Source organism: Bos indicus, chromosome 11 (assembly GCF_029378745.1).
Source record: "Bos indicus isolate NIAB-ARS_2022 breed Sahiwal x Tharparkar chromosome 11, NIAB-ARS_B.indTharparkar_mat_pri_1.0, whole genome shotgun sequence".
NCBI lineage: Eukaryota > Metazoa > Chordata > Mammalia > Artiodactyla > Bovidae > Bos > Bos indicus.
Window position 1 is genome coordinate 87246340 of NC_091770.1, and position 60948 is coordinate 87307287.

General features: G+C 47.4%; 1 protein-coding gene across 3 annotated transcripts; it reads right to left on the minus strand.

The window, feature by feature from the left end:
- Nucleotides 1-8317: 8317 nt before the first annotated feature.
- On the minus strand, nt 8318-59520 carry GRHL1 (grainyhead like transcription factor 1). Of its 3 annotated transcripts, none has more exons than XM_019970717.2 (16): nt 59350-59520; nt 56046-56232; nt 53370-53440; nt 50290-50677; nt 49156-49232; nt 47583-47739; nt 46751-46862; nt 45690-45784; nt 27157-27315; nt 23221-23272; nt 21775-21914; nt 20672-20709; nt 17651-17742; nt 17229-17314; nt 12647-12711; nt 8318-9913 (listed from the first exon to the last, which is right to left on the minus strand). In XM_019970717.2, the coding sequence occupies exons 1-16, from the start codon at nt 59367-59369 to the stop codon at nt 9799-9801; spliced, it is 1854 nt and encodes a 617-aa protein (XP_019826276.2). In that variant the 5' UTR covers nt 59370-59520; the 3' UTR covers nt 8318-9798. The 3 variants fall into 3 exon arrangements, with proteins under 3 accessions (XP_019826276.2, XP_019826275.2, XP_070655248.1); XM_019970716.2 differs by having other exon boundaries at nt 23185-23272; nt 59350-59519; XM_070799147.1 differs by lacking the exon at nt 59350-59520 and adding an exon at nt 58891-59290 and having other exon boundaries at nt 23185-23272.
- Between the last annotated feature and the right edge of the window lie 1428 nt (nt 59521-60948).

The window sequence follows — 60948 nt, forward strand, 5'->3', positions numbered from 1 at the left end:
GAAGGAAGAAAATCCTCAAAAGAAATCAAGAGTAAAAAAAAAAAATTGTACTACTTTAGTTTTTATCTTCTATGCTTTTCCTGAAAAATAAGTGCAAGTGAAGCAAAAGTCACTCAGTCATGTCGGACTCTGCAACCCCATGGACTGTAGTCCATGGAGTTCTCCAGGCCAGAATACTGGAGTGGGTAGCCTTTCTCTTCTCCAGGGGATCTTCCCAACCCAGGGATAGAACCCACTGGGTCTCCCGCATTGCAGGCGGATTCTTTACCATCTGAGCCACCAGGGAACCTAAGTAAGTGTGTGTGGGTGTGTGTATGTGTGTTTTCAGTGGAGAGACGTGACCAGGAGTGTCTGTGTCACTTGCTATCTGGCCTCAGAGGCTCCTAATCGCAGGGGCTGCTGTGCCCGTGAGTGTGAGGCAGCTCCCCGAGGCCCTGGACTTAATTTTCCATAAAAAGCGACAGGAGAACCACGCACAGAAAGGAGTAGAGGCCAGAAGTAAAAATCCACTCAGACCCTTGAAATGATCTTCCTTCAAGTACATAATGAAACCTGAACACGGGCATGCTGGTTGGGAACATTTCTGGGAAAGATAGTCAAACTTTCTTTCCTAATCCCTGCAAGAATCACACCCCACCCCAGGCCCCAACCCCAGATGCATGACTCTCCAAAAAACCTGCCTAGCCTTCCTCAGCATTTCATCCTAGAGATCGCGAGGGAGCACCTCTTCAGTAGTATCACACAGGAGAACATGCAAAGGAGGAACAGTCGGAAGACTTCCCTGGCCGTCCAAGGTTAAGAATCTGCCTGTCAATGCAGGGGATACGCGTTCGATCTCTGGTTGAGGAACTAAGATTCCCACATGCCTTGGAGCAGTTAAGCCCGAGCGCCACAACTACTGCTGGAATCAAGATTGCTTGGAGAAATACCAATAGCCTCAGATATGCAGATGACACCACCCTTGTGGCAGAAAGTGAAGAAGAACTAAAAAGCCTCTTGATGAAAGAGGAGAGTGAAAAAGTTGGCTTATAGCTCAACATTCAGAAAACAAAGATCATGGCATCCAGTCCCATCACTTCATGGCAAATAGATGGAGAAACAGTGGAAACAGTGTCAGACTTTATTTTGGGGGGCTCCAAAATCACTACAGATGGTGACTGCAGCCATGAAATTAAAAGATGCTTACTCCTTGGAAGAAAAGTTATGACCAACCTAGATAGCATATTAAAAAGCAGAGACATTACTTTGCCAACAAAGGTCCATCTAGTCAAGGCTACGGTTTTTCCAGTGGTCATGTATGGATGTGAGAGTTGGACTATAAAGAAAGCTGAGCGTCAAAGAATTGATGCTTTTGAACTGTGGTGTTAGAAAAGACTCTTGAGAATCCCTTGGACTGCAAGGAGATCCAACCAGTCCATCCTAAAGGAAATCAGTTCTGAATATTCATTGGCAGGACTGATGCTGAAGCTGAAGCTCCAGTACTTTGGCCACCTGATGTGAAGAGCTGACTCATTGGAAAAGACCCTGATGCTCGGAAAGATTGAGGGCAGGAGGAGAAGGGGACAACAGAGGATGAGATGTTTGGATGGCATCACTGACTCAATGGACATGAGTTTGAGTAAATTCCGGGAGTTGGTGATGAATAGGGAGGCCTGGCCTGCTGCAGTCCATGGGGTCTCAAAGAGTCGACTGAGCAACTGAACTGAACTGAACTGCTACATCTACAGGAGCCTACATGATGTAAGTACGGCCTGTCACAGCCAAATAAATGAAATAAAAATTTTTTAAATGGAAAAAAGGAAAGAACAGTCAGGATCGCAAAGTCCCGTGGCCTGCGATCCAGTTATCTTACGGCAGTGGAGCCATTCAGTCATTCAGTGGAAGTGTATTGATCATTGTATCAGTCGGGGTCTCAAGAGGAATCAGGTGACACATTCAAAATAGTGCTATTCAAAGACAGACAGTGGCAGCCTGGAGGGGTGGGGAGTTTGGAGGAGAATGGATACATGTAGATGTATGACTGAGTCCCTGCACTAATCACCTGAAACTGTCACTACATTGTTAATTGGCTATACTTCAATGTAAAATAAAAAGTTAAAAAAAAAAAAGAAGGATTGTTTATCAAGATGGAATGTAAGGGGTCCTAGGGGAACAGTTTGTGACCCGCAATGAGTAGCAGCTCACCCCTGAAGGAACAAGGAAGCGATCCCATCCCTGAGGGAGACAGCATGTGGAGGAGACCACGTGCTTGGGGGTCAGCCTGCTTGAGGTGGCTGTGGGGAGTCAGAAATCGGTTCCCGACCCTGAGGTTCCTGCCTGAGGCTCTCCTCCCTGGCCATACAGGCTGCGTGGTCCCACAGGTGTGTCCCGGGGAGGAGAGCTGGGCGGGGGTGAAGGATGAATCTAGGGTGGCTGATACAAGACACCCACTCAAGGGTCCATAAGGCACCAGCATTCCTGGAGGCTCTTGGAACGCATTAGGGACCAAGTCAGAAAAAACCCTTGTTCTGATGGAGGGCATATCCTAGTGAAGGAGGTGAACGACAAACAATAAGCATAATAATCAAGTGAAATATATGGTAGGTTAGGTTACCTAACCTAACCATATGTTGGGCTTCCCCGGTGGCTCGGTGCTTAAGAATCTGCCTGCAGTGAAGAGGCACAGGCAACTCAGGTTCCATCCCTGGGTCAGGAAGATCCCTTCCTTGGAGGAGGGTGTGGTAACCCACTCCAGTATTCTGGAGAATTCCCATGGACAGAGGAGTCTCGTGGGCTATGATCCATGGGGCTGTGATCAATGAGGCTACAGCGGGGCACAGGCAACTCAGGCTGTGATCAATAAGGCTACAGGGTCGAACACTACTGAAGCAAATGAGCACAGCCCATGGTAGGTTAGAAAGCAACAAGTGCTAAAAAAAAACAGAGAAGGAGCCTGGGGGGCAGGGTCGGTGAGGGGCGGGGAGTATGAAAGGGGAGGACCTTCACCCTGGAGGGGTATCTTGACATGCCCGAGATCACTGGACCCCCAGGAATTTTAGAGACAGCCCGCGGAGTTCCTGTGGTTTTCTCCCCTTTGCACACAGGTACTCACCAGTTTACTGGAGAAGCTATTACCTGCCATTCCTATTTCATCAGTGGAATGGCAAGGTGACCGAGGTCCCCTCAAACTAGACCTGTCTGAGGGCTGGAGACTCAGGATACCCCTGAGCTCTGCAGCAAAGGTGTGACATTGGTCCTGGCAGCTGGAAGTAAAGCGCTTCTGATGGTCTTTTCTAACAGTTATGGAGAAAAAAGTATTTGCCGAGAAGGGTAAGCGTGACACTCAGCCTGCACTCATTTTATTAATGCCATGACATCCCATCGGGCTCATAAATGGGTCTTTCTTCCTGAGACTGAGATTGGTCAGGTATCTCGAGTGGAGATGGGCGGGATTTCAGCAGTGGAAAACTGGTGGTTTATTATCTGTGTGCTGCTGACATCATGTAACCTTGTGAGACATTGCTGAGTAGTATCTTTGGCAAGAGGGCCAGGATGGCTGAAGAGGAATGGGGGGCAGTGACAGGTGAGGTCAGAGGGTAAGGGCCATGGACCCCATCCACATTTAGGGACCTTGACTTTTCCTCTGAGTGAGACAGGGAGCCATTGTAGGGTTTTAAGCCAGAGAAGCTTAATCTAGATTCATATTTTAGAAGGCTCATTTCCTTCTAGATTGAAAATAAAATGAAGGTGGAAACAATGAGTCTAGTTGTGTTGTGCTGTGCTAAGTCGTTCAGTCGTGTCCGACTCTGTGACCCTATGGACTGTAGCCCACCAGGCTCCTCTGTCCATGGGATTCTCTGGGCAAGGATACTGGAGTGGGTTGCCATGCCCTCCTCCAGGGGTTTTCCTGAGCTAGGGATCGAACCTGCATCTCTTACATCTTCTCCATTGGCAGGCTGGTTCTTTACTACTAGCACCACCTGGGAAGCTCTGATGAGTCTAGTTGGGCTACTGCAAAGATACAGGTGAGAGCTGAGGTGGTGCGAGATGGCTGGATTCTGGATGTACTTTGAAGGATATAACAACAGGGTTTGGGGAAGAGACTGGATACAGGATGTGAAAGAAAGGGAAACTGATGATGACTTCAAGGTTTTTGTTCAGGGCAACTAAAAGCATGAATTAGCATCACTGTTTGCTAGTGAACTTCTTTATGCCAAGCACAGTGCTAGACTTCAGAGCGGGGTAAAAAAGCATGGTGTGTGCCCCTATCCTGCTCCCTGTCCCTTGCCCCCTGCCCTCCTGCACTCTGGAATAGGGCTAGAGAGGAGGACGGACAGATATCTCAACAGGTAACTACATAGGATGCTGGAGAGGCCAAAGGAGGGTGTCCATACTTCACCAGGGAAAGTGGAATGCCAAAGAAAGCTCTGAGTTGGTGACGGGTGAGCTGAGTCTCAGAGAATGGGTGAACATGCTCAGCCAAAGCAGAGAGGAGGTCTCCAGGAAACAGGACAGGTAAGGACTCATGTGCTTGGAGATATGCAGATAGCGTGGACTCACGAGCCAGTCTGGACAAGCCATCTGTGGTTTATCGTGACAACTCTGCACTGTGGAGAGAGCCTGTGGGTTGAAGAGTGGCTGAGGGGTGGGTGGGCTACATACAGGTGGGCAGGAAGCTATTTCAACAGTGGAGAAGTGGAAGAAGACAAGCCAGGCCCAAAGGTCTGGAGTGGACGCTGGGATGAGAGAGGTGGCAGAGTCAAAGGTGACCCTGGTTTCCAGCTTGGGTGCCACGCACAACAGGAACCATGACGAGGAGAGGAGCTCAGTTTGGGGTATGAGCCAGGCAGAGAATGTCCAATATGGTTTGGATTTGGAGCTAAAGGGACAGTTTGGATTGGAGAAAGAAATCTGGGAATAGTCTATGCTCAAGACATTAGAATCTGAGGTTGGAGAGATGAGAATAGCAGCACTTCCTGGGCAGGTGTAGGGTCAGAGAGGGTCAGCCAGACATAGGAGAATCAGAGGATGCTGCCTGGTAAGTGTGTCTTATTCTTTCTCTGACCCGTGTCCCCTCTCCAGTCTCCCCAAAGCCCTGATTTCAATTTTCCAAGCTGTGTGGTTGAGGGGAGGAGACTTTTTTGGGGGGATCTGATGACGGTTCACCAGTGGATGGGTAAACTGAGATATTCTGATCCAAATGAATTTCAGGACATTTGCTGGGAGTCCTATGCCTCTGGACTTGAACCAGGAGACACACGGATTTAGGAATTGTTGGCAGTCATCTCGAGACCACACAGGGAGAGTAAAACTTAGGATGGAGCCCCCAAAGGAGGAAAGAAATTAGGCTGCTGGTAACATCAAGGTCCAGGACCAACCTGGGCCACCTTCAGCTTCAGCGTTAGGAGAGCAACACATTTCCTTTATTGTTGAACCAGCTTGTCGTTTCTGATTTTGCAACCAAAACTTTCTAGCTGATATACCCATCACGAAAGCCAAAGAAATTGAGAAGGTTTTCTTTACGGTCAAATGTCCAAGAGAGAGAGAGAGAAGACGAGCCAGCTAGGTCATCCACGACCTTGGCTGGAGCGTTTGCAGTGGACACAGCACGTGAAAGTGGAGAGAACTAGAGGTCTGGAGGCGGACACACTGCTTCTTTCCCCAGCAGTGTGCTCTCCTGGGCCTCAGCTGTGAAATGGGGCTACACCCCACTCACTGGCCCCGGGAGGATTAAAAGAGACCACCCAGCATCTGGCAGAGCTCACTGCACGGTGTGGCAGGGACAGAAGTCAGGCTGCCCCGGGCTGAGAGTGTAAGAAATGAGGAAACGGGACAATAAACAGACTAGTCTTTCAAGGAGGTAAACAGAGAACAAACAGCCCCCAAGCAAGAAGTTACGCTCAACTGCCCTCCAACAGAAGCAAGAATCAAAGCACTGAGACGTCGAGAGACAGACTCACACTCAGTGGGCAGGAATGAAACTGGTTCTCTCTGGATAGCAGTTTCACAGTCTCTACATAAAGTTTACTGACCACTATCTCTGACTCGGTACTCCTCTGCTAAGAACTCACTGTGCAGTTCCACTTCACAGGTATGGAAGGACAGACCTGTCCACATTTTTTGCAGCAATGTTTGTAATAGCAAAATCTTGGTCTAAATGTCTACCAGTAGGTACTGATGTGTTGTTCAGTTACTCAGTCGTCTATGTGACCCCATGGACTGTAGCCCACTAGGCTCCTCTGTCCATGGGATTCTCCAGGCAAGAATACTGGAATCTCCTCTAGAGAATCTTCCCGACCCAGGGATCGAACCCGCATCTCCTGCACTGAAGGCAGATTCTTTACCATTTGAGCCACCAGGGAAGCCCTGGGTACTGATTAGACGGTGGTCATTTCTACAATGGAATACAATGCAGTCACTAAAAAGAACTCATGTCTAAAGAATAGTGATAAATGAAAACATCTGCAAAGAATAGTATGACCCTACCTGCAAGACAATATGCACAGTGCACCTGAGTTTGCCTGGAGGATTCTGGTGTGGCCTTGGAGAAACAGATGGCTGGTTCTCTCTGGGGCATCGGACTGGGTGTCAGAAAACTCACCTCTCAGAGAGACACTCTCGTGGAGCTCTCCTTGTTCCTTCTCATGGCATGTGATTTTTTTCTTGGCATGTGTTACATTTGTAAAATTTTCTAAAATTTGGCTAAAAGATTTGAAGGGGGATGATGGCTAAAGGAGTTCAGGATCGAGGGTGTGTGTATGAGACAGAAATGAGCGGAGCAGAGAAGGGACTGTGGCCTGTTGGTGCACACCTGCTGTGACGCCCTCGGGGCAGCCAAGGTGTGGGCTCAAGGCCTGACCACACCGCCCACCAGCCCGTGCTTGTACGCTGGTGGCAGTGTCTGCAGGTGAGACACAGATGTTGCTGACACCGGATGACAGTGATACGCCAGCTCCACAGGGTGGACAGAGGACACTGACCTTGAACGAGTGCACACCTGGTCGGCGGAAGCAGGCATGGTGACCCCGCCCTCTGCACCTGCGGGCTGCATGCACCCCCTGTGACTCTGCCCCCATGACATCCAGTTGGCTCCTTGACACCCCTGCTCCAGGGCCCCGGCTCAGGAACTGTTTTCCTGGCTGCCGCCAGGTTAGGCAGATGATCCCCACTGTGTGCCATGGGGCCAGGTCCAGCCACGCTCACTTCTGAGCTTCTGACTTCTAACCCGTCTCACTGCTGATGTCCTGCAAGGGGCGGGGCTTGTCAAGGGCACCAGCTTGTCACCCCATCATTGCAGGATCATTGACTGAGCACCTGAGCACCGGGCAGGCTGCCAGCGATCCAGGGAGACAAGAGGCTGGGGAGGGCGGCAGGCAGGTTAGGGTCACAAGGTGCGGTGTGTGTGTGTGTGTGTGTGTGCAGGGTCAGGGGACCTGGGCTCTCCACTGGGGAGACAGGAGAAGCCCCTCGCCTCCAGGGCAAAGCCAAGCTCTGAGACAAAAGGCAAAAGGTAAGTGACCAAGGTAGAAAGAAACAAAGACGGAGGGAAGGCAGGAAGTGTGAGGGGACAGGGCAGCAGAGTCCAGAAGGGTCCCCTGGGCCAGGCCACAAAGGCCCCACCCCACAGGCTCTGGGGCCTCAGGGGACCATGCGCGGGGTCTCCCCCTCAGGTGTTCTGACCTGCGGCCCCAGGATTAGAGCGAGAGGTCCACAGCCATTGCAGGAAACCTCCCTGGGAGTTACTTCATTTCTGCGATCATGTGTTCACTAGAAATATACTTCAGTGTCTATCACATTTTGGCCCTGGATTACCGGCAGGTACTTAACAACAGCCATTTGATTTAGAAATTCTGATGATCTGAAACATTACTGGTAGATTTTTGTTCCTTTTTTTTGGCCAAGCTACACAGCTTACAGGTTCTTACTTCCCTGATCAGGAATGGAACCTGGGCCCTCTGCAGTGAGAGCGCAGAGTCCCAACCACCGGACCACCAGGGAAGTCCCTGGTAGATTTTTAAACCAAACATTTTCTGTTAAGCTTTAAACTAAGAACTCTGAGATTTCAGGTCTGAAAGCATTTACCTTAAGCTTTGGTGGTTAAGTTTTGGTAGTAGTTAAAAACTCAGTTGGGGCCCCCTCGGTTAACAATTACTCAGATCATTTTAGACCCTCTAAGGTGAGACTAAGAGGAAGGAAGAGAGTTTTCCCAAGTTACATGCTGGGAAACAAGGAGAAAACATGAAAGTGGTTCTTTTTAGCTCTACTTTTTAAGATCTGAGATTCTGCTTTTACTGACTAATGAAAGGAAAAGCCAAGCTGAATAACAGGAAAGGACGTATTACGAAATAGACATATAAAATTTAATCCCTTTGGTTTAAAATACATCTTCAATTATACAATTAAGACAAAATCAATTTCATAAAACAAAATACAAAATGTTGTTATATGACCCGTGTCCCATAACATCTTATCTTAGAAAGCCAGCAATTAAGTTCACATACTTCATTAGAATATTTTAATGGAAGAATGTAACTATCAATCCTATGTATACAAATAGCCTATTCTACTTCCCTGAACCTAAAGATACCTGCGATTTTTATTTCCGTTACAAAATTACACTCTTTAGTATTTTTATATATTTAAACACGTATAAAAATGTTCCCCATAGTAATACAGTCTCATAAACTCATGAAAGCTTTTTAGAACTGTTAGCATACAAGACAATCAAAGCCTGGAGGTTCTGAAACGTGATAAAACAGAAGTCACTTCCTGTAGCACAGAGATCTGGAAGTACTCCATCCCGAGTTGCATCTCCTGGTTCACGGTGACGACAGTATGTGCCATGATCACCGTGTTTATGCCCGCGGTCGGGGACACCTGACTGATGCTAGCAGACACAGCAGACGTGAGCTGCGGTAGTGCTTTTTCCTTTACTTCATTTGTTAAACAGTGCAGATTTCCAAATAACAACCTTCTCAAGAGCGTGCAGCATCTCTGTCATCTGAGGTTTTGCTATGCTACAGAATGGTGGCTGTGTTTGGGAAAACCCAGAGAAAGCTTGTGAGTGGGATTCACTAAGCACAGCATGCTACCTGCTGGGTGTACGTGGTCTGAAATAACTTATCCTCTCAAGAAAGTCCTTAGGGTAGACCTCATCGCGTCTCTTCACTGTATGTACAGACACCACACATATATATTATCTATTTATATAAGACAGGTATGTACACATTTACAGACACAGGCCTTCAAGACGTATTGCACTTACACACACGCAGCTTTAGCCTGACGGAGGCGCACTGTCACCGTTCGCGTTCTTCATAAGAGAGGCAGTTGATATGTTCAAGACAGTCGCAAAGGAAGATTTCGGTAACCTGCCCTGTTGGAGTAAACACGTACTGGGGAATGAGAGGCCGAGGAGAGAGGGCCCCCCTGTCTGGTGGGGGCACCGTGCCCATGACCTGAGGCGGTCAGAGTCACACCGAGTCTGACCTGCACCGTGCTGAAGAGACAGTTCCATAAATAATGTAGCAGATATCCTAAAGGTTCCCAGGTAACCTAGCAAATCTTGGAACAAAGTTTCCACTTTTAATCCTAAGTATTTATAGCAGAAAATTCAAATATGCTTTCTGGGGTCATCTGAAAAACGTCAATGCAATACATTCAATGCTATCTCCAAGCCAAAAGCAGAGCCACCTCCAACTTCCACTGACATCCACCCACATTTGGAAGGTGGCCGACTGGCAAACCTGTGGCCTGCCAACCCCAAAGGCCCAGGTGACAGCTTCGCTGAGCTTGCTGGGAGTCGTGGGCGGGGCGTCCTCAGATCTCAGTGAGGGTGAGCTTGAACGATCCCCCGGACTCTTCCATCTGCAGCTGGAAGGTGTCTTCGTTGGAGTAATGCTTCACGATATTGTCATCCATGTTCACCAGGATCCTGGAAAAGGGAGACGAGACAGGCCTGCTCACTCCTGCCCACTCTGCAGTCACACCCAAACTCCACAGCTAGCGCTGCCAGTTGCTAGCTGTGCCACGTGAGGCGAACTAGTTACACTCCCTATGCCTCACTTTCCTCATCTGTGAAATGGGTATAATAGTAGGGTCAATCTTACACGGTTGTTGTAGGGATGAAATGAGGAGCTTGGGTAAAGCACTTCACATGCAGGGTGTACGATAAAGAAAACACGGTAGCTGAGTTATTATTTCAGTGTGCAGTAATCATTCAATAAACAGTACTTATTACAGTGAACAAAGTACGTCTACAGAAGCAGCACATGGTCCAGCTACAGAAGGTACATCAGTCAAGTCAACCTACGCGATGGAAGCCACAGCTCCCTGACGACTATTTTCCCCAGTGAGTTACCCTCAAAGTTTAGCCAATCTACTATCAAGGCCAACCCTTCCCACTAGGCCCATCAGGGACATTCCACGTGCTTTAGAATTAAGCCGAAAAATGCTTACTCTGTACCCTGCTTACCCATGCCAAACAGTACTGACACTTAAGTACAGTTCTAAAAATATTAACTTCTGAACAAAGAAGCAACATTCCATGATTGAAAACATGACTCAGGGCAGGAGGGTAGAGGGAGATGGAGCAAAGGCTTTGATGTTGGTCAAAACAGAACCTGAAGCTTGGCCTTGGCACTAAGCTGACCTTGATCCTGGAAAAGCTTCCTAGGCTCTCTGGGTCTCGGCTGCCTCATCCAGAAACTGAGTAGTAACCCCTGTCTTAGAGTAATGGTAACATGAGAATTAAGTAACACACGTGTGCCTGGTCCAGCACCCGACTCATGATGGGGGCTCAATAAATGGGGCAGCGACTGTTGTCAGCCTTGGAAAATTTTATCATGCGCTCTGGAATTTGGAGCCACTGCACTGCTGCCAAGCATGGGAGAAGCAAAGGTTCTACTTGGAAAAAATCCACAAAGATGCCCTAGAAAAATAAATCAACTTTATGTGGATAATCTAGTTATGAAAAACTGTATTTTTGACTGATATTTCTATAACTGGTTCTTGACTGGGCACAGATTCAGGTGGATGAAAGTAATTTTCTATGACACTGACATTACTCAGAGAGGCTGTTCTATGAAACTGACATCACTGAGAGGGGCTGTGCTGTAACACTGACATCACTCAGAAGGGTTGTTCTATGACACTGACACCACTCAGAGGGGTTGTTCTATAACACTGACATCACTCAGAGGGGTTGTTCTATGACACTGACATCACTCAGAGAGGTTGTTCTAAAACACTGACATCACTCAGAGGGCCTGCTCTATGACAGTGACATCACTCAGAGGGGCTGTGCTATAACACTGACATCACTCAGAGGGGTTGTTCTATGACACTGACATCACTCAGAGGGGCTGTGCTGTAACACTGACATCACTCAGAGGGGTTGTTCTATGACACTGACACCACTCAGAGGGGTTGTTCTATAACACTGACATCACTCAGAGGGGTTGTTCTATGACACTGACATCACTCAGAGGGGCTGTGCTGTAACACTGACATCACTCAGAGGGGTTGTTCTATGACACTGACATCACTCAGAGGGGCTGTGCTGTAACACTGACATCACTCAGAGGGGTTGTTCTATGACACTGACATCACTCAGAGGGGTTGTTCTATGACACTGACATCACTCAGAGGGGCTGTGCTGTAACACTGACATCACTCAGAGGGGTTGTTCTATGACACTGACATCACTCAGAGGGGCTGTGCTGTAACACTGACATCACTCAGAGGGGTTGTTCTATGACACTGACATCACTCAGAGGGGTTGTTCTATGACACTGACATCACTCAGAGAGGTTGTTCTAAAACACTGACATCACTCAGAGGGCCTGCTCTATGACAGTGACATCACTCAGAGGGGCTGTGCTATAACACTGACATCACTCAGAGGGGCTGCTCTATGACACTGACATCACTCAGAGGGGCTGCTCTATGACAGTGACATCACTCAGAGGGGCTGTGCTATAACACTGACATCACTCAGAGGGGTTGTTCTATGACACTGACATCACTCAGAGGGGCTGTGCTGTAACACTGACATCACTCAGAGGGGTTGTTCTATGACACTGACATCACTCAGAGGGGCTGTGCTGTAACACTGACATCACTCAGAGGGGTTGTTCTATGACACTGACATCACTCAGAGAGGTTGTTCTAAAACACTGACATCACTCAGAGGGCCTGCTCTATGACAGTGACATCACTCAGAGGGGCTGTGCTATAACACTGACATCACTCAGAGGGGCTGCTCTATGACACTGACATCACTCAGAGGGGCTGCTCTATGACAGTGACATCACTCAGAGGGGCTGTGCTATAACACTGACATCACTCAGAGGGGCTGCTCTATGACACTGACATCACTCAGAGGGCCTGCTCTATGACACTGACATCACTCAGAGGGGCTGTGCTATGACACTGACATCACTCAGAGGGGCTGTGCTATGACACTGACATCACTCAGAAGGGCTGTGCTATAACACTGACATCACTCAGAGGGGCTGTGCTATAACACTGACATCACTCAGAGGGGCTGTGCTATAACACTGACATCACTCAGAAGGGCTGTGCTATAACACTGACATCACTCAGAGGGGCTGCTCTATGACACTGACATCACTCAGAGGCTCTAAGGCTGCCAGTCAGCACTCACCCTTTTTTACACTTCTTGAAGATTTTCCCAATCTTTTCTTGGGGAACATCATATTTGTCAGAGATCTAAAAGAACAAAACAAAAATAATATTACAAAGTTGTGTGTTCATGACTTGACAAAACAAATACATTCATACAGTGGTATAGACACTTAGCTTTCTGTTTCTCACATCTGCACACACAAAGACGAGGGCCTATCTGTCCTGGGCAGGGGGGGCTACCCGCCTTTGGAGAGAGCTGGAATCAGGGGTCTGTTGCTTCCCAAAGTCACAGGTGTCACAACTCTATTATATGGCCATGGTGTTTTGAAATTAATACCTTACAGAGCAGTGTTAGGTTTACAGAGAAAGTACAGAGCTGCTCTCTCCACCCAAAATCCAAGTGCTGCACTTGTCCTGTCTGAGGAGCAAACGCTGCTGCAGCAAGAAAACTAAAGTCCTCCATCCACCTCTCTGAGCTGGGAGCTCCATGCATGTTGACATCCATGTGGGCCCCTCTCTGAGCTGGGAGCTCCATGCGTGTTGACATCCACGTGGGCCCCTCTCTGAGCTGGGAGCTCCATGCGTGTTGACATCCACGTGGGCCCCTCTCTGAGCTGGGAGCTCCATGCGTGTTGACATCCACGTGGGCCCCTCTCTGAGCTGGGAGCTCCATGCGTGTTGACATCCACGTGGGCCCCTCTCTGAGCTGGGAGCTCCATGCGTGTTGACATCCATGTGGGCCCCTCTTCGAACTGCAGGCTCCATGCATGTTGACGTCCACGTGGGCCCCTCTCTGAGCTGGGAGCTCCATGCGTGTTGACATCCATGTGGGCCCCTCTCCGAACTGCAGGCTCCATGCGTGTTGACGTCCACATGGGCCCCTCTCTGAGCTGGGAGCTCCACGCATGTTGACATCCATGTGTGTTCCTCTCTGAGCTGTGTGCTTCAAGCGTGCTGACGTCCACATGGGCCCCTCTCTGAACTGGAAGCTCCATGCATGTTGACATTCACGTTGGCCCCTCTCTGAGCTGGGAGCTCCATGCGTGTTGACATCCACGTGGGCCCCTCTCTGAGCTGGGAGCTCCATGCGTGTTGACATCCATGTGGGCCCCTCTCCGAACTGCAGGCTCCATGCATGTTGACATCCATGTGGGCCCCTCTATGAACTGCAGGCTCCATGCGTGTTGATGTCCACGTGGGCCAGTCTCCAAGCTGCAGGCTCCACGCATGTTGACATCCATGTGTGTTCCTCTCCGAGCTGTGTGCTTCAAGCGTGCTGACGTCCACATGGGCCCCTCTCTGAACTGGAAGCTCCATGCCTGTTGACATTCACGTTGGCCCCTCTCTGAGCTGTGTGCTCCAAGTGCTGATGTCCACGTGGGCCCCTCTCTGAGCTGGGAGCCCCATGCGTGTTGACATCCATGTGGGCCCCTCTCTGAGCTGTGTGCTCCATGCATGTTGACGTCCACGTGGGCCCCTCTCCGAGCTGCAGGCTCCATGCATGTTGACATCCACGTGGGTCCCTCTCTGAGCTGTACACTCCAAGTGTGCTGATGTCCACATGGGTCCCTCTCTGAGCTGTGAGCTCCAAGCATGCTGACGTCCACATGGGCCCCTCTCCGAGCTGCAGGCTCCATGAGTGTTGACAAGCATCCTGTCTAGGCACTTTACTCAACGCACAAAGGCCTCACTCTGGAGTGAGACACGCCTAAACGTCGTCAGTTCTGACTCAGTTTCCACTGGCAGGTGACTGTTCTAACCCTCGGCCTCCTCTCAACAGGAAACAGAGACCCTCACCTCACATACCCCATGACTGTCGTGGGATTAAGGCATGTCCAGCACAAAGCAGGAGTTCATTTCAGATACAGACTCACCGGAAGGAAGGAACTGTTTGATTCCCCAGCTCAGAAGGCACATCCTCACCGGGGGCGGAGCCTCTCCGGAGGGCAGTGGTCTCTGGCTGAGGCGTGGCCGCGGGCCCCACTCCCGGCCCCCCCCCCGCCCATCCTGACCAGGGGCGTGGGGTCCACACGGTGCAGTGAGCTCTGGAGGTTTCCTCTCAGGCACGGAGCGGTCTGCACACGGAGGGGACAGCTACTCCAAGGACCAGGGGCTGATTCAATCTAGGTCAGACACTGTTACCTGAGGAACTATCCAGACCGCTCCCACCCAGGGGTCACTGCCCTGCCCACCCTCGATCTGAAGAGCACGGCTCTGCGCGGCCCTGAAATCGGGGCCTCAGAAGACCGGCCTGCAGATCTAACTTTCAATCTAACGAAGATATACCGTACACATCGAACCACATCCCAGCTGCCAGCATACACGTTCACCTCTTTTCTGTACCACTGGATGCTCACTGTGTTTATGAAACCCCCAGCCCAGGAGATGGGAGGCTGGGATGAACTCTTTAAGCGCTGTGAATGAATTATATTTGGCATAGCGAGTCCCAGTCTTTTCCACACTCTCCTCTCTCTCCATCATCAAGAAGTGAGGAAGGGCTGTCAGGAGACAAGGAAGCCGGAGGAACAGGGAGAAGTCACAGGAAGCTGAATGACCCAGAGCAGAGGGCGACAGGTGGCACTGGGCGCCGCTGGCTGAGGTGCAGGGGAGGAGCCGCGGTGACACCTGGTTCCCAGAGACTGAGCGACAGCACCCCCTGGCTGCCATCCCCTGCACTGCCTTAGTTCTCCCCGTAGCATCCAACAGTTCAATTCAGTTCAGTCGCTCAGTCGTGTCTGACTCTTTGTGATTCCCATGGATTGCGGCACACCAGGCTTCCGTATCCATCACCAACTCCCGAAACTTACTCAAACTCATGCCCGTTGAGTTGGTGATGCCATCCAATCATCTCATCCTCTGTCGTCCCCTTCTCCTCCTGCCTTCAATCTTTCCCAGCTTCAGGGTCTTTTCAAATGAGTCCGTTCTTTGCATAAGGTAGCCAAAGTATTGGAATTTCAGCTTCTGCACCAGCCCTTCCAAAGAATATTCAGGACTGATTTCCTGCAGGATGGACTGGTTGGATCTCCTTGCAGTCCAAGGGACTCTCAAGAGTCTTCTCCAACATCACAGTTCAAAAGCATCAATTCTTTGACACTCACCTTTCTTTATAGTCCAACTCTCACATCCATACATGATCGCTGGAAAAACCATAGCCTTGACTAGATGGAGCTTTGTTGGCAAAGTAATGTCTCTGCTTTTCAATATGCTGTCTAGGTTAGTCATAACTTTTCTTCCAAGGAGCAAGCATCTTTTAATTTCACGGCTGCCGTCACCACAGTGATTTTGGAGCCTCAAAAAATAAAGTCTCTCACTGTTTCCACTGTTTCCCTATCTATTTGCCATGAAATGATGGGACCAGATGCCATGATCTTAGTTTTCTGAATGTTGAGCTTTAAGCCAACTTTTTCACTCTCGTCTTTCACTTTCATCAAGAGTCTCTTTAGTTCTTCTTCACTTTCCGCCACGAGGGTGGTGTCATCTGCATATCTGAGGTGACTGATATTTCTCCCCGCACCCATCAGTGCTACCTGGCAAATTACACGGTGGCCTCTGCCGATTTCACTGTAGCCATCTTCCTAACCAGAACGTAAACTCCATTCAGCACTGGGTCACATACTCCTGTATCTCCAGTGCCAAGAACAGTGCCTGGCACAAAGTAGGCCCTTCACAAACGTTTGTCAAATGAATTCTACATTCAGCAGTAGTCAGGGGAAACCTGCTTCCAGCCGAGTTATGGACTCACTTTGAGCTCAAAGATTACAATGATTTATAGGGGCCCGAGGTGGATACATATCAAGACACAGTGCTGATCCCTCGAATTTCACTCTGGGGCAAAGCCAAAACAGGGATCAGCCTGGCACCCTTCTCGTGTCTCTATGATGTCCCCAAGGGCAGGCTGGGGTCAGTGTGCTCTTGGGCCATTTGCTGAGATACTGCGGCAAAAGGATCTCTGAGCCATTGAAGTTGTATGGGCCCCTTCTCAAGCTAGACATGCAGGTGATCAGAAGTGTGCAGCTAGTGACTTCACTTTAAATCACCTGGCTGTGGTCACCTCTGGTCACAATTCTGCCTTTTCACAATTTGGCTTCAGGTAAGATCTTGACACGAATTCAGTCATTCCCCAAGATCAGGAGTTCCAAAAAAAAAAAAAAGGAGTTCCAAAGGCCGATGAAGGAGCCACTGTTTCATGTGTCAAGTTTTTAAGATTTTGATAGAAATAATTTTTTGTTGGCTTCTAAGTAGTCTGTTAAGTGGCAATCTCTTTTTAACCAAGCACAGGAAAGTTAAACCATTCCAAGGGTCGTTACAAATCCACTCAGTTCAGTGGACTAGACGCTGGTGGGTGATTACTACCTACCAATGGGTGCGCTGGGCACAGTGGTGTGAGGTAGGCACAGCCCTGCAACTGCTGAAGACTAAGTTCTGGGGCGGGGGGAGGCAGGGGTGGGTCAGGGTGAAACGTGGCACGTGCCTCGGCCACAGACAAGGTGCTGGGACTCAGGAAAGGCTTCAGCACCACCAAGGAACCCGGACGGGCTGGTAAAATTTGTTCTGATCGAATTCTGTGCAAGTAAGAGGATTATGAAATTCCTACTACTTACAGCTTCCATCAGGCCTTTCAAGGATGGAGTCTTGAGCATCAGGGCATCGAAGACTTCTTCTGACTCCTTCCGCACGTAGAGCAGCACTGATCCCCAGTGGGGAAGAAGGAGGGAAAAGTGTAATTCATTGATAGGAGCAAAACAAGAAAACGGATTGTGGGTATTGGGAAAAATAAAAAGAGAGGTCCACATTAAGGACGGCAAACATGAACCAATATAAACTCTGTCTCAAGGAACACAGCTTTCAGCTTCTTTTTAACTCTGCTGGAAGTCCCAGCTCAAGCCAGGAGGAGCTGCTCTGATGGAGAAACACTCAAGGGAAGTCAACACTGATGAGGTCTGTTTGAGGAATTCATGCTTTGGCTGGATTCAGAGCTCACTTCCCACTGAAAACTCCCACTACGAAACGTAAACCAACGCACCTCTCTTTGGTTCTTCTACCCGGGTCAGCTTAGCAGGAGGCGGGATCACAAAGTCGTCTTCCGCGCTGTACGGCCCCCTCTTCAAGCTGGACCTGCAGGTGATCCAAGGTGGGCAATTAGTGACTTCACTTTCAATCACTTTCAGAAACAAAAGGAGTTTCCAGGTGTTACCACTGGATTTTACATTTAAAACGCCCTTCGTTTTAAAATGGGCCAGGCCTATTTTGTGGATGAAAATCTGGGGCTCAAGGGAAGAAGCTGACTGAGCCGGGCTCGTGTGACTGAATGGCAGAGGGGGCCACACACTCAGAAGCCTGCAGGACACCCTGCTGCTCTCACATGGCTCCAGCTGCCCTCTCGGGAAGGGGGTTTCTCTTCAGGAAAAAAAAACTTATGAAGGAGGTGGGATGTGAGATGCATGTGAAGGTGGTAACAGAGGAGAGAGCACGTCAAAAGAGGGAGGGTGTGTGAGCGGGAAAACGCTCAGCCACACTGGCTGAGACAGAGAGTCCCGAGGAAGATGAATTGAATCCAGAAAACCTCAATCACTCAGCTCTCGGGAGGCTTAAGACTTTTATGTTGCAGTGATCAGGGTGTGGCAGAGACTGGAGCGGACACCAGGATCCACGAGCAGAAGACAAATGGGAAGACTCTGGAGACAACCACAGCACCAAACCCCAGAGGATCGGAAAAAATACAGCAGTGTCAGCGGAAATACAAAGGGAGGGGAAATATTTCCAGTTGCATATGAAGAAAGAAGGGCTTCCCTGATAGCTCAGTTGGTAAAGAATCCGCCTGCAATGCAGGAGACCCTGGTTCAATTCCTGGGTTGGGAAGATCCCCTGGAGCAGGGATAGGCTACCCACTCCAGTATTCTTGGGCTTCCCTGGTGGCTCAGCTGGTAAAGAATCCACCCTCAGTGCGGGAGACCTGGGTTCAATCCCTGGGTTGGGAAGATCCCCTGGGGAAGGGAAAGGCTACCCACTCCAGTATTCTGGTTTGGAGAATTGCATGAACTACAGTCCATGGGGTCACAAAGAGTCGGACACAATGAGTGACTTTCATGAAGAAAGAAGTGAGAGACCGGTGGGACTGGCTACCAAAGGCACAAGTCACAGTGAGCTCACTGTTGTGAGGTTCAGTGAGTGCAAGAAAATAATGAAAAAAAAAAAAAACAAACCCAAAAAACTGAAAATGAAGTAAGTGCGAGCTTCTGAGCTGAACCATCACTTTAAGAATAGCAGCTGGACCTTAACATGCTGTCTCAGCTTCCAGCACAGAACAGGTCTCCAATGAAAGCACTTGCAGGACTCAGGTCTGAGAACACGAGTTAGAGAGGCTGCGGAAAGCCTGCCTTCCGCGAGGCCCGTGGCCCATTGGGGTGGGTGTGGGGAGCCAGGATGGCTCACAGAAGGTGACCAGACCCTCGCCTGGTGGAGTGCTGGGCGGGAGGGCTGCCGGCGAGGCTGAGAAGGGTACCCCTGGGAGCAGGGGGCATTGACACCATCACAGCAACCAGCACACCCAGGGGCCTCCTCCGGCTTTCCGAAGCTCGATCTCCACAAGGAATCTGGGTTTCTTAGAGCAGAGGCTGACTTCGGGGCCGGAGTAGGGCGGAAAAACAAGTGCCTGGTAGACGCCATGCCTGAAGGTGAGGAAGTGCTGGAGCAGTGAGGGCAGAAGGGTTGAGCCGGAGAGATCCAGGAGCAAGTGAGAGGGACCCCGCTGGCTCTGGGACCACGTGAGCAGAGTAAATGACGATGACGAATCACAGTGTATTAAATACAATGGGAAACCACAAGCCCGTGCAGATATAATGCAAATGAGAAATTAAAAGCTTGACAAGGAGTGAGATAAACGTTTACAAAGCACCTCCCCTCAAAACACCTACAAGAGGAGAAAGAGTTTCACTACACAGCAGAGAAGCCTGGCAGAGCCTGCCTGAATCAAGTGACCAGAGCGAACATCACCAGCAGGGGTGCCCTGAAAACACGTGTCCCCGACAAGACACGCTGAGAGCAGGGCCTCGTCTGTGCCAGTCCTGCCCAGATGCATCATCCACCCCAAGAGGAAACCATGGACAGATCCAGACAGAGGGATAGCCTACAAAACGGCGGGAGTGTGACCTGCAGAAGCATTAGCTCAGGAAAGCCAAGGAGAGGCGGAGGCTGTTCCCAGTGGAAGGAGATTCAGGAGCCAGGACAGCAAAAGACCCTGTGTGAGACTGAAAGGGACCCTTTTCTGCCATAAAGTATGTTTTTGGAACAATTAGCAAAGCCTGGACTGGCTGGTACCATGCTAAGGCCTTGATGTCAACATTCTGACTGTGTTATGCAGGGGAACATCCTCATTTGTGGAAACATACAAACCTAGACAGAGTATTAAAAAGCAGAGACATCATTTTTGCCTACAAAGGTCTGCCTAGTCAAAGCTATGGATTTTCCAGTCATGTATGGATATGAGAGTTGGACTATAAGGAAAGCTGAGCACCAAAGAATTGATGCTTTTTGAACTGTCGTGTTGGAGAAGACTCTTGAGAGTCCCTTGGACTGCAAGGAGATCAAACCAGTCTATCCTAAAGGAAATCAGTCCTGAATGTTCATTGAAAGGACTGATGCTGAAGCTGAAGCTCCAACACTTTGGCCACCGGATTCAAAGAACTGACTCACTGGAAAAGACCCTGATGCTGGGAAAAGATTGAAGGCAGGAGGAGAAGGGGACGACAGAGGATGAGATGGTTGGATGGCATCACTGACTCAATGGACATGAGTTTGAGCAAGCTCCGGGAGTTGGTGATGGACAGGGAGGCCTGGCGAGCTGCAGTCCATGGGGTCGCAAAGAGTCGGACACGACTGAGCAACTAACAACCACCACCACCAAGGACTCAGGGGCGCTGGGTCACTGCCAGCAACTTACTCGCCAGTGGCTCAGGAAAAAGTGAGTTCTTTGTACTGTAATTATTCTAGAGGTTTGAGAATGTTTCAAAATAAAAAGTTTAGTAAAACAAAACATAAACCTTACCCTTCACCCTCCAATTCTTCTGAGGCAATGGGAAGGACCTAAGACCAAGGGAAAAAAAAAGACTGTTTTTCAAGCATATGCTAAAATATTTCAGACCTTAAACAAATTATTCCTAAAACGAAAGTAATTTGGAATGTAAATCTCACACAAAATCCGTTAGCCTTATTCAATGACCAGATTCTTAAAGATGTCTTGAACTCCTCCAGTTCAGGAGCTGGCAAACTGCAGCCCATGAACCGAGTCTGGCCTGATGCCCATTTATGTAAATACAGTATTTACTGGTGCACGGCCACGCCCATTCCTGGCGCAGTGCTTAAGGTGATTTTGGCCCCGCAACAGCAGACACAAGTCACAACAGAGAGCCTTCAACCCCAAAAAGCCTAAAATGTTTATTCTTGGGCCCTTTACAGCACAAGATTACTGAACCCCGCTCACCCGAGACTCATGAGAAACTGAATACCCTGGCAGTGCCCTTCCTGAAGAACTCTGCAAAAACATCTGTCTGTCGGAATCTGTGTACAAAGCTCCTGGCATACGTCTCTGGGGCATCTACCTGAACTCAGGTGGAGGGCATGCTCCACTCCACCCGAGTCCAACCTCCACTGAGCTTCTGCTCCAAGTAGAGTGTGCCTGCAGCTTTGATAAATTTCAGATTAGTGGCCGAGACACGACCAACCATGTGCCAGTGACGGTCCCCTAACTGAAACTTCGAGGAGAGTGCTCAGACATCCTTCATCCTATTAAGGCTCCCACTCCTGGTGTTCCTCTGGCTTTTCCCTCCTGTCCAGACCCATGGAAGTGAAATTCACAAGATCACAGACTCAACTCCACATGTTACCATTCCAGTGTCTTTTAAAGAGCGAAGACACCAACAGATAACATCCATACAGAATTAAGTTGGCAGGTCTGGGGCTGCGGATCCACAGCAATGATGCTTACACACACCTAACCGTGAGAACGTCACGTCGCCCAAACCAGACACTCCAAAGAGCTGATCCCTAACCCTGAGCAGACCTCACCAAGCTCTGGCTTCTGTTTGCCAAAGACTCTCCTTCTGGGGCCTGTCGCCTCCTAGCAGCCACCCTGGGATCTGGGTTACCTACGTGAGCACCCCGCTGAAGGCTGGCAAAGTGCACATCGGGGATGAAGAGGACAGGCTGCGTGTCGAGATCAATGAAGGGCTTGAAAACCGTGATGTCCATGCGCTTGTGAGAGGGAAGAAGCGGCACTTTGACGTCGGAAACTGAAAAAAAAAAACAAAATAACACGAGGACACCACAGTCAACAGCTTCCATTCCCAGACTGCAGGCAGGCTACAGAGCATCTTCCTTAAGAGACTTAAATTATAGCAGAACAGCAGATACAGGTCACGCTGCCTGAAGTGCGAGAAATTACACTTAATGTGTTTGTATTTGCACTAAAATCAATCGCACATCTTACCAAAGGCTGGAGAGAAAAAGCCACGTTTAAACACAAAGACACACACACACAGAGAAAGATCCAGAACAGAGACAAAGTATGTGATTGTTTCTGCCTGAAAGGCTAAAACTTAACAATTGTATAAACATAATTTACAGGTAGTTTCACCCTGGCTCTCCTCACTAGGTAATCTGTTCTGACAGCAGTGTACTCTTGACCTCAGAACAGGCACCTCAACTCCAGACCTTCATCTTCAGAACCGAACCCCAGGGAGGCGGAGAGACAACGTGACTGTCTAATTCTTTATTTACTGAATTACAGACTCCACCGTCCCCCAGCCCCCGGCCCTGAGGTGCTTAGTGATGAGCTTTCCGAGCCGCTGAGCGGCTCTCTGAAGGGACATCTCCTGAGCAGCACTGTGAGACCAGCAGCAGAGCCCGGATGGGAATGCTCAGGCCACATCTGCTGGGCGGCAACCATGCAGAGAGCAGGTGCAGCCGTCTGAGCTCCAGCTGCGCAGAGCATATGCCCCAGCTCCAGGTGTGCAGAGTGCAGGCTCTTTTCCTTCTTTTTAGCTGAGAGCTACGGGATTCTGTGAATATGAATGCTGGCCATGTTAAAAAGGAAAAAGAAAAAAAAAAGCTTTCCCGGTACAACGTCCAAACAGAAGCCCTATAGATTCTGCAAATGTTAAGAACATCTGACAGAAGAACACCATGCTATTTCAAATTAAGACAACCTGAATTCCAAAGGGTGTTACTATTACTCTTAAAAATCTAGGCCAGTTCCAATCTCATCATCAGCTATTCAGGTGGAACGTGTGTTATTTGTCAGGAACGGGAGCCAGCAACCTGAACCAGAACTGAGGGCCAAATCGTCTGAACTCTGGAAAAACTCAGGACTCCTTCCTGGAGCTTCCTGAGCATGACTTAGTTCAGGCCCTCGTCGGTCTTTGCTTCCTAGTTAAAGGAAGCAAAGCTATCACTTCACAGCAGTAAGAAGAAAATACCCACTACGCTAGCTTCTGTTTACAAACTTGAGTTACTGTTGGAACGAAAAGGTCTAAAACACTTGGCAGAAACTCTTCTACTTACAGGCGTTCAACTGGGAGCTGGGGTCAGTGCACTTGCCTTTTCTTTTGCTTTGTTTTCGTTCTTCATCTCTGATCTTCCGTTCGGCTCCCTGGGTGGAGAGAAGACAAGACGTGGCTCTGTTTACTGACCCTCTTAAAATGCTTAGCTCTTATCCTGACCTTCAGTGGGAAAATACCTCCTCTTTGGAGATGAACTGCACTGCTTATTATACTTCTGGAGCTTATTACGGTAGTTTCCTCTAAAAAAGCCCTTTCTTAAAACTATTTTTAAACTAGAAAAAAAATCACAGGAAAACCCTTGTTTAAAAAACTGAGAGCGCAGAATTCCCTTCAACAATGGATGAGGCCAGGTCAAATGGAAGCCAAGAAAATCAGCTAATGTACTGCACACTGGCTTCAAAGACACAAGTGACTTTTCTTGCCGTCTAATAACAAGAAAATGAGAGAAAAAAATACAAGCTGGTCCCACTTTGAATATACCGTCCTGTACGGCCAATGTGGTTACTGAAAACTGTGATTCTGTCCAAAGTCTTGGCATTGACTAAGTGATAGATCCAACCAACCATGACTCATAAGAGCAAATATTTGGCTAGAAATCTGCAGTCACTTAAAAGAAAAACTTTACTCCCAGGCCTACAAAGAGGATATACACACAGAACTACACAAAGAACAGCAGGGCTGCACGACTGGACCCACAAGTACATCAGGAACCAACGCAACCTGAAATTGAGCAAGCAAGCAAAATGGAAACAAAATTATTCGTTAGCTATTTTGCTTGACCTACTTGCATTTATTTCTAGACGGTACAGATTTGTTTACAAAATTATTCACATTCCCTGGTAGCTCCACGGTAAAGAATCTGCCTGCAATGCAGGAGATCTGGGTTCGATTGCTGGGTTGGGAAGATCCCCTGGAGAAGGTAGTGGCAATCCACTCTAGTGATTTTTGCCTGGAGAATCCCACGGACAGAGGAGCCAAGCAAGCAACAATCTATGGGGTTGCAGAGTCAGACACAACTGAGTGAATAGCACGTTTTTTTTGGTTAAAGAACTGGTTATTTATTCTTCAGTAAATACATTCCCTGATAGCAAACAGTGGCAATAAAAATCATCCAGTTGATTCGGCACGATTATACAATAAAACATTTTAAAATATGGAATGAAAAACCAGCTTCTACATTTATCGATACATCACTAACGTATCAACACACACAAACTTTCCCACCACCACTGCTAGCTGATGCAAACACTACGTCCCTGCTGGAGAAGAGGCGAAGGTCACCAGGCTGCTTGCTGTTACCATCTGGGGTTGGTCTGTGTCTTGCTCAGTTCCCTCTGAGAGTCTAAAAATAACTCCATATCAAAGTCTTTGCAACCCCACGGACGGTAGCCTGCCAGGCTCCCCTGTCTGTGGGATTTCCCAGGCAAGAATACTGGAGTGGGTTGCCATTTCCTTCTCCAGGGGGATCTTCCCGACCCAGAGGTTGAACCTGCGTCTCCTGCATTAGCAGCAGGGTTCTTTACCACTGGGCCACCAGGGAAGCCCCCAGACCCGCCTAGCAGACCTGGAAGATCCAACAGAAGACCTGGAATTTGCAACTGTTTCCAAGGAGGTTTGCCAGATCTCAGGACAAGGCTCAGGAAGACTCACGGCTGACAGGCACACCCGACAGCCAGCAACGTCAAGGTCACAGCCTTTGGTGTCCTGTAAGATCCCAGGAGCCAGGAAACCCCGAGTGAGGAGGAGGATGAAACCACCGCAACAACCCAGAACTGACATGGGAATCCATGGCTAGGCTACTGAAGCCACGGTCCATGTGCTCAAAGAGCCTGTGGGAAAAACTGAACGTGGTAAGCAGAGTCTTGGAAGACATAAAATAGATCCAAACTGATCTTCCAGAGACTAAAACTACATAGGCGGGACGGTAGCAGTGTGGCCAAGGCACAGGGAAAGATGTGAGCACATGTGAAAAAAAATTTTTAATTAAATGGATAAAACTTTAACCTCTCCCTAGAATTTTTAGAAAAAGGACATGGACATAATGATCATTTTTCTTTTGGCTCTAAGAAGAATGTGGCATGAAGGAAGAAAATCCGAGTCAGGGTCAGAGACCTCTGCTCCAGAGCAGATGTGACTTACCCCCGGTTAAGATGCAGCATGTGAGAAAGCGGGGGGCAGGCGGGGGGAAACGAAGGAGGAATGAGCCCCCTAAGAGACACCCACATCTGATGCCCAGAGCCTGGGCCTCTATCGCTTCCACAGCAAGAGGAGGAGGCTGGGCTGACTGCAAGACCGGGAGAGTCACAAGTGTCCACACGGAGGAGCCAGAGGAGGAGGGGGCAGGATGGCTCGCAAGGTGGCGGGGCCACGAGCCAAGGACTGCAGGCAGCCCTAGACAGCGGAAAGGCAGGGGAACGGGTTCTCCACGAGAGACTGAAGATGGAATCAGGCTTCTGGCACCTTGACTTTTGCCCAGTAAGACTTGGGTCAGACTCCCTGACCTACAGAACTGGAAGAAGACAGACACATGTCGTTTCAAGCCACTAATTTTGTGGTCATTTGTCAACAGCAACAACAGAAGACTAATACAACTGATAACAGCATGACGAGGCAAATGGCAGGTACTCAACATCACTGGACCTGCCCTCTGGACCTAGAAGGTCTCAGGCTCACCCCCTGGAGCTGACACAGTGCTCCGTGCACCCAAAGCACAAGTCAGGACACCAGGCCTCTGATGGCAAATTCACTTCCGGGTTCTTAGCACTTTCTAAAAAAATCTTCATAACACAGAGGTTCAAACAGGATGAAAAGAGGAGATTTTCAAGAAAAAAAAAATGCAACCTGGTATTTCTGAGTGGGAAAAGTCAGAGTCATCTTTACTCTTAGTTCAGTGGACAGTTCTGCCCCGTTCTGGAGGACACCACTGTCTCCAATCCCCAGGGCACCAGGGCCTGCCAGCTTCTTTCTGAATTTAATCCAGCTGAGCGCTGCACCCGGCAAAAGTGCCCATTTCTTCTCCAGAAAACAAGGCGTCACAGCAGAGAAAAGGAATGACACTGACATCATGAGGGCCCGTGCTCTCGCTTCCCACCCACCTGCTGACCTGCTGCTGTCAGCAAGAATCTGAAGCTCATCTTCCCCTTCCTTAGTGAGCTGCTGAACAACCTGCTGAACAGCCTGGAGGGAGGTGTGCCAGTGACGGCGCAGACTGGGAGTCCGCGGACACAGAGCTCAGAAAGAGCTCCAACTCCAGGCCACTGCCCACAGGTCCCTGCGAGCTGAGGGCACACCCAGGACTGGGCGCACTGTCCCTGCGTCCCACCCTATCAGGCACTCCCGAAAGAACGTGCTTATTGACCCTTCCGGTTTTTCAGTCAAAAGGATAGTAGTTTTCTCCCCTGTGTAATGTGGTTTTGCATGGCTAAAACATGAACTGCTAATTTAAGATCAGCTATATTATGTGATCAGCAATATCTGCTTCAGTTCTGTTAGTTGCTCAGTAGTGTCTGACTCTTTGCAACCCCATGGATTGCAGCACGCCAGGCTTCCCTATCCATCACTAACTCCCGGAGCTTGCTCAAACTCATGTCCATTGAGTCGGTGATGATATCCAACCATCTCATCTTCTGTTGTCTCCTTCTCCTCCTGCCTTCAATCTTTCCCAGCTTCAGGGTCTTTTCCAATGAGTCAGTTCTTCCCATCAGGTGGCCAAAGTACTGGAGTTTCAGCATCAGCATCAGCCCTTCCAATGAATATTCAGCACTGATTTCCTTTAGGAAGGACTGATTGGATCTCCTTGCAATCCAGGGACTCTCAAGAGTCTTCTCCAACACCACAGTTCAAAAGCATCACCACTTCTCTAACACCACAGTTCAAAGTACATCCTTACTGGACTTAAGTATAAGAAAGGCCCTGGTCTTTTCCTATGAGGAAGGGTGGATTCTAAGTGTCCACATCCAGTCGATGGCCTTACCTTGTCACAGAAGACCTTTATCTGGCAGTATGCCCGATGCACAGGCTTGTTGCTGCGGTTGTTATAGCTGTAGGTGTCAATCTGGATGTTCAGAGGCAACCCCTTCACACCCTTCTGAGAAGAGAAGTCTGTGCTCAAGCAGTTCACAGAGATGAAAACCTGCAAACGGAAGAAAAAGATCCTGTAAGCAACAGGCACCGACAGTAACCCATTGCACAGCTGGTAAAAATACTAACACCATGGAAATGATTCAGATTATGTTTGAAACAAGAGCTTGTCTTCTCATTTAAAAGAAGACTTTTTTTTAAGAGGTAATAAGGGGTTAATTTAAAACCACTTTTGGCCATAGGAATGACAGCTCTGTCCCCTGTCAATTCTCCTCCCAGAACACTTATTTAATAATCGGAAGGTGGATGAGGCTGGTTGTCTTTCTTGATGTCATCTTTAAAAGTTCCAAGGGGCACAGGTGCTCTTTGCAGCTTTTTGAGAGCCTGCTGCAAACTCTTTGGGGATTCTGCCTGCATTTGTGTCTATACCGTCTCCTAGGATAACCTGTAAAACCTATGTTCCACCATCCTGGAGTTTATGAACTCAGTGAGTCACATGGTTGAAGTGGCACTGAAGGCTGTCACTTAGAGAGACTCAGGTTAATCCTGTACACAAGCATGAACATGCTCAGGGCGCACCGCCCGCCCCCGGCCCCCGTACCTGTGAGTCTGGATTCTAACCTCCCCATACCTGGTCCACTGGTGTTTGGGCTCCCAGTCAATGCTTTTATTTTAGAATTTATTTCTGATGCATAAGCACCACATGGTGGGTATTACTGGAACTACAGTTTGTTAAACAGCCTGGCACATTTCGAAGGCCCCAGACCCTTATTCTAGATTCTGGCCAGTCCATGAGGTGACAACCCAGCAGCCCTAACAACTAAACACAGACCTACCACAGTGGTGCACTATTAGTGAGTGAGCCAAAGTCGCTCAGTCGTGTCTGACTCTTTGCAACCCCATGGGCCATATAGTCCCTGGAATTCTCCAGGCCAGAATACTGGAGTGGGTAGCCTTTCCCTTCTCCAGGGGATCTTCCCAACCTAGGAATCGAACGGGGGTATCCCACATTGGAGGCAGATTCTTAACCAACTGAGCTATCAGGGAAGCCCCAAACTAGATAGTAAATACTCAGTAGGCTAGGTCCATTTTCTCCATTTGGCACCTTTTAAAATAGAAACCTTTTATTTTATGCTGGGTCTAGCTGATTAACAATGTTGTGAGTTGCAGATGGACAGTGAAGGGACTGAGCCACACGTATGCATGTGTCCACTCTCCCTCAAGCCCCTTCCCATCCGGTCTGCCACAGAACATCAAGCAGAGTTCCAAGAGCTGTTGGCACTTTTCTTAATACTTGGCACAGTTTCTGATCTAGTACTGCCTTACCTTGCCTATCTTTTTTCTTTCCGTTTACCTAATCTTCAGCATATGAGCAAATGGCTCTAAGTTTTTAAATACATACATCTAGATACACAGGCAAAAGTAGCACATATGAATTTCAGATCTACACAAACTCAAGGCTTTGACTTTATACCTTTTCATATGTTTTTTTTAAAAAAAACATTTCATATACATTCTGTAAGTCCAACTTAAAAAGTTAGTCTATGGAATAGATGAAAGAAGGACAAACAGAATCGCAGACAGAAAGACAACAGTTCATGCAAACAACAGAGCACATACAGTAACCGAACGGTCACATTTTTTATTTTACAACTTGGTAGAAAATCTAAGCTTTTCTCTTATCACTCTAGGCTGCAAGGCTCAATTCCTAACTCAAAAACAGCTGCCTGGGAAAACTGCACTTTACCCTCCACAATTCCAGGAAGTCTTTGCTCCAAAGTGATATTCCCTTTACAAGAGGATTTCACGGTAATCCAACCTAAAACCTAACCTCCCCTGGCTTCCCAGCATCAAGTTTCTATTCAGAGCAGAAGTAAGCAGGCGCCAAATCCCAGGGTCAGTATAAACACGGAGCCTTCAGAGAGACACCACTCTCCCTGCCGTTCACGACCACTTGAGATAACTTTCTTGCATACGCTCTTCTCTTTTAACACCAACTCTTTCCAAACCTGACAGTTTTCTACATGGGATCAGAGACAGTGGACAGCATCCCTAACTCAGCATTAAAAAATGCCACCTTGTCTCGACAGACACGCAGACATACCAGTAAAAGGTGAACCGCATGTGCAGTGTCTGGTCCAGGAACACAAAGTTCAGAGTCAGTGGGCTAAAGGCCCGCAGGAGAAAGACAAGGGCGGCTCGGGAACACGCCGGACAGTCACAGGGACAGCCAGCACTGAGGGGGACACACTGGCCCTGAGGGGGACACACCAGCCCTGAGGGGGACACGCATGCCGTGTCTAAGCCTCAACCAAAGGCTGACAAGGGGGCAAGAGGCCGTACGTGCGTCCTAGCAAGCAGTAATGTGGTCAACAGGAAAGGCTTTGGTCTGAAAATCAAAGCATCCAGTTTCGGTCCCAGCTCCGTCACTAACTGTGCTGTGACGTGGTCCAGGGTCCACTGGTCAAGCGCAGGGTTGTTGAGACCACCCCAGGTGACTTGTAACTGCAGTGCCAGGTTGGTATTTACACTGAAAGACGATGAACCCTACATTCCTACTCTGCAGGTCTAGTAACAACAGTTTTGTGTAGTATGTTGATCAATCAACTTTTACGTATCATACTCTTAAAAGAGCACCATGTAAGGCTGCCACTTAAAGCAATCATACTAACTACTTGTATAAAATTCAGAATCTTGTGCAACAGTGGTTCTCAAAGTGTGGCCAGAATATCAGCCTGCCTGGAAGTGTGAGTGCTGATCACCCTGACTCGCCTGGAAGTCCGGGCCGTCAGCCTGTACCGGAGACCGTGCGGCCGCCCCTGCTGCTCCTGCTCCTACTGGCTCGGGGTGGGTTCTGGGCTTGAGGACAGCTTCAGGTCCTCTCTGGTCATTCTTGTGATTGGCCAAGTCAAAACCACTGCTGTCAAGTAATTACTGTTTACAAACTTACACACTTTGAGCCATAAAAGAGCTCCTTTGGATCCAAAACTCTGAGGTTAGTAAAACAAGTTGCAATGTATGATTTCCTTTCTTTAAGAAGTTCAGACGTGCTTACATGTGTTTATATGCATCCCATCAGGCATTTTTATATTAAAAAAATTTTTTTACAGAGATACAGTCCTATCAAATAATAATATTCATTTAATCAATGGAAAGATAATGATTAAAGCATCTGCTCAACCTTACTATTCAAGAAGGTCATGCAAATCCTCAAGAATTCCTAGTTTAGAAGACAAACAGACCAGAGAAGAGTGTCTGTCAGACTGTACTTCTTAAGTTTATTCCTCGCGTGACGTTTGGTTTTCACAGGGGCTGACGGCGTGGGGATGAGCTGTGTGTCTGGATGGGGGTGTCAGGCTGACTGCTGGTCGTCCCCAAGGAGGACAGAGACCAGCCTTTCTGCTCCTGGGGCTGGGACACAGCACATGCTCGGCACGCAGGTTTTTAACAAGAGAAAGAAAATGTAGAGAGAGGAGTGAATAAACACAACCGAGATGCATGAAGGAGTTCTCAAGTATTCTTCTAAACCAGGAGTGGGCTAACTTTTTCTGCAGAGGGTCTAATAAGAGTTTCGCCTTCATGGGCCAAATGCAACCACCCAGCTCTGCAGTGACGGTGCGAAAGCCGCCACCACAAACAACACGTGAGCATAGAAGGGTGGTGGTATCTTGAAAAAACTACTCACATGAACAGCCCGCTGGATGGCCAGAGCCTGAGGGGCAGTCTCCAAGCCGCTGGGACGTAACTGACCTTCACATCGCCACGACGTGGGAACAGTGAGGAAGTGTCAGGCCCTTTTTGTGACTCAGCGTTTCCACTTTCCACACAAGTGGCCCCCTGAGAAGGCAGGCGCTGGGGACATCTCACCAGTGTGACCTCTCCCGTGGACCCCCACCTCTATCAACGCAGCCCAGGCTCGCAGAGGGGACTCCACCAAGTCCTGAAGGAGAAGCGCGGTGTCCGGGAATCTTTATTTAGGAAGGTGACAGACTTTTATCAGTGGCACCCATGACAGGGAGACGGCAAATGTACAACACAAGACCCAGCTCTGCCCCGGGTCCCAGGGCGGCAACAAGACGGGGGTGTTCTGTTCCTCACCCGCGTCAACCCAGGGGCTGGTTCTACCTGGCGGCTTGGCCTTGACTTGCCCTTGGACAACAGGCCAAGTCACCCACGTCTGGATAAGAGAACGTTCAGACCATTCTCACTGTGTAGAGAAATACTTTCTATAATGAGATTACAGAAAAACTCCAATATCCGCTAAAGAAGGTGGGAAAGAGATAGAAAGATGAACTATTACACGTCCAATCCCTCCTCTATAAAACACAAGTATGTGTGCATGCACACAGACACACACAGATACACACACACTTTAAAAAGTCTTATATCTGGAATCTGAGAGTAGGCTGAATAATGCACAATCTTCCTTCTTCAGAATGACATAAAGATCTTTAAGAACTCAAATAATGATGCTTTCTCTATTTTCGTATTTCTTTACCACTGATTTGGAGGAAAAGTTAAATTTTATTCAAATAATTGGAACATAAATCTCAAAAGATGAGGAATCAATGTCCCCATCCAAAATCACTAGAGAAAAAAAAAAACCCTAACCCTCCCCTCCATCACACACACACACACACACACACACACACACACACACACACAAAACCCTGCTAAACAGGTGGAAGATGCTTGGCAAGATTCCTCTTTCAATGTCCAGCCCATTTTTCTAAGACAGGTCCTCATTACTGGCTGAGAATTCACGAACTTAGAACTTTTCAAAAAATCTAATTTTGTTTTCATGTACTTAGAATTTTTCAAAAGATTTAATCTTGTCCTCAAAACTCAGTTTGAAAATGAAAACAAGAGAATAAAGAATTGCATTATCGAAGAAGTAACTTGTATAGGTTTTTTTTCACTCCAAATGTTGACAAGCACAGAACCAACAAGCAACCAGACCCTGAGCTAGTTTATGATGACTTTCCCAGGAAGCATTACGGCAGCCACGCAAGACAGGTCTCCAGCCAGCTGCCATGCCCATGACCACCCCTCATGGAAAGAAAGAGAGGAGGAAGACAGAGGGAACCAGTGTGCTCAGAAGCAGCTCACGTTCCAGCAGGTGGAGAGAACGTGGCTAAGAACAGATTCTATAAATTCCCAACTTGCCTGCTCTTTAGGGGCTTCGTCATCTATACCACCAACCAAGACATAATTCCAGAAAACTTACTCTCTAGTCTAAAGGGAGTAGTCAGATGTGTGAGCTTAAACAAGTGAATTTCATCTGCAGGGAGAAGTTCTAGAAATATTGTTCATCTACCTAATTCACAGAAAGAAAGCACTAACAAAGTAAGTAGAATTCATAATGTGACAGTTACAAAAATTATAAGCAGTTTAGTCAAAAGCTGAGTGATGAGACCAATTAACTTAAATATATTATATTAGGTTAATTTTCATAAACAAAAAGGCTGTTTCTTATCAAAAATCTACCACAACAGTCATACTCACTCCCTATTCTTCACATACAAGGAAAGAAACTGAGAGCCAGATAATACAGTTTTAATTTTTTTCCCCACTGATTTAGGTGAAATTTTACACGTTATTGTATGACAATGACCTTGCTGCTACACTGGTGAAAATCATGTCCTCTGACTTTCATAGTATGGTTTTCTCAATGAAAGGAAAGAAAAATTTCAAAATGTGAACCTTTAGATTCACTGAGAACATTCTGAACCACCCTTATGACAGTTTGGATCAAGTTTTCTTAATTAAACTTTTTTTTTAAGGAATAAACTTTTCATTTTAAGGGCTCCAATTTTTACATTATGATAAAGTATCAAAGCAACGCTCCTAAGTGAGAGGTGAGAGTTGAGGAGCCACGTGACATCACCTCGGTGACGGGGACAACTGAAGAGCTCAGAGAAAGAGCCTGAAGGAACGGACCTGAGTTCCCAAGCCCTCCTATGCCAGCTCTAAAAAACAAAACACTATTCGAGTACCGCACCTCCTTCACAAGACTTTTTATACACACTTTGCAGGGGTCCTTATTTTTGTGGCTCAGCTGGTAAAGAAGCTGCCTGCAATACAGGAGACCTGGGTTCGATCCCTGGGTTGGTAAGATACCCTGGAGAAGGGAAAAGCTACCCACTCTAGTATTCTGGCCTGGAGAATTCCACGGACTGTATAGTCCATGGGGTCGAAAAGAGTCGGACACGATTGAGCGACTTTCACTCACCCAATTTATGATAACCTTTATTTCATTCTCTACTGGCATCTCTCTTATGACTAAAGACCTAGTAACAACTGAAAGGACTTCTCTGAGATGCGTTTCCCTAGCCACCCCCAGAGAATCGCAGCTCCATTTTAGTATCTATCACGTGGTAGTTGAGTAGCCTCCCCAGACTCCTGTGGCCTTTTTCAGGCCAAGGGCCTCTGCACCCATCACTGAGGTCAGGGAAAGGAAAGAACAAGAGCACCGAACATGCCACCTCTACCGAATCCCTGGTCACTGCGTCACCCTGTGAGTGCTGCAAGCCAAGGGTCCCCTACTGCTCGACGATCTGAGATGGAGCTGATATAATCTCAATAGAGAGAATGTGCACAGTAAGTCTCATGTGCCTGAATCATCCCAAAACCGTCCTCCCCACCCTGTCCGTGGAAAACCTGTCTTCCGCAGAACCGGCCCCTTGTGCCAAAGAGGCCGGGGACCGCTGCTCTAAGCCCCTTGATGGCAGGGATTATGTGTGATCCATTAAAAAAAATTTTTTTCCCGGTGTTTAGTATATTTTTTGCATTTCTCCTAACTGGTGCTGAATTAAAAACTGTTAATGAGAGACAGAAAAACCATAGGTAGATAAAAAATCCACCTATTAGCTCCAAATCTTAATTTAACAAGTTTCAAATCCTAACAAAACTTTAAATACACATAACAGTGTCCTGCCCCCAGAACAGACAAAAGCACACAACCCAAAAAAAAAAAAAAAAAAGCTAATATAAATTTACATAAATTAACCCACCTTTCTTCCAACCCCTAGGAGAGGACTGTCTAAACAATAAAATGGCCACAAATCAGGAAATGAAAAGAGAGAGCCTGCTTCCTTGACATTAGGCAACCACCAAACACCGGGATCACTACAGAACCTTAATCATTTATTCTTACTCAACGGTGTTCAATCACTCACCTCTGCCTATGTGACAGACTAAATTCCTCGGCAGTCAAAAGCTGCCTGTGATGCAACCCACCTGTCCAGCTGTGTTTCTTACCACCTACAGCATGTTTCTCAAATGTGAATAACACATGCATCCTTTTTGAAAGAGGAAAAAAAAGTTCCTTGCCCCCTAAGAACATATCCAATCCTAGTCTGAGAAATTACTGCTCTATTCAAACAGCTGAATGCATAATGTTTGACCACATAGCACCCCCAGGAACTCACCTGGCCTGTGTCTGGCTCTAACTTAATACCTAAGCACAAACACTAGCGATGAAACCTCCTGGCAGCAGCTGGCCACCAGAGTATATCTGTGAATTTAAAAAGTCTTATCACTGAATTGAAAACGCAAAGAAACTCCAACCCTGATCTCCTTGGTCCATAGACCCCCAAGGGTTTGAGACAGCTTGCTTACAGGGTGACGTCCAAGGTCTTCACTCGGGCACGACGGGGCCTTCAGAGTCTGGACTCACCTCCTCACCCCACCTCTCACTCGTCTTGGGTGTCAGATTTGAGCTCTGTACTCACTCATATCACAGGCTCATTCTGGGCTCTGAACACTTGGCTCATTCTTAACTGTTCTTTAGGACTCACTCAGTTCAGTCGCTCAGTCGTGTCCGACTCTTTGCGACCCCATGAATCACAGCACGCCAGGCCTCCCTGTCCATCACCAACTCCCGGAGTTCACTCAGACTCATGTCCATCGAGTCAGTGATACCATCCAACCATCTCATCCTCTGTCGTCCTCTTCTCCTCCTGCCCCCAATCCCTCCCAGCATCAGAGTCTTTTCCAATGAGTCAACTCTTCGCATGAGGTGGCCAAAGTACTGGAGTTTCAGCTTTGGCATCATTCCTTCCAAAGAAATCCCAGGGCTGATCTCCTTCAGAATGGACTGGTTGGATCTCCTTGCAGTCCAAGGGACTCTCAAGAGTCTTCTCCAACACCACAGTTCAAAAGCATCAATTCTTCAGCGCTCAGCCTTCTTCACAGTCCAACTCTCACATCCATACATGACCACAGGAAAAACCATAGCCTTGACCAGACGGACCTTTGTTGGTAAAGTATTGTCTCTGCTTTTGAATATGCTATCACAAGCATCGCCTAAGGGAACCTTCTCTCATCTTCCTATTCTAAGGTAACTTCTACTCTTTTGTGTTTACTTCTATGACTGCACATACTAGAGTAGAAACCTTCACTAAATTCTGAATTTCCAGAGAACTGGGCCATGTTCCACGCAGCTTTACACTCCCAAAGCACCCTGGCAGTGCCTGGCCAATAAGAAAAAAAAACATTCACTGAATGGATGACCCCCAGATTCCTAAAGTCCAGCCAAACAAAACTACATGCTGCTATGATATGTGAGTTACATTTGCTGTACTCTGACAATGTACCTGACTCTTTGGCCCTCAAAACAATATCTGAAACTGGCTCTCTTCTGCCCCCAGTGCACAGATGAGACTTTTTCGAGGTTAGGTAACTTGCTGCCCAAGTTCACAGGTTATTCACTTCACATCTTTTTTCCAAGCACATGTGAACACTGAGGTCATCTTTAGAATCCAGGACATCAAGCAGTTTACCATACACACCAGATATAGATAACTGTAAAATGAACAACTGACTACATATACCCCTCAATCTGGAAAAAGATTATGGAGTTTCGAGGCTCACTGACACAGAGAAAGGGACAGATACGGAAAGTTCTAGGGCAGAGGTAAACCCACAGAGTGAGCCATGAGGTGACTGTCTACTGTACTGATTTACTTTTACACTTTAAAGTATTATGTACAGTGACATCTTTCCTTCACAGCAACTGCAGGTACCTAACAGTGGGATGTGATAATTAGGCATGTTATCCCTTCACATGTAGCTTCATATCATACTGACAGTGTGGTAATGTCTACGACTTTCTTACAAGATTCGAGCATCGTAGCAGCTAAGTCCTGGTGCTGTTTCCCATGCTACAATACACCAGAGTACCTCTGCAGACTGAGCTCCTGCAGGTGCCTCTGAAATTCACAGGAGCTACTCTGGGGGCAGGAATAAGGGAGAAGAAAGGTCCCATCAGACGGCCTTTGCAAAAACACTCCGCAGCCGCCATCTCTCAAAGCACAGAGCCGGTGCCGTCTCTTCTATAAAGCCTTCGCCTCCCTTAGCTGAAGGGACCCCCTTAACCTGGAAACCCTGGGAGCACTCTTTAAACCTCACTTATGACCTGTACATCACATAGAAAGTGTCCCCTCTTTTGAGGACAGGCTTTCTGCTTGTACTGCTTTTCACTCCCTCAGAGTGATCCTAGAGAGAAAAGCACAATGAATAATGTGCTGAATGAATGGAACATACCGTCCACACAGTAGCAACAGATTAACTGCCTTGCATAGAATTTCCTGGAAGGCTATTAGGAATGAGTTAAAGGGATCGATAATGACAGAAACAATTTGTCAAGGGAGAATAGTGCTTTCATCTTTGAAATAAGACTGCACACGACAAGAATTTTGGAAAAGCATCAGCCTGCACGGCTGAGAGCATGCCTGATCAGAATTCCATGTGGGTCACTGTGAATTAAGTGCACATTCAGACAGTTCGATGGAGTTCTAACTGCCTGGTAAATAAACACAAGAAAAGAAAAGCGATCTAATAGAAGAAGGAAAAGAAAAAAAGAAAAATGGGCTGATTTAACTATGGAAGATGCTTCAGAAAGCTGATAACCATAAAATGTTTTATATCCCAAGAATGCACTTCTCCTTGTTGCGCTCCCCAGAAACGTCTACCTTGAACGTGAGCATCAGCTGGCTCAGAAGCTGGCTACTCAGCACCTTAACGCAAGAGAGACACAGAGTCCAGTTGTGGCTCAGGCTCTGAAGAGTCAGGCACACGGGACACAGATGACAAAGCCAGAGCCAGGACCCATGCCTTCTGCACACATCTGTGCTCTTGAAATCACAGTGATACAATGAACACAGAAAGCCCGAAGAAGTTCCCGATGGAAAAACTGTGTGTTGCAGCAGGAAACAGGGGAAAGAGTGACCCTCAAGGGGCTGCAAGCAGAAGGTTCTTCTTTGATCAGGAGGCATGAAATCAAGGGTTCCTATATTCCAAATCAAACAGGGCTTCTACGCCCAATTTCTAGGTGATTTCCTGTACTCAGAGACTTAGTTGTGCCTCGGCCCCGTTAGGCAGTGGCAGCCCTCGTGGGTATTGTCCCAGCTGCCTCTGGGAGTCATTACTGCTTTAACTCATTCTAGTATTAAATTCAACTCATTCTAGTATTAAATTCAACTTAGTCAAAGAGATCATATTCATAATCTCATTCCTGGGATGTAACTGGTCTGTTAAGTTGAAAGTAGGAATCCTAGAACAAGCTTTCATTTAACTCCTTTCCATATCAGTCCAAAAAAAAAAATCACTTGAAAATATTTCTAAGTCGCTTTTCTTAGTTAGAAACCTCCTGACAAATTAAATTACAATGTGAGATCAACAGTACAGGTTTATTCTTACCCCAAATCTAATACCACTATTTCAAGATAACAAATTCCCCATTTTTCCAATATGCGTATAGGGAAGTTACGCCAGCCGAAACCAATGGAGTAAGAAACAGTTTAAAGGAAGGAATCAAGGTCCAAGTCTAATCAGACAGGAACATCTATTGAGTATTCTACAGCAGACACTTAATCTTCAACATTCCCTCTCCCACAACTGTGGGGGGGGAGACCCAAACCAAACAAACTCTGATTATCTTAGTTCTGCAGGAGCCTAGCTGCTCCCCTGCTTACTCCCGATGCACAGGCCTAATTAATTAATTACACCCCAGAAGGTATCAGAGGCTGAGTCAGAGGCGGAGACGCAGAGTCCAGCTCCACCACTGATTCATCGGCTAATCCCAGGAAAGTCACACCTCCCCACTCTTCTGATGACATGCGGGGAGTAAAAAGTCCCACTACAGAATTAACATCGGCATGAAACAAGAGCCTTCAAACATGCGACCAGTGTGTGAGTGTGTTCCTTCTTAGACGATCAGAGGGCCATCAGGAGAGGACAGAAAGAACAGGAAGGCTGGGTGGCAAGGGGAGGGGTGTGGAGAGAGCAAAGCACTGACTTGCAATCTTCTGCCAGCAACGTGGGGCGTCTCCCCAAAGACAACATAAGGGTCTAGTCATCGCCCCAACTGCGGCCACAGCGCTGCCTTCCCACGCCGCCCACACGTCAGCTTTGGTCTCTGCAATAGATTGCAGAGAGCCGGGAGAAGTCCCAAAGACAAAGAAAGAGAAGGAGAGAGAAAAACTTCCTGGAGGCACCGTCTTCCCTCTGTCACGTCCTACAAGCAGGGCCTGGTGAACCTAAGGACACTTGGCAGATACAGAGGCTTGGCTCCTGTTGTCCCAAATAAACAGAATGGTTGTTTGAAATGCGAAGATCTGGATGCAGGTGTGAAGCAAGGTAAACACGGACACACCAGCATCTCTAGTACAGAGTATAGGACCGGGAGCAGATGGTCACAAGGGCAGGCTTGGCCAGCAAACTGACTTCCAGTCAAAATTTCAAATTAGACATTGGAACTTTTTTTTAAAAAAAGCGAAAGAAAAAGTGCCTAACTGGGTAATTAATATAGAGTCCACTTATTTTTACTACCAGATTTGGAGTCTCACATGAAGAAGACCTGCCTTGTTAAAAAAAAAAAAAAAAAAAGAAAGAAAATCTTAACTCCCAAGTCCTACACTGTCCCCAGATCTCTATTCCAGGTAAATTCAGTTATGACTAATAACGTCCGGGCAGAGTCAACCCTCTCTGGCTGAAATGACAGACTCAGAAAACCACTCAAGATGGAATTTCCAGGAAGGACCCAGGAGCAGGCGGGTTAAGGTGACAAAGCGTCAGAGAATAAAGCTTGAGAGACGAGCTCACTAGACCGCGGCAGGGCGGAGGGAGGGGGAAACTCTGACCCGCCCTGCTCCAGAGAGACTGAAAAACAAGTTCAAGTGACAGCACTTTTCATAGTGGCTGACATAGTGCCTCAAACCCGTTTCACAAGATGCAGGCTTCACTACCAAACCGAGGCTTTCTTCAGCTGCCAAGTGTCTCCCTCGTCCAACCAAAACCATCACGGCCTGGCCTCGCCCGCAGGCGTGTGCAGCGATGAACGTGCGCTTTTGCGACCTGCAGGTTCGGGAGGCCCACCGGGAATTGGCGCATTCAGTCTCACCACGGGGCCGACCTCCTGCCCAGACACTAGGGTAACACGTGAAATGTTTCCAGCCCAAGCACAACAACCCTCGCTCTAAAAACAGAAACCTCCCTCGTAGTCAGACCCAGGGCGGTCTCTTCAGGGTCAGCTTTCCAACTGCAAAGTCAAGAATTCATCCCGTATCAGCTAATGAAAGGCATACCCCACACATTTCCATTCCAGAAAAATTTCTCATCACTTTCAGTTCTGATCAAACCACAGCTCAAAGACTATTCATTCCCTGTAGAGGAGAGTGACTTTCTGGCACCAACATTTTTTACCTTTCACTTTAATAAACACATACTTTCCAACTGCATGGAGTAGAAAGAGGGTCAGCTCAGAAGCTCCCGGGTTCCCTTGAGTTCTCTAGGGTCTAAGGACAGGACGCTTGGAGAGTCCAGCCCGCGTTTGGCTGGACTCTGAAAGTCTCGTACGTTCATTTTAAAAGTAACAATGCTTCCTGGCTTCCTCCAGTATTTAGGCCAGGGAAGATACACTTTTGTTTGAAATTTCACGCCTACACTTAATTGCAATCGCAAGTAAGATGTCTGACTCACCTCTCCCGCCTCCCTCCCATTCACACTGGAAATTTAAAGTTGAGAAACAAACCAAACCTGCCCCATGCTTAATGCAACCAGGGTGGCAACACCTTCTTTTACTGGAGTGCTTGCTGGGTGCTTCACCAGGATGGAATCCCTCTAAATGCAAGCAGTAGGCTCAGTCCAAACAAACTAAAGACTATTCTCATGATGAATTCCAAATATTATGCTTAGATGAAACAACAAACTGTTATTATACTCATAAACCTGCATCTCACAAGCACACACAGAAAGCCTTAAGTTCAAGTCACCAGCACAGGTCCACCCCTCTGTCATCCTGCGGCAGGAATGATGTAGCCCTCTGCTGAGACAGGGAACAAAGGGAAAGACCGCCATGCTCCAGCCCAACCCAGGCTCTCAGTGCTCCTGGTGGGCTCTGTGTTCTACTCCAATCCTCTTTACTTTGTAACATGAGCCTCTCGGTGACACAGAACACATTTGGCTCAGAAGGACAACCCGGCAGAAGGCCTTGGCGTTTCTCCTGAGAGCTGGCACGTTAGAATTCAAAGCACACAGCGCTCTCTCTCCCACGAGGGAGAGGATGCTCTGATCTGGTCCTGTCTCTTCTCTGCGGGCCCTGGCCCTGCCCTGAAGGTGAACCAGGCAAGGGAACTGAACCAGGAAGAGACAAATGGCGTGTTGAAACGGGCTCTGACCACCCCCTCCCAGAGATGAGATCCTGCCACGAGGAGAGGAAGGCGCAGCTCCATCCACCGCAAGAGCCTTCCTCCCACCTGACCCCGAGTGCCTCCTCCTGCGGGTCCGATGAAGACATCAGGAAGCACGGCCCACAGGATGGACTCTTCCGAGTCTTCAGGTGGTTTTAAGCCACGAAGGCAGAATCCAGACTCCACACCTACTCCTCCTCTGACGGTGCTCACTCCATTAGGAGCTGAGCGCATGTCTGACGGCAAACTTCACTGTTAGTGTTTAGAAGACGAAATTGTGTGATTGGCAGCAGCACCCAACCCACCTGGCAGTAAGGATTTAGAAGTCACCTCTAGAAAAAAACATGTGACATATTCCACCTCCCTGGAGTTTCATCACATCTTTAAAAGGTATGCTCCATACTCAGGAGCTCAGAGCATGTACAGACGATCAAAGCGACCCTGAGCTCTGTTTGCAGCGGCCCCTGCTTTCCTTCCCACCTCCTACACTGTCCAGTTAACTATAACCAAGTATGTCCTGTCCCACTAGCACAACCCCTTCCTGCGAGCGGGGCTCTGCTGGATGCCAGGCTCCCTCAGAACTGGCTGTCCAGTGTCTTGATTCCATAAGGATTTTGGTTTCCAGGAGGATTTTCGGTTTATAATTTCCACTCCTCTGGAGGCAGACACCACTCATCCAACAATCAGTATAAACTGTTCCCTTGTAGCAAAAGTGCTCTACTTGCCAAGGCAATCTGCATTAGTGAACCCACAATGCCTTGCTATTAGTAATTAGGGCTGACACTTCTAGATGTCTCCCCCTGGCAGGATCACTTTCTGTCCATTTCAAGGTGGAGATGCCTGCCTCCTTGGGTGATCTCACCTGGATGACAAGCAGCAAACGTCTTCCCACCTGGAGGACTGAGCGCCTTTTCCTGAGTACTGGGCAGGTGGTACTGCCCGCTAGGTGCCAACACAGGGAAAGCCCCTCAGCATGGTGCCGGGCCTAAAACTGACATTCAGACAAGTTAATTCTCTCCCCCTAACTTCTTTTTTCCTCTATTTATTTTAGATCTTCAGGCTTTGAGAGGCCCTTACTTCATATCACTATCCAAATCTCAATGCTCTTGTAAACTCTTAGATCTATAGTCCAAGCAAAAAATTAAACCTTGTTCCAGGACGTGAAGGCTATCCAGAACGACTCACTTGACTGGAAACACGGAAACTGGTGCAGAACAGACAACCCCAGCCAATAAGTTATCTGTGTCTCCAAAGTTCATTGGTGAAGTTTCATTTCCTTAGAAACATGATGCTATATTTAGGATCTCAGGCCACAAAAGCCCATTTAACCCACAATACACCTGAACTACAACACCAGTGTTTTCAGCCAGGACAGAGCACTGGGCCATGGGCACAGCAGGTAGCTGGATATTTGGAGGATAAAGTTACGAATTCTTGCAACTGGGGGCAAGGGGCACAGCTGGCTTTGGGTGAAATCTTTACAGAGCCCAAGTCTGTGTTTATCTTCCTCCCACCTTCCTTTACATCTCCCCCTGACCCCTGCAACAATCTCCTAATCCTCCAGGGACCAGAGTCCTCCTACCTGACAAATTCTAAACTCCACCAGAGCACCCTGTTTTAATGTTTTGCAGGGAACCGCTTCTCCCTACCAGAATCACCTCAAGCATATGATCTCAGTCATAAATCAGGAAGGAAGAAATCTGATGAAGTCATTTCCCAATGAAGTGTGAATGCCAGACGAACTTTAATTTGTCTGGGTACTCCTGACTCTTGAGAAGATGCATGGCTACCCAAACAGACCTAATTTTGTGTGGAGTACAGAAAAATGAACGAACTGGGTCTAGACATGGGAGAGCCCAGGGCTGCCACGGGGGCTTGTTTCTAAGACATTTCTGCTTTTCCAAGCAACTTCCTTTTCCCCTGATGCTTTGAAGTCTAATAAACTTTTTTTTAAATGTAAGTTTCATAATTTCTTTGCATTTCCATGGTAATAGCAAGTACATGCTTATGCTGGTAAATGGAGTATAGACAGGAACTGGAGAAGATGAGTCTAACTTAGACAGGGCTTTCCCCAAACTAGAACCTAAGTCAAGGTGCTCAAGATTAAACCGGATGAGTCCGAAAAACAATCACCCCTGAAGAGCAGTGCAATCTACAGAGAAGACGCTCGTGTTGACCCTGGGCTAGAACTCTGGTCTTACTTCTCCTGGTGTGGCAAAAAGGATATATGTTAGGTATCTTTTATTTTTTTTAAGTGGGGGAAGAAAGGAATGCCACATGTCTCTAAGAAACCCTATGTTTGTGGCGGAGAATGAACTGGAATTAAGAATCAACAAACGCATCCTAAATCAGACAAGAAAGTGGGATGATTTCAGAAACTGAAATTCAAAAAAAGCCACCTGTACAGCATTCTGCGTGTCCATCTGTTCACACTAGTTACCCTGGGGCATCCATTACTGTAAGTGTAAAGACAGAAAACATCAACTTGGCCAGGGGAAGCAAAACATCTACGGACTCCATTCCAACAAACGCTTGAAACTGATGCCCGATACCGCTTCAAAAGGCAGCAGCCTCATTAAGAAACGACACCAGCACCATCCAGGAGCTGGCAAAGGCTGAAAAAAAATCAAGTCCGCGTGGGGGTCTGGAAGGGGAAATGAAACTGAATTTACCTACATCAATTAACAACGCTATTAAGACTACTTAGGGACACGCCTCCGACACTATTTCTCTTTAATGCAAACATGCTGAAGGCCTTCAGAATGAAACCAGCCATGATCCCCGCCCGTCAGCTGGGCTTTCATTACTCCCACCCTGAAGAGTGACACATGGAACAAACAAGCCGCCCTGCCCACACGCAAGGCCTTTCCATCACGGTCTCCACGCACCCGACAAGCGCCTGTTGAGTCCTGATGACACCCCAACAGAGCTGGCCACCGTGAGGTTTTCATTCTCCACGGGGAACAGGGGGGAAACTGAGCCGGTGAATCAAGGGACCAACCCGAGATCACAGATAAGTCAGAAAAGTGAGTTCAGGACTTAGGGGTGCTTGATCAGCTCCTCCACAATTTCCCCACAGCCCCTCATGGTGATCAGGACAGACTTGCCTGGTTCAAGGACAGAAGCGCCCAGGGGCAGGTGGGCAGGGACACAGGGCCCACTCTTCTTACAGGCTGCTTGCACAGCGAGCCCTATTTAAGGCATTTCATTTCAGAATAACTGCAACAACAACTATACAAAGTGGAAAGTTCACTTTTCCTTCTACTAGCTTCTCTGCGGTGTTTGTTCCAAACTCTGGGATAAGCAGCCTGCAGACTTTTGCATAGGCTGGAGATGGTCAGCAGGAAAACCTTGGGGCAACTACAAGAACTTAAGCTTCCTAACAGACTGGGGGACCCCACTGACTATACCTTGCACTCTTAAAGATGCACTTTTGCTTTAGACAATAAGAAAGGAAAGCAATTATAGTACAAACTTAAAACTGTTCTCAAGAATCCAGTCAGAGAATTTTTTACAAGCAATCAGGCAGGAAAAATTAAACTCTACGATATTTAGCACTTAATATAGTGTCTTACTCTGCAACTGCTAAAATTCTTGTTGAATAAATAAAAGAGAAGTTGAGAAAGGACAGGAAGGTGAGGATAACTTCAAACATGGACCTTGATAGAGAAAAGTATTCCTACTACTGCCACAAATATTAAGATCAATCTTACTTTAACAACTGCCCCATATTCATATGTTTCTACTGTGTTACCTGAGCTCCCAAACTTTAATGCAACGAAGAGAAATAGTGGAACGCTGTTCAGTTCAGTTGCTCAGTTGCATCCAACACTTTGCAACCCCATGGACTGCAGCACATTAGGCTTCCCTGTCCATCACCATCTCCCAAAGCTTGCTCAAACTCACGTCCATCGAGTTTGTGATGCCATCCAACCATCTCATCCTCTGTCGTCCCCTTCTCCTCCTGCCTTCAATCTTTCCCAATGTCAGGGTCTTTTCCAATGAGTACTAGTATTTTATACTAAAAGAAAAGAAGGCTGTGGGAAGGGCAGGAATGACTTTAAAATATACTTAGTTTTTCTTAAAAGGTACTAAAACTTCCAAATGACCATCTGAATTGGAGGCAGTTCTTCACTTGTCAAAGCCCAAGAAAGAAGAACCGTAAGTAACAGTTGCCTTCGCAAGGCATCAACATGAGACGGAACCTTCTGATGACAACCTGTAGGTCCCCCAGCTTCATGGTCCTGTTCCGACAACCCTTAGAACATGCCTGGAGGAGGGAGCAGAAATGGATTAACTCCACTTCACAAAGGAGAAAGCAATGCCCAGACTGAGGAGTCCAAACTGAGGCTGGATGGTGGCTGCCGGCCCCATCAGGGCCCTGCTACCCGGGACACAGAGTGTCCACCAAGACTGTATTTTGGGGAGGAAGAAAGAACAGAAAAGGGGAGAGGGACATCTGGGAAGATGCTGTGCTTCCAGAAAATGTGCACGAATGAAAAGGGAGAAAGTGAGACCCAGCTGGCTAAGGAACAGGACGCAGGGACAGGCCAAGGAGGGGGGCTGTCCTGCTCCGCGCCCCTCAGGACCACGGCTGTGACCTGCCTTCCTAGCCCTGCCTGTTCTCCCTCCTCCGTAGTGAAGGAGTGAAAACAACAAAAACTGCGCCAAAAAAAAAACAAACAGCTGTCAAATCACTAAGCCCCTCCCGCTCCTCCAAGAGCTGGTCACCTACCTTTGCTTCATCGTTAATGTCCCAAGTGAAAGAAATGGCATTATAAGCGATCTCCTCAATGTTGCTGATGGTGTTGAAGCTTTCTTTGTAGTCAGCTGGGTGAGGGATGAGAGACAGAAGTCATGATTTCCAGTTTCCAACGTGAGATTATAGAGTTCACTGTAAGGTTCAGCTTTTCATATAATCATTGCTGGATAATTTAAATTAATATTTTTGGGGTTGAAAGAAGTTCAAAGAAGGTAGAAAAAGAATAACAGAATCTTTTTCACAGAGGTAAACTTAGATGTATTTAATTTTATCCTGTTATGTCAAAATTAGGACATTTAGGTCTAAAAAGTTTAAATATCTGTCCCAAGGCCACAGAACTAGTCCAGAGAATCAAGACTGGAACTCGATTCTTTTTATACTTCTGAAAGAGAACATGAATACTACCAAAGGCAAAGAAAAGAAGTAACTCAAAGATTAAGAGCTGTTCTGTGACCTAGACAGTGCTTTCACATGAAGGTCACACTCACGTCAAGAACAGGGTTTTCACTAAGCTACTTGACAAAATACGGCGTGCATGGGTCTGCTGCTGCATGCGAGTGATGATGAACCTTTGGGTGTATTTACAGACAGAAGAGACTTGCAATGCAGTTCAGCATGCAACAGGAAGACTAGTTGTGTTACTGCACAACAGCAGTATTTTCTTTTACTTGTTGATTCTTTTCCTCCACCTTACAATTATCTCCAAAAAATTCAGAATGACTTAAAGAAGACATCATCCCTCAAAACACATCTGTAGGCTGGAAAGCAAGACGCTCTTCCGTGAGCCAGGCTCCGCAGCTCTGGGCCCCAGTGTCACATGGAAGCCTCTGCATGGGGCACCTGTCCTCATGAAGGAAGTAACGTTAAGAGCACCGATTCCAGGAGGCCAAGGACAGAGTTTGGAACGGAGCAGTGGCTGGCAGAAAAATTCAAATGTGTTCGGCAGGAAGCTGATCACTGCCAAAAATAACTGGATTTAGAAAAATCTGGATGCGAGCGCCTCTGGGAATGGAAGCGGCTCCGGGGCTCCTTACCTATGTCAATACACCTTTGTTTCGCCGTGTGCTGCCGTGAGTGCCAGTACTTCCAGTGCCTCAGCTGGTCTTCTCTGCTCTTGTCCTCAGCAAAAACCACCATGATCACACTCTGGGAGAGAGGAACCTTAATCAGATACAGACACTACGGGCTGAGTATCTTTCAGAAAACCTAGTTTTTTGATTTTGCAGTGAATTGAGATGGCAATTTTATGATACAAATGAACTTACAAAACAGAAAGAGACTCATAGACTTAGAAAACGAACTCCTGGGTGCCAGGGTGGAAGAGGGGACAGATAGTGGCGGAGTTTGGGAAGGTCATGTACACACTGCTCTATTTAAAATGGAAAACCAACGAAGACCTACTGGAATTCTGCTCAGTGTTATGTGTCAGCCTGGATGGGACGGGGTTTTTGGGAAGAATGGATACATGCATATACATATGGCTGAGTCCCTGCACTGTTCACCTGAAACTTCTACAACACTGTTTTGTTTTCACCACAACATTTTTATTTGGCTATACCCTAATACAAAATAAAACATTTAAAATAATAAATATTTTTTTAATTAAACAATTTTCATTATTTTGAAATTGAAACTTTTTGAAAAGAAATTTCATTATTTTGAAATGAAAATGCAATTTCATTATTTTTTAAATGTATTTAATTTTTTGGCCACCCCGTGCAGCATGCAGGATCCCCGTTCCCCGAGCAGGGATGGATCCCAATCTCCCCATAGTGGGAGCACGGAGTCTCCACCACGGGGATCTTAATTGAGATCCACCTCGGACCTGGCAATAAAGAGCTCCAACCGGCCTAGAGCAGGACTCACTCGGACTTTGCCGATGGGATGGTGGACGGCCTCGCTGCCGCTCACTTCCTTGAGTGTGACGGGGTAGAACTGGCCTTTGTTCAGGTATGTCATGGTGCTGTCTCCTGGCTTCTGTCGGAGCGATTTGGAGGCTTCCAGGGTGTATTCAAAGTTGTTCCTAGAATACAATAAAAGTCACAGACCTCTAATCCACCCCCCTGGAAGCTTCCCCTATGCTTGAGCTCAGACGTGAGACACTGCGGGGTGGACGCATGCACACCGCAGGTGAAACATCCCAACGGACAGTGTCAAGTCACCCCCAGCATTCGCTGCTCTTCCCCAAATCACCTCAAGCGGCCCAGAGAGCCTCCCAGATGTGGGACTACAGACCGCCTCTAGAAAACCTACGAAGCCATGTTAACAAACTAGAGGTCTGGAGGCTAAGGATACTAAAGCTACGAATGAGTGCCAAGCACTCTGGAAGGAGATCTCGCAGGACACGCTGCCAGCCCAGTGCTTACCCAGCAAGGGCTGCGAACAGGAGGCTGGCAGGCCTCTGACGAAAACGGACTTGGCCGCGTAGCACTTTTTTGTTGTTTTACCTATAATTTAAATGTCCTCGGATGGTACTCCATGGTCCTCTACATTTCTATTATCTTCTAGCCCCACCTATACATCCCCCTAAAGTTGTTTAATAACCTTGTCAGGCCAGGGGTTGGCACATTACCCCTATCTTTATAAATAAAGTTTTACTGGAACGTGGCCATGCCCTTTGATTCTGCATTATGACTGCTTCTGTGCGACAGCCCAGAGCTGGGCAGAGCTGGGCAGTTTCAACAGAGGCCGTATGGCCAACATTGCCTGAAATATTTGTTAACTGATCCTTCAAAGAAAAAGCTTACTGACCCCTGCATCTCAGGTCCTGAAGGGACCGGAGTTTGTGACTTCTGGACCTTGATGCAGTTGTGCCTTACAGATTCCCGTAAAATCCATGACTTTTAAATAAAACTTTTATTTTAAAATACAGCACATATAAAAATGCATAAAATGAAATTACAAAATGAACTCCTAGACTCCTAAAAAACCTGAAGATGTTTATATATAATGTTGAAAATATTCATATTTGCAGAGTGAGATGTAATTCTGTGATGCATAAAAGAGGTTGTCAGTCCAGTAAACAGTTGGCTTATAATTAGTGAGACTAATAAAAATACAAAAGCCTTTATCCACTTGATGCTATTCCTAAATTATCACAGGATCATATACTTTTGGAAACAGAACGGACCTCAGATCTGATTTAATCCTTTCATGTCTTCTCTGAGATTCCACTCCACTACATCACATAAAGAAACCAAAGGAAGGAAAAGCACCAACACCAAGAATCACGGAAACGAGAAACACAGTTCAGAGATCAAAACTGAATGCACTAAAACAAAGCAAAGGTCCTCCAGCAAAGATGTCACCACACTAACTGCAGGAAGGTAGAGTTGAAAGCCGCCAAAAGCCACCTCTGATTTTTCAAGATCAAATTAATAAAAAAGAGTTAAGTTGCAAAAGTTGCAAGTTAAAAGTCAAATTGAAAGACAACTATTACCCAGAAACACTGTCAAAAACATAGTCCTCTGAATTCATGCCAGGCATCCGCAGACTGAGATCCGAGGGGAAGAAAACCTGAAATACCAATGTGATAAGCCACAAGGATGTAACTGGTGATCAGGCTCACTGAAGACCGACGTCAGGTACAGCATCAGAGTCTGTGGCTTAAGGCAACCCACCACTCTTTTAGAACTCGTCTAAGACAAAAATTTTAACTCTACAAAAAATTTAAAGAGAAAATTAGAAAGAAAAAAATGTCCATTTTATACACCACTTGATCAAACTAAGATAATCTATGTAGGTGGTCTCACAAAGCGCTTCCTTCTCTCTTCTCCCACCTTTCCCACACATCCTACTTCTGCCCAAACTCTGGGGTCTGTACCCCAGATCTCATGACCCTTAGGAGTCAACTCCGCCACTGAACCAAGTTCAGACAACAGCATCAGGTTGGCACCGTGGCTGGCTGGAGTGAGGTGCTTTCTCAGGAAAGGCTTCTGTTCTATTCACTCTGTAAGCGGGTAGGGACTCTCCGCCACCCCATGAGTCATTAAACACAGTTCCAAACGTCCTCAGTCCCTCACTTTGACCTGAGTGACATGTGCATCACCCCGAAACCCTCAGAAGTATTGGAAGTGATGGGTAAATGTCACACAGTGCATTTGTCATTGAGATCTACCTGCTCCCGGACAATACTGCCAACCAAGAAATACCAGGCAAATATATGATAACTCCTTTTATACTAAGACCGGTTGTGGGGAGCTTGTTTTGGTTGAGGACCAAAGCTGAAAACAGACTGTGAGGCTGTGACTGTTGTCTGTGGAAGAATATGTATGCGGCTTTCCTTCTTACTCTCCAGCAAAGCGCTTGGTTGAAATCATAATTGTTAACTCAGCTGCTGGTAAGATTAGCCATGTGCCCTTGATAATAATTTCTGGTTTTATAGGTTTAGTTTACAAATTATACCCGTGGACCTTTTCTCTTAAAAAAAAAAAAAAGAGAGAGAGAGAAACCTCTTTTGTTCCCAATCCACTCACTTCAGGCTGAGTTTCAAGCTTATATAACAAGGAAGAGGTGGAACCCAATACTTAAACAAACACACAGCGTCTTAGAAAGATGCCTGCGTTTCCTGTACCTCCTGAACGCCTTCCTTGAAGGTCTCCGAGAAGGTAGAGTCTGGTGTGCGCCTTTGCGCATTTGGAGGTTGGGCGCCGGAGCCGAACTGGTCAGCATTCAGGTTCCGGTCGAAAACCACCACGCGCTCCGTGGGCTCGGGGTGATACACTGCTGGGGGGATGCCCACAGTGAAGCCGTGGGGCTGGCTCTCTGTCTTGATGGCGTGGGTGGGCATCGCCGAGATGGAGACGGTGACCGTGGTGTCGGGGGCCGTCGGGTGTCCTCTCTTGTCGATGCCCAGCTGGTTGCCGTGGGGAAGGACGATGTTGAACGGCACGTTCTTCAGCACCTGCACCCTGTTCTCGCCAGCAGAGATGAGGGGCTGCTCCGTCACATTTGGTACATTTCTTTAAGGAGAGAGAAGCGTGTTTTCAAACTCAGAGCTGAGACAATTCCTGGGACAATTTTAACTTTCCGAAAGGCACTGGGCTGTTGGGTCCTGGGCAATAATAATAATAACACACTTGGTAGAAACCAAATGAATAGGCAATGGCATGATAACTCATCACAAGAGAAAGGAAAAAGCCCTCTACAGTTACAAGTCAAAGCACTGAGTAAAACTTCATTTGGAATGCTGAGAACTCAGAGCTTTCCTCTGCTGCTGCTGCTGCTGCTCAGTCGCTTCAGTCATGTCCGACTCTGTGCGACCCCATAGAGGGCAGCCTACCAGGCTCCCTGGTCCCTGGGATTCTCCAGGCAAGAACACTGGAGTGGGTTGCCATTTCCTCCTCCAATGCATGAAAGTGAAAAGTGAAAGTGAAATCTCTCAGTCGTGTCCGACTCTTAGGGACCCCATGGACTGCAGCCTACCAGACTCCTCCGTCCATGGGATTTTCCAGGCAAGAGTACTGGAGTGGGGTGCCTTTGCCTTCTCCGGAGCTTTCCTCTACTATATTTTATTTCCAATAACCCCCATAAAATTGGCACATTTTACTAGCAGTCTGAAGCTACACACGTGATTAACTGGAGCAGTATAGGCTGGTGGTTAAAGTATAGATGCCAGAGTCAGATAAGGTAGATTCGAGATCTCTTAGTAACCACATGCTCATCTATAAATGAGGGTAATGATGGCACCTATCCTCACAAGGTTGTGATGAGGATGAAAGGAGTACACTGAAGAGGGCACAGTGATGCCTGGCACACGGGGGCCCACCGCCGGCACTTTTCCTGGGGGGCTTCCGGGATGGCTCAGCGCTTGTAAAGAATCTGCCTGCAATGCGGGAGACCTGGGTTCAATCTCTGGGTGGGGAAGATCCACTGGAGAAAGGAATGGCTACCCACTCCAGCATTCTGGCCTGGAGAATTCCACGGACAGAGGAGTCTGGTGGGCTACAGTCCATGGGTTCACAAAGAGTCGGACATGGACTGAGCAACTAACACTTTCACTTTCACCAACACCATCCCTCACCCCGTGATTGTATTGAACCATCATACACATCAACATAGAGTTACTTTTGGCTCAACAAATATCCTGGGCAATATAAGATGATATTTAGTTTAGGGTAAAATTCATAAATTTTCAAAGTTCCCTCAAATCATACAGGCTGATACAAGGAAAAAATTTGGTAATTTGGCAGATTTCAAGATCAATAAAATATTCAAACTTAAAACCATAAATTCACTTCCATGACTATTTTAAAGAAATTTCTTTAGAGATAAAGGAGAAAAAAGAAAAAGCTATCTAGAAAGTTGTTCATTAAGGCTTTGTAACAGCAAAAATCAGATACAGCCCTGATACTGAGGATAGCTAGGGTTTGATTTAAAATACTCCAGCAAAATAAATAAAATTTAAATATTAACTAATTAGAAAGTTGGAGAAAGGGAAGAGTAGATCAAACAGATACCAGTCAATCCTAAAGGAGATCAACTCTAAATATTCATTGGAAGAACTGATGCTGAAGCTGAAGCTCCAATACTTTGACCACCTGGTGGAAAGTGCCAACTCACTGGAAAAGACACTGATGCTGGGAAAGATTGAGGGCAGGAGGAGAAGGGGGCGAAAGAGGATGAAATGGTTAAATAGCGTCACTGACTCAATGGACATTAATTTGAGCAAACTCCCGGAGACAATGAAGGACAGGGGAGTCTGGTGCGTTGCAGTCCGTGGGGTCATAAGAGTCGGACATGACTTAGGGGCTGAACAACAACAGCAGCAACAAGGATCAAGCGGCAGGAATTAAGCTGAAACAGTTGAAGCTGAGTACCTATTGGCTTATGCTACTTCTCTACTTTTGTTATGTTTGAAAGTGCCTGTAACAAAAAGTAAAAAAATAAAAGCTATAAGCCCTTTTCCAAATTATGAAGACTAAAACAGTAATGTAGAAAAAACTTATGGAACATATTAAGTAGAAGAAAGTCCTACCTGTGAATACAACCACAACCACATAAAATGCACCTCCCTGCCCAAACAGTAAACAAATAAACTGTCAGCAGAGTGGGATTCCAAGTGATCATTTTTTCTTCAAAAATGTTTCATTCTTGTATTACTAATAGAGCTCAGGACAATTTAAAAGATATATTTAGCTTCTTTCCCAGGTCTATAAAGTCAAGCCTTAATTTTCTGAAAGTTTTAACTTAAAATATTTCAAAAATAACCTCAATAGGCATTTGGAATACAGCTGAACATACTCTATTAAGTTTCACATGGATAGTTATTTCAGGTCATGGGTGATGACTTTTTTAAATGGACCCCTGCCATTGCCTTAAGCCACACTGTTCTTAAGAGAACCTAAAAGACAAATAAGCAAACAGTGCAGTCATGTTGTTAGTAAAAAAAAAAAAAAAAAAATCCCTTTGGATGAGGAGAAAGTTGTCGTTTTTGTTTTCAAGAAAAGGGAACTTCTACAGAAACTGGTGACTTCTCAGTAACAGAATCAGAGTAAGGGGCAGATCAGTAATGAAATCTGTGTTCAGACATAAAGAGTCCAACTTACCTGTGTCTTCCTCTAGTTCCTGTTCACCTAAACAAGCTCTTGCTTTAACTTTCACAGAAACCGGGACTTGGCAGTGTACTGTCTCACGCTCTGTCTTAAACCTTACCTTTTGCTATGGTCTGGCTCGGCGTGCTCAACATCTGCCTTTGCTGCTGATGACCTTCTCTCACGCGGAACCTGAGGCATCAACACACAACACCACAGTTTTGTTCTCACTCCCGAAGCAGAGACACAGTCCCTGCTTTTCAGTAAGTGCAACCCTTCAGGTGACTATGGACTGCCTACCGAGCCCCGGCTCCAGGACACACAATGAATAAGACAGTGTCTGCTCTCAAGGAGTCTACAATCTGGTCACTGGGTTGATATGCAAAAACCAGCTTCTATTCAGTTGGCAAAGAAACTCAGAACATCACAAATTTACTTTGTCATGGAGCGTGGGTTTCATCTCTTAAGAGAAATACCTCTGGTTGGGTTTTACCCATTTATCTATGTAACATGACAGAGAAGAAGCTACTGAAAAGACAACCAGGCTCTTTCAGGGTTCTCCCTGCTCTTCTCTGCTACCCTTCCCTTCAGATCAAATGCAAAATCAAAGGCATCAGCCCCATTAACAGTTCACTCCAAGATCCAAACGGTGGCTCCAAATGATACATTTCGTCAGAGACGCTGGGATTCACAATGTCTGTCACTCAAAGGACAAAGCGGACTCTGTTGGGTCTATTCCTTTTTCAAGCCTGCTTCTCTGCACAGATGAGAGCAGGCCAACTTTAGTGGGTGTCCTGTAGACATCAACCCAACTGAAACTTATCTGCAATACACACTCCAAAAACAATAAGACATTTGAAACCACGTGAAAGTAGAAATTCTATTCCTCCATTCTTATTTTACCCTTAAAGACAGAATGAATTATTGTTTCTGGTAGTAACAACGTGTTTTTTAAGCTTTACCAAGGTTATTATGGAAAAATGACTGAGGGGTACATTCAAACAATTGAAACAAGTCAGTTGATTTAAAAAAGGAAAATAAATAACCCCACATCTGTTGCAAGAAGGCTGACATATAGTACTACTAAGACTGCCACCCTTGATGGGCAGACATGAGGATTTATCTTCTCCTGGATGGCATCACTGACTCTATGGACATGAGTCTGAGTGAACTCCGGGAGTTGGTGATGGACAGGGAGGCCTGGTGTGCTGCGATTTATGGGGTCGCAAAGAGTCAGACACGACTGAGTGACTGACTGAACTGAACTGAACTGAACTGAAGATGTATAATACTTTCAGGACCCTTTATTTAAAACACACGCACATACAATCACTGCAACTAGTGTTACTACACAGGTTTTTCTGGCACTAGACTTGGTTTCCTCCCATTCTAGAAAGTTTCAGTTTAAAATATCTAACTTCAAACTTCATAATTAATACTTAGGAACTTACAGTTTCTATACTGAGTCAATAAAACAAGCCACAAGAAGAACAGATATGTAAGTTCTACTTCAAAGGAACCCTTTGTGGCTATACTTCCCAGGCAAAGTTTCTTCTAGCATCCTTGGTTACTATGCAAGTTTCCATTCATATCTAAGGGGGAAAAAAAAACACCTTACCTCATTCCTTCAAACACAAGCTGGATACATGGCCTTACATCAGAAAATAGAGCTTTGGTTTAGGTTCCCCCTCCCCACCCAGTTTTGATAATCAAGCTATCTTCCTTGCTTTTTACCCTCTGCATTTCTTGTATTCCGAAAAGAATACAGTGTGAGAACGTAACAAAGAGCTGGAAACTGGTGAATCTGAGAGTTAGCTATCTTGTTATTTTAAGTTTTCTATACGTGTGGACGTTTTAAAGACAAAAAGATGGTGAAAATAAACTGTAATATATAGCCATCCCTGCATGTGGGTTATCGGTTAAAAAGAATGCCAGAGTGAACACAGCAAGCAAAGCCTCGCCCCCAGGAAGCAGAATGGCATACGGAAGAGGGGGCCTGGCACAACCCAAGTCCTGGCTGCACATACTAGTCATGTGACCTGAGAACCTTATTTTTTATCACCCGCAGAATGGGGATAATGGCACAGGACTTGCAGGGTTCCTGGAGGGATCAGAAACAACATGCATTCTGGTAACATGTCTAGCACAGTACAGGTAATCAGTAGGTGGTACCTGGTATCACTGGGATAATGATGTTGACACAGACCAGGGGTGTCAATCCAGACACAAACACCAGGTAAAGCTTCAGGCAGAGGACAGACTGCACTGAATTAAAACTAATCCAAACCTCAAGGAACAGACAATAAAACACATCCTGAACCTTAAACTAGAAAATATGAGGGTTTTTTTTTTCCCCATGAAATCTCACAATCAAATCAATCAGATGCCCTTCAATACCATTCAGGGGAAAGGAAACCACGCTGACTACCTAGGAAGAAAGGGTTAGTGCACAGGCAAAGGGAACCCCTGTCCACTCTTGATGGCGCTAAGAGCTACCTCTGAAGAAATGATCAACCTCATTAAGACACAGTAAATTTCTTCTTTCGTGGTAGCTCCACCTTTCAGATAGAGCCAGAACAGTTGGCTACTGCATACATTTTAGAAACAACCTTTTGATTCTGTGATTGTAGATTTTCAGCTTTGAACCACAGCACGTCAAAGCACTCATTAAACTATTTATAGTCACTACAGAAGCAACTTGCATTACAGTCTACCAGTAAATTACTGTTTTTTACCCTGCTGGATCAAGTGCACCTTGCACAGTAGTTACGGGGTTCTGAAGAGCACGCAAACCCACCTTGTAGTAGTCATAGAGCAAGCCCAGTGCGGCGGCACTGTCCTCATCTCCATTGATACTCATCATCGCTTTGGTTGCTGCAGTGAGCGGGTTTTCCAGGAAAGACTTCCAGGCTTCATCCTCACTAGTATAGGAACGCCGCTGTGAATAAAGTGCTTCATTCTGAAGAACCAAGACTGGCCGTTTGCTTGGGAGAGATTTTTTTTAAAAGAAAAGAAAAAAACAATATATATATATGTGTGTGTGTGTGTGTGTGTGTATGTGTGTGTGTGTGTAAAATCACATCTTCTGTTGCAAATCATCATAAGCTAATTTTTGAAAAAGCAAACAGCCAATTCATGATTTTGCAATAAAAGAGTCCACTGTTTCATCATTTCGTCATTAGTAAAGTAAGTTAAGACACAATGAGAAGACAACCCACTTAAATGTAGCCCAATGGATCACCCAGGAAGATGTACAATATTTAGGCAGCCAGGGAACCTGCAGTTAACCTTCACGTGGAACCCTGGACACACTAAGTGACACACACAGAAAACCCACTAAAACCAAAAGTCAAAAACTCACTCCAAGAAAATGTGAAGCTATTCAAACGCTTTACATAAACAAACCCAAGGACAAAGCAAGGCCAAGGAGAACACGCACTCTCCTCAAACACAGGCAACTCAGGACTGTCCCCTCTTCAACAGTACATCCGGTTCCATCCTCAGGCTGCTGTACTGCTATTTCCCTCTCTCTCCCGGTGATGCCATGCCTCAAACTACCAACAAGGGGGAGAGAAGGTGGGGATGGAAGGAAGAAGGGATAACTTGGTTTAATCCTCGGGGGTATATGAGAAAGTTAGAATATTCTACTGATTACCGGCAGATTGAGCATGGAATGTGGCCGAAGGGGACTGTAAACCAATAAGGAGACACAATTTTCTGGCATGGGAGTTCACTGTTTATCTTAGAGATAAACACTTAAGAAGCTACAATAATAAATGAAGCTGCTGGACAAAAAGAGATTTTTTTTTTAAGGAAATAGGTTGGGGAATCTGTCCTCAAAAATCTTCCCTGGTTTTTCACACAGGGCAAGAACTGCTTCACATTAATGCTGTAGTTTGGTGGGAAAAGTCCAGAACATCAACGGAGAACTTTAGTAGAGTCTTATAGAAGATTTAACTTAAAAGAGTAAAGCAAACATGACTGATTCCAAAAACCTGAACTGTAAACAGCCTCAACAACTGTTCAGTTGGCTCTGTTTAGTAAGTCAATAAAAAGAAAAAAGTGGAAAACTACCTCCAGCAAAATCAAGCACTTTTTTTCTTTGGAAAAAAAAAAGTTTAAATATTCAGAACTACTCCGAATCATCACCATTCTAACAAGCAAATTAAAGGAGCTATTCTCATTGCAACACACAAATGAAATATGTAAATTGCCTAAAGGTGACCTACCTACTCTAAAAGTGAATGTAGAAAGACTGATTATCTTCTCAAGTAATCAACAAGGTTAGGGTTTGGCAGTCACCTAGGCCCTTTAAAAACAGAGATTCTGAAAAAGGAGCGGGGGAGGGAATCCAACAACTTAATTCATCCTCAGTCAAAATTAAATCTTATTTCAAGGAGTGCACATTTGGTAGGAAAAGAAATCTTGAAGGTGGTATACTATTTTAACCCAAAACAAACACAATGGGTTGTTCAAAGTGCATGGTTGGTTTAAAAATGAAGACTTCCTACAAATCTCAAATTTTAAAAAAAATTAAGAATATACAAAAGAGCATTCCTTGTGCCACCAGGAGGAGAGAATAAGAGCTGCCGAGCCAGTGGTACCCCAGGGTGAGTCTCTGGGATCTTGCTAAGCTGTAATATTAATAGTATAATAGCTACTTCCAGAAGATTATAACAGCACTTGGCTCACTCAGTTCCCCTAATGCTAGTTCTTAAGCTTCCCTTCTTCTCCTAACCTCATCCCAAATCTGCACAAGTAACAGAAAATAAATATTTCTTTGCAAATGATTTTGTGTGTGATCACCCTGAAGGTGTCTTAAACTATTTCCAAACTGTGCCTCAGGCCAAAATTTTAGCTCTGGAAATATGCCTTATCTAAACTATAAGTCAAGAAATAAACACGAAACCAGCAGCCTTTTTTAGTCTACTTCCTCATGACAGTCCCTAAAGGCTCATCACTGCCCTCTCCTTGAATTATATATTTTCAAGCAACAATTTATCTGCATACTGTACAACACAAGGTTAATTTAAGTTATTCCACTTAAGCTGTTCCATATATAATACTATCTAAACCTCTCCTCCAGAAAAAGAGCACCCTTACACAAAATGATTCTCAGTAAATAATTACAAAACTGGGAGAAGTACTGCTGTGCCCTGGATTCACTGATCTCAAATATACCTGATTGGTTGGGTGCGACTTACTTGCATTTTTTTCTGAACAATTTTATATTTACAGAAAAGCTGCAAAGGAGCTACAGAAGCGTCCCTGGCCCGGTGTCTCCTAATGTTAACGGCTTACGTTACCGCCTTATAGTTCATGAAAACATTTCTTCAATCACGAGCTCTAGAAAGCGTTATTAGTTAAGTACAAAGCTTCCTAGTTTACCACTCTGACTTCAAAGTCTCATCCTTCTTGATATTTCTGAGCATTTTTAATTACAGCAATCTGTAATTACCACCAATGATGCAAGCGGCAAAAGAACTCCTACAGCAATTTTCTCACTCACACAGTCAGCCAGGGGAAAAAAAAAAAGAAAATGCCAGGACACCCGAGCACTTCAACTTTTCCCTAGATCTCTCGGTTCCGAGGTTCTAGCAGGCGGCCGAACGACACGGTTGAGCGACGAGAGACTTGATTACCTGAGAAGGCTCCCCTTTTGCAGCCGCGGAGTGCGTCCCAAAGAGCAAAGCCGCCCCGCTTAGGGGGGGTGGGGGTGGGGGGTGGGAGGCGAGGCCTCCGCGCCCCCCTCCCCGGGAGAGCAGAATCGGGGCGCGCCCGGGGGATTGGCCCCCTACCCACACCAGACCAGGACCCCGAAGCTGCGGGCGGGGTGGGGGGTTCCACTCCGTAGCGCAGGGCCGCACCCCCCAAGGCAGGGGTCTCCCCCTGGGCGGGGGGGCTTTGGAGGAACAAAGGCAGGGCGGGGGTGCGGAGAAGCCCAGGCCACGGACAGCTAGCTGCGCGCCCCCTCCCGCCGCCCGGCCCCGCGCCCCCCGCCCGGCCTTGCGGCAGGTGCGGCCGACCGGCCGGACGGGCAGGCAGGCAGCAGCGGCCCCGGCGGCACGGCCGGCCTCGCGTACGCCGGCGCCCTCACTCACTTGTCGTACTCCTGTGTCATCGCGCTCGCTCGCCGCTGCCGGGCCGCAGAACTGGACTTTCGGGTTGGGACAGTACACCCGATCCGGGGGGGAGGAGGCGGCGGCGGCTGCGGCGGCGGCGGGTCCGGAGCAGCGGCCCCGACGGGTTGGGTCGGCTTTTCTCGCTCGGAGCCGGCCGGGCACGGGCAGCGCGCACAGGGCGCCCCGCCTCGGCCTCCCATTGGCTGGCGGCGCCGGCACGGGGAGGGGTCTCGGAGCCGCGGGGGGCGGGTGCCGCGGTCTGATTGGCCAGCGGGCCGGGCCGCGGGGCGGGGCCGATGGGCCCCGGGGGGGGCGGGGCGGGGCCCGGCCGCTCCGCGTGGCCGCGTCCGTGCTGCGCGCCCGGCGCTCCAGGGCCCAGCTCCGTCCCAGACTCCAGCCAAGCCTCGAGGCCCGCGGGCGCGCACTTGCTGCCGATCGACGGTCCCTGGCGCGCCCGCGGCTGAGGAAGCCGGGCGCTGCGTCCCCGCTGTGCCCCGCGGCCACCGTGCTCGGCCGCAGCAACCGCCGGACTGGCCGGGTCCCGGCGCCGCCTTCCCGGGGCCCTGGGCGCTCTTCCAGGCCCACCGCCGCTCCAGTGATGGAGCCTCCCCTCCCCACCCGGCGGCTGCATCCTCACGGCCCCCCGCGGTCCGCTGCTCGGCCGCCTCGGGCATCTCCCGGCCTGGGGCCGGTGGAACCGGGGCCCTGCACCCTCTCGCCCCTCTCACCTCTCCGAGCACGTCCTCCTTCCTTACGAGGCTCCTCTGCCTTTTACCCGAGGAAGCGCAAACGTGTCCCTCCTCGCCTTACCCTCCGCCGCCGCCCGAAACTGTCCGGCTTTAGAACCGCCACACCCCCACCCCCCTCCGCCCCGTTCATCCACTTTAGATTGTTCGCTATATGACAGTCGCCACAAAACTGCCACGACCTCCTAAGACGGCGCTTCTCTCCCGCCCCCGCGCGGCCAGGGTGGGATGAGTGTCCGCCGAGTGGTAGCCCCAGCATCACTCCAGCCGCCCCCCTCCTAAGTGCCTGTTCCTCCCCCTCTTCTGTGGGCGCCCCCCCCCCCCCAACTCCGGACGCCCCCACCAGACTCGAACTTCCATCCCTGCCCACCTCTTTAGCCCTCTGGGAACTGCATCTGGACGTCCCCGGCGTTCTTATCCCCCACCACTGCCGCGCCTCCCAGCACCCCCAAGTCTCATCACTCCTCTGTCAGTCCTCTCCCCGGCCAGCTTCTGTGCATTTCCACCCCTGCCTACTCCTGGTCCCAGCTGGCCTTTCCAAGTGGAAGCTCCCTTCTCCAGGGTCTGCCCTTCCTTCCACAAGTATTTATTGAGAGACGGGCCTCTATGCCAGGCACTGCTCTAGCTGCTGGGGATACCTGCAGTGAACACAGGGGACAATATTCCCTGCCTTCTTCCAGCATCCGACTTGGGGGTACTAGGCCATAGCAAAATTAATTAATTGTACTGATAGGTTAGAAAGCTATGTGGGAGGGAAAGTAGAGGCAGCAGCTGGGAGCAGAGGGTGGGATCCATTTGAAGACTTGAAGGAGGTGAAGCCTTCAGGAGGTGG

Coding starts and splice junctions, on each gene's coding strand:
- GRHL1 (XM_019970716.2), bottom strand. CDS start 59,369: ATGACACAGGAGTACGACAA. Junction 47,740..49,155: donor GTTTTTGACAGTGTTTCTGG/GTAATAGTTGTC, acceptor ATTGTATTCTAG/GAACAACTTTGAATACACCC. Junction 9,914..12,646: donor TTCAAGAAGTGTAAAAAAGG/GTGAGTGCTGAC, acceptor TCCCTTTTCCAG/GATCCTGGTGAACATGGATG.